Source organism: Lepisma saccharinum, chromosome 16, assembly GCF_977018435.1.
Source record: "Lepisma saccharinum chromosome 16, izLepSacc3.1, whole genome shotgun sequence".
NCBI lineage: Eukaryota > Metazoa > Arthropoda > Insecta > Zygentoma > Lepismatidae > Lepisma > Lepisma saccharinum.
The window spans coordinates 49,341,803-49,402,750 of NC_139244.1; the positions used below are offsets into that span (position 1 = coordinate 49,341,803).

General features: G+C 38.0%; 1 protein-coding gene and 1 non-coding gene across 3 annotated transcripts; both read right to left on the bottom strand.

Moving 5' to 3' along the window:
• Positions 1-3,243: 3,243 nt before the first annotated feature.
• On the bottom strand, positions 3,244-58,130 carry LOC146000069 (radial spoke head 14 homolog). Of its 2 annotated transcripts, none has more exons than XM_083137395.1 (8): positions 57,865-58,130; positions 48,059-48,198; positions 43,743-43,864; positions 34,831-35,039; positions 28,687-28,763; positions 11,298-11,522; positions 6,425-6,580; positions 3,244-3,526 (listed from the first exon to the last, which is right to left on the bottom strand). In XM_083137395.1, exons 1-8 carry the CDS (start codon positions 57,944-57,946, stop codon positions 3,377-3,379), a joined length of 1,161 nt encoding a protein of 386 aa, XP_082993521.1. In that variant the 5' UTR covers positions 57,947-58,130; the 3' UTR covers positions 3,244-3,376. The 2 variants fall into 2 exon arrangements, with proteins under 2 accessions (XP_082993521.1, XP_082993520.1); XM_083137394.1 differs by lacking the exon at positions 57,865-58,130 and adding an exon at positions 55,677-56,082.
• TRNAT-GGU (transfer RNA threonine (anticodon GGU)) lies at positions 52,096-52,166 on the bottom strand. The gene has a single exon. It is a non-coding gene; the product is annotated as a tRNA-Thr (tRNA).
• Positions 58,131-60,948: the final 2,818 nt, after the last annotated feature.

Consider the following 60,948-nt stretch of genomic DNA (forward strand, 5'->3'; position numbering starts at 1 on the left):
TACAGTTCCGACTTCACAGAGCTTCGCGAAACAAGCAGCGTGACTCGGGTCACGAGAGGAAGATAGAGAGAGTATGAGGCGTGTTTAAGTGTGCAAGTTGCCTCGCGGGTCGAGACTTCACCTTTTTTGATTTTGTTTGCACGCAACGTTACTGGATAATCTCTCTCAATTCAACGCCAAGTACTATAAGTGCCTTCGTCTCTCACCCCTTTTTTGCTGCTTACAAATTAACATGCGACAGAACTGCATTTTTCTAGACGAACTTTGCACGCGTAAATGGAGTGACATTTGGCTGAAGCGAGAACATTACCAGAGCCTTGTCAGATTAGGCCAGTCTCCAACAACGCGGACCTGTATATGGGATTGTTACTGAGGAACAAGCCGATGGACGTTTCCAGACGTTACCCCCATGCTCTGATGTCAGAACGAGAAGGAAGCCAGTGTTTCGTTTGACGTATCGCCCATAGCAGAATTGTATTGGTGCTTGGAACATTTTTGAGCAGTTTAATGGAGGTATGTACAGTGTCAACTCTCCCCTTGTTTCTGCGAAGTGCAAATCGTGAATTGTGACAGATCCGTGTACATTTATTATGACTGAGTCAAAAGTTTAAATAAGTAAAAAAAGGGGAAGAAAGGGCGACAAAAGTATAACCTATTCAAAAATCGCAAACTAATCACACATTAACTAATTAATGAACAACGAGTTGTTAGATCCATTGCGTTACAACGAAAAGGGAAAAAAGGAACTTGCGATGTTTACGTAACATAAAAATTAAGCAAGGCGTACACGTGACAAATTACCATTCACCATTACGAATGTTTAATCACTAAAGTAATTAACGCGAGGGTGGCACAAATTAAATTAAAGTACTGGGAGCATCAAAGTAAAGATAGAAGGGTTGTATAATTTATTGTAAGAAAGAGAAAAGAGGCAAAAGTGGATCATTTGTTAATCAATTGTGAGTATTTGATCTCGTGTACTAATAGATTTATGATGTGTTGAATTGAAAGGATTTATTGGAATTGCATTCACGTTCTTGTTACCGTTTAGATTTGTAATATATTCTTAATATGTCAAATCACAGATTGTAGATCAAATGGACGATTTGTCGAAGCTATAATTGGAATGATTTTTAAGGAAGTTAAAGTGGGTATGTACATGATAAATTGTTTCTCATGTTGGTTGTTAATTGAGATATTAATCGGTCTTGTTTGAGATTAAATCTAATAAATTTTTGACTCAAGTCTTTGAACCTTGCATACTGCCCTATTCTTTCTTTAGAAACCTTCACGAGAATAGAAGTAATGAGGTTACTGTTGGTAAGAAATGAAGTGGTGAATTTAATTGAGTAGTATTGGTTATATATTTTATGATTGATTAGTGTGCCCTTTCGTATTGCGGGACTCTTTAGTGAATAACCAAACCAGAGTGAATTTTCCACGATATTTTATGAACATATTTTGTTTATAAGCCCATTTGGATTGGTTTTAGGTGGGGTGCGCATAGTGGATTATATCCCTTTCTTTTCTTTTTTGCCCACTCTTATTGATTGGTTCTCTTTTGAGACTGAGGTGGCGGGATAAACGCTGGCCATTAACCTCAACAAATTTGTGACTTGTAACTGTTGGTTGTTGCTTAATTTGGAGCGCGTACCTTAATTGATCCCGGACCTGTCTTGCACGCTTCCCACGAGGCTTCATTGCCCTTTTTCTCGTACGCGACCAACACGTTAAAAACTGTAGGTCCAGCTCCGATTAGCTTGTCTATGCATGAAGTGGGCTTAGGAGCAGAACTCATTTGAAAACGGGACCCAAAGCTAACAGTAGAGTTTTAATGCTCTTCTGCAACCACCTATTATTCCACATTGGTCTGGATTAAAATGTCGAACACATTTTTTTCTTTATTACACCCGGTATAGTCTAAATCGGATATTAATCTACCACCAGAAATAACCTCTCTCTTCTCAAAACTTCTTGATTTCAAGCCCTGGACGAAGAGTGTTTCCAGCACCCACCCCCTATTCTCTCCCCTCACCACTGCTGCAAGACCCGGAATGAGTTATGTGGATTCATTCCCTTAGAGTCAATTGAACCGTGCTGATTTGGTCAACTGTTAAGTATGATTTTTAAACCTGTGTGTTTCATTATACAAATTACAGAAATAAAACATGAAATTTACTGGGATAACTGACAACACAAAATCACTGTAAATGAAAAAAAAAAAAAAAAGATTGCAAATTTTTTTTTTTTATGTGGGTTTAGTTCAAAAGAAACTGTGAAGCTGGAATCAGTAGCGGTCATGCATTCCCCATGCCGAAGATCTACGAAGAATGCCGAATGCTCCCTTTCCCTTGCCGAGACACGGACATTGATGGTCGTCTACTGGTCCACGACGAGGAAACACGTCTCGCGGTTTTTACAACAGCCCTTAGAAGTAGATATGCGACTACCTAAGAATAGTTTGAATGAAACTGTAAAAATAAATTGACGACATAAACTCAGTTAATACTTCTACTTTGTAAGGGAATGACTCATTCCCTTCATTCCATGGGTAGAGTAAGATTCTTCATTCATATTGGGCATGAAATACAGCAGTTTCGAATTCATGCACCAGTTAACTGAAACTGCCCCAGACCTCACACCTTGCAGGGTCTCGCAACAGCAGCACTGAAATTGGCACACAGTATCTACCACATGCTCACAACACTGCTAATACAAGGCTATTAACTAAAGCCGCATATTAATGGTGAATAAAATATCAAAATTTCGGTACAAAAACTGGGCATATTTCGGGCTAAAAAGCAGTATATAAAATGGCATTTTGGGTTTAAAATGTTGAATATAACCTTAAATTTGATTTTAAAAACTACACTTATTACACAAACTAAAGCTTTCCCTTCTGATAGTGCACTTATGTAGTTATGAGAGCATTAAGTTTATTCTGGTGTTCATTTTTGCTTCTCAAATATTTAGAACAGAATTAATCAATTTTCCGCAATTTGCGTAACTCTCACGATAGTTCAGATTCCAGAAAGTATTGCTGCAGTAAATAAGAGTTTAAGTAAGAGTTTATTTCGCATTTTGCAGATCATTTCGCACCTTACACCTTTCAAAAAAATAAAAAATAAATAAAACATTGTAGTATGTTATTTCATATTTCCGTCAAAAACTAAATGTGCATGCTTCTATTTATAACAAATTATGTTGTTATTACTCGATAAACAGTACATTAATAAACAGTACTCCAAGAGCAGAAAATTTAATTGACATCTATTAGTACAGGAAATGGTAAAAGACTACAAACAGTTGGTGGTCACAATAAATTCTCATTTCCTGAGTTTTTAGTTGCTTTTTTACATACATAAAAAATAAATAATCAAGGGTCCCATGTAATAACTCTAATTAGATCTTGTTTCATTCTATCCAGGTGTATGGAAAAAGATGTATTTATGTCTCTGATTGTTGCCAAGTGAAATTTACGAAGATGCATCCTTGCTTTTGGAACTTCTGCTATGTTAGTTAATGCCTGAAAGAAAAAAAAAATCAAATTACAACAAATTTAAACTAGGGATGGTCCGATATAAACATTTGGCCTAAACCAATAAATTAATTGATTGATTGATTTGCTGAATTTTACTTCGTTTTTCTGCCACTATTGGCTAATCGCAAAGATGAGGGTGAATTGTGATATGATGAAAGGACAATCACTAACACACAAAGACAGCACGTAACACACACCCCACGGAGGATATACTGGCTGTAAGTCTAGATGCCAGAGCCTTGCTAGTCTGCTGCTAAATACAGTCCAGGGTGTACTACATGGAAGGGAGTTTAACATTTGGGTGTCCACACAAAGGGTCACCCCTTTTCATACTGCCCACACCAATAAAGAACCAAACAGTTTGTTAACCTCCATAATTAATGTATATAGCCAGCTTTAAGGAAACAAACTAAATATTTAGACTTTATTTTAGAAAACCAGGGTATATGAATTATATCTATAGTCATAAAAATACACTCCGTGGCAAAAAAGAATCGCCCCCTAATAATAAAGTGTAAAAATTTTCTTGCACTGTTGGAACTGTTTCACTAAGCATTGTCATCCTTTAAGTCAATTTAGTTTCCTCCAAAATATCAACGTTCTTTCTATTGTTTCAAGTACGTTTACAGCAGTTTTCATCTTTACTTATTCTAAAACAATGAATTGTTGGCACCTTTTAACAACGGATTTTCACACTTTATCCAAATTTATTCTCCTGAATCTCAAATTTCTGCATTGTTCGAAGTATCTTGAAACCAGTTTGGGAGCATCCATCTTTACTTGTTGAAAATCCATTGTTAAAAGGTGCCAACAATAGTCGACCAATCCTCATTGTTGGAAAATAAGTAAAGATGGGTGCCCCCAAACTCCCGTAAACGTGAATGAAACCGTGCAGATATTTGAGATTGGGAAGATCAATAAATTTGGATAAAGTTTGAAAATTCATTGTTATAAGGTGCCAACAATGGAGGAGCAAGATTCATTGTGGAGAACAAGTAAAGATGGATACTCCCAAACTGGTTTCAACATACTTCAAACAATGCAGAAAGTTTTTTTTTTATATATAAATGTATATTCGGTTGTAGCTTTTCTGCTATGCACCAGTTACATTTGTTTTACATTTTATAATTTTACAATTTCATAATTTTATAATATAATATTTTCTCTCACAATATAGTTTTTAAGTACATATATTATTTTCTTCGTTGGGTTCCTCAAAAGTGTTGACAAGGCGTATGGGACATTATATCCTGCTTCTTTTAGGTCTCTAAAGAAATAATCACGTGTAGTTGCATTAAGATGACATTCAAATATAATATGATCAGCTGTTCCTTCAGTTGCACCACACTGACAGATTGGGGATTGTACAATCTTCCTAGTGTACAAGTCTTTAGGGGCTAGGGTGTAATTTAGCCGACATCTAAGAAGACTTGTTAAAGAGTTTCTTGAAAGGTTAATGTCTTGATACCAAGGTTCTTTAGGTATAAGTGGTTGCATTGAATAATATTTTTTTCCCATTAGTCTTCCCTGTAATTGTCCATTGTTTCTGCCAACTTTTCAACAATTCTGTTTTAGCATGCGACTCTAGCGATTTTGCAGAAAATTTGATCCGAAAGTTGAGATTCGGAAGAAGAATAAATTTGGATAAAGTGTGAAAATCCATTGTTAAAAGATACCAACAATGGAAGAGCTAGCTTCATTGTTTTAGAATAAGTAAAGATGGATGCCCCCAAACTGCTGTAAATGTACTTGAAACAATAGAAAGAAAGTTGATATTTTGAAGGAATAAACAATTTAATCAACTAATCACTTTCTTTGTTGATTTCTTCAATATTACCTTCATTGTTAGAGTAAATAAAATATCAGAAAATGTTAAAATTACGTACAGTATGTACAATTGTCAAAATAATTACGAAAAAAATAAAACACTACTTGAAAGAAAATATTAGATTTTATTACTAGGAGGCAATTCTTTTTTGCCACGAAGTGTAATACCAAAATTGTAGAATTTTGCACTTTTGTACTTATATTTATTTGTATTTATTGAAGTGTGACTCTGTGATTAACTTGGGGATTGTCAGTGTCACAAGGGATGTTTGGGATGTAGCAAATTATGCAATGCAAGAGGTTTCCATTTTATAACTTAATTTGGCCTGTTATGTCAAGTAGAGGAAAGATGAGGAATGTCAGAGTGAAGTTCTCTTCTCTCCACACTTACCTAGACCTGACCATGATGAAGATCCATGTAAAGTCCTGGGTTCAAGGTGCATCTTACTGGGGCATCTCACACCTTAAGTTATACGCCGCCTCGAACTTCCACGATCCCGCACCCACTATACTTGATGAATTCTTACTAAGAACCGAGAGTGAGTTTCATGCGGGACGTTTTATACTGTTTTCCATATCCTTTGTTTCTGACCCCTCAACAAGAGGTCAAAGCCTCTATCCTCCATGGAAAGTCCCCAGAGGAAGTTAGGCCGGGATTACATATGCAGCGGTATGCAGCTAAGAGAATGAACCTATTCTCTGTGGAATGCAGTATTGTTGCTGAATGGTCGGGTCATTGGTCAGAGTGGAGAGAGGTAGAAAAGTAGAGCTTATCCAGATTTCACTCGGTAGCCTTCTTCATTATATATATGTATATATCTGATCGGTATCAACAATGTTTCCAATAAACCCATAAGCTTATATCAGCCAATAGAGCACCAATTAATCTGTTCCATCTGTACTATTTATGTACGACTGTTTGGTTTTGACATATCTTAAATTATTGTAAGTGCAGCATTTATGTGAATATGAAATTTGCCTAATGGTTAACACACACTGAAAAAGATCAGGGACCGATGTTAAATAATGCAGTGAACCATATTGAGTGAAACTTACCCTAATTGCATTAAATTGCAACTCAATGCTGTAACTATCCCTAGAAAGGTCTACAAGTGGATCCATTAGATTTAACTGCACAGATCGCAGTTTTGCAGGTGTCGTGTGGGTGATGAACATGACGGCAGCTGCTACTTTTGCTCTTACTTCACGAATCTAAAAAAAAGAAAAACAGAGTGGTAATTAAAGGCAATCTTCTGTTTAATCCTCCGTTAGACACATGGGGGTACAGATGTCCCCAATCGATATTCATTGTGAGATTGCAACACAGAAGATGCTGTTTCTTTTCAGAACTTTCACAGTATAATTTGATGATAATATTGTCATTATCAATAGCAATGAAAATGTCCAGTTCACACTGCACGAGAAAGAGTGCTTCAGGATTAACACTGGAATAGACTATTACGTAGTCTTGTTGTTGTTATCTTAATTTGAGAAAGGCTCTTTCGCAGCTTATTTGTGTAAGAGGGATTGCAGGGAGATTGTTATAAACCTTATACAGTTCAGTAATAAAACTGTATGCACACTCGATGCAGTTGTTGCATCTTTTACTTGCACTATGGTCAAAAGTAACACATACTCTACAGTTCTCGTGGACAAGTGATTTACTAATATGTTGTATGTAAGACGAAAAATACGAAAAAAAAATCTGTTCTGAAAAAAATGAATGACCCAATTTACCCCATCAAAAGAGACCCGAATTACCTCAAATTACATTGTTCAACAAATGCAGTCAGTGCATACTGGTTCCATACTAGAGAGAGATCTGTTCAATAAACTTATTTACTTATGTATACGGATATAAGGGTACAAATTTGTTGAACTTTAAATATTACTAAAACAATTGATTAAAAAGCTTAAGTTTGAACATATAAACCTTACAGTTGTTGGTTTTTCACAAGTGTTATAGAATGCAACCAACAAAGAAGGCAGATCCACCTCAGCTGACACCCTTCCTGGACTAGTAGTATGAAGTTTTCATATCTCTAGGGAGGTGAGAGCTTAATATTGAAACTGAAATGAAATACTTGTGTTTGGTTTGCCAGTTATAAGCATGTAAATTCAAAACGACCTGAATTCCCCTGTGACTCGATTTTCCATGGTCTACCATAGTGAAATATAGTAATATTTTATAAAAAAATCCACACAAACAATAATTCCACATATAAAGCATTTTTTCATGTTACGTGTGACAGCACTATTCGCGATTAAAATTATCCGATATGCCATCTGGTGGGATTTTCCAGAACTACTCTGTGTAGGATAGGAAGTCTTTCAAAGCATGGGAAATGTTCGAAAGAGTAACATCTACTGTCCAGTTTTTTTGCTCTAAATCATTTTGTGGGTCAGGACAAGTAAAAAGTTTCCATGTGTTGCCACCCCGTGGATTCAACAAAATGAAATGTGTAAATAAATCAGGGAAGATTGGCATGGGGAAATAACATTGAAATGTGGCAAGAAAAGTAGGAAGAATGCACGAGTCTTCTTCACTTTATTTTCTGAAAGATGATTCTATTACCATGAAAGTAAAGTTTGAAATTGTTCTTTATGATTAACACTTTTTTTTTTCAAAAACAATGTATTATGTATGAAATTTGCTAACAGGTGCAAGTAGATTAAGTGCGAAGATGAAAATAGTTTGAGAATTAATTAATTAATGTATCTGTAATCATAAAGGTGACCAGAAAAAGAAAATCGACATGCTAATGTTGTTCTTTCATTCAGTAAGCGCTTTTTCACTGAGGAGAGCCTCAATGAAATGGTGAATTTTTTTATCATAATCTTGTGTTATTATTAAACCAGTCTGCCTTTTTGGTGGAATAACTGCAATGATATGTTTCCATTTTTCTCCTGCCCAAGCTTTGCAAATTCTGGTGAACCTGACGTGTAGATGAAACAGCACTGCTGTGAAGAGTGCGTATACATTAGTTTCATCTGTTTTTTTTCGTGTTATTTTTATCTAACATAATTAAATGCTTCGTTCTCATCACAGCTTCACCTTCGTTAGAGTTCCTGGAATTCACATTGCGTTCGCAATATTTAAAAATACCGCGTAATTTAAACATTTTTTCCATACCACCCATGACAACACACTGTTATTACGTACTACTACTGAATGTAAACAAAGCTTTATCCTACATAGAGCAGCCATATTGGAAGCAACTCTAGCGCTCAGGTGGTAATTTTAATCGCGGATACTCGACCTCTCTTATTTCTGGCCTGCGTGTAAAGGAGATGCGCTCACCTAGCCCTCATCATGTCACACTTTTGTCTTAACTCTTATGCTGCTACCTGACCGAGCAAGAATAGTTTTAGTGCATCCATTTCTTTGTAAACAGACCTAAATAATCATGTAGTAGGCCGCTAATACTTTCACAGGGCCAGTATATACGGCAAGACTGTAGGGACAGACTGAACGCTAACACGACTCAAGTGAAATTTTGTAAATACAAGGGCGGAAAGTGACTGATAGAAATACTGGGATGTTGCAGCAATTGCCTTATCGATGGCACTGTCCAGTCCATGCGAGCTACCTTTGTATACTCACCCCCCCCCCTCCCCGATAATTAATTACTAATGCTTTGGAGTAATTGTTTCTGTTCAGTAGGCGGCAGGGCACTCAGTCTTACTTTGCTGTTTATAAGTCCAAGAAGGAACAGAAAAGAAAAGGTTTATTCACCACTGCTTTATCTGTGACCGATTGTGAGCAGTAAGTGGGGGAGGTGCCGAGACGAGAGGATGCACTGGGATTTTGCCTGGTGTCCTGGTGGGCCAGTTCAGCCCTGGTTATAGCATGAGTCTGGAAACTATTGCCACACTTCATACTGTACTCTACTTACAAGTATAATGTAGTAATGTATTTTACGAATTTACTACTTAAAAGGAGTTAACCTGCAATTAGAAAGCATGAATAAATACAATTATATTACACATACGACGGGAGAGTGAAAAGTTTTGAGCTTCCTTTTGGAAGGAGTGATACTAGGTAGTTAAAATTTTGGAGGATGTAAGGTTTAAGTTTTAGGACACTCTGTGCGAACTATTATGAAATTCTGTTTTCTTCTATATTTTTGTCAGATTGAAAATGAATGAAGTGTCAGAGAAGAGAGTGCCCAACAGGGCTGTGATTCGGTACCTCTGTCGGAAAGGCCTCACTGCACAGGCTGCTTTGGTCGAGTGTGGCTTCACTGCACTTCCCCATCCACCTTATTCCCCCGACCTGCCCCCTTCACATTTTCATCTTTTCCCTGCAATGAAGAATTCACTTCGAGGACATTACTTCCACATGGACGAAGGTGGTCATTCAGTGGTGTGAGACTCAGGACAAATCATTCTACCAGATGACTGTAAACAAATTGCAGCACAGAATGCATAAGTGCATTGTTCTGGGGGGGGGGGGGGTGATTATAGAGATTATGTGATTATGTACAGAAATCATAATGATAAACTGTAGCTCAAACACCCCTTCCCTGTGAGGCTCAAAACTTTTAACTCTCCCCTCGTACATTCATATGGAATTACTAGGGTCACTATTTATATTTTGAGCCTTGGCAACACTGATTGAAGTTAGGCGCAATTTGACGTTTTGCACGGAATCGTCTGGCATTATTGACCATAACGTACTTCAAATGTTTTGTCAGTATCTTCATTTGTGTTGTTTATGTTGCCTTGGAGATTGCACGACAACAATAAGATGGAATTAACTCGTGAACATTTTCGTGCGATGATTTTTTATGATTTTCGACGTGGATTATCAAGACAAGAGTGCATCGATCAACTTACTTCCACATTTGGCGATGAAGCCCCATACTTTGCCACTGTGAAACGCTGGTATAACGAATTTAATCGTGGCCGCCATTCGCTCACCGACGAGATTCGCGAAGGTCGTCCAAAATCAGTTGTTGTTCAAGAAAACATTGATGCTGTGTAAAACCTAATACTGCAAGATCGTCATGTGACATACTGTGAGATTGAGGCAACCATAGGCATTAGTTCCACCAGCATATATAAAATATTACATGATCATTTAGCTGTGAGAAAGGTATGTTCTCGTGGGATCCCACACAATTTGACAAAAACTCAAAAAGACGCTCGCATCAATTGGTGCAAACAAATGCTCAATAAATACAATCGTGATGCTTCAAAAGACGTATATAAGATTTTAACAGTTGACGAATCATGGATATATGCATATGAGCCGGAACGTAAACAGCAGTCGACTGTATGGGTGTTTCAAGATGAACCCAATCCAACAAAAGTTGTTTGCGCTCGAAGCACATCGAAACAAATGGTCGCCTGTTTTTTTCGGGAAAACGGGTCATGTGGCGACTGTGCCTTTAGAGGAACGTAGAACGGTCAACTCTGAATGGTACACAACAATTTTTTTGCCAGAGGTCTTCGGTCAAATACGGAAAACAAACAAACGCCGTCAGACCATTCTTCATCAAGACAATGCCAGCTGTCACACATCTCGTCTAACAACCGACTTTATGAACAGTCAAAAAATCGAATTGATGGGTCATCTGCTGTACAGTCCTGATTTGGCACCCAATGACTTCTTCTTGTTCCCGAATGTCAAGAATAAATTGCGTGGACAATGATTTTCGTCGGCGGAAGATGCAGTTGATGCGTTCAAAAACCATATTATGGAGGTGTCTCAAGAAGATTGGAAAAACTGCTTTGACAAATCGTTCGAACGAATGCAAAAGTGTATTGACCATAAAGGAGAATACTTCGAAAAACAATAAAGCAGTTTTCAATGCCAAATTTCTGTTTTTTCATTGTAAGGCTCAAAATATAAATAGTGACCCTTGTATTAACATTAGAATCTGATTCAAGATTAATTTAAACGAAAGTAAAAGTGTCTACTTACGGGATCAGCAAGATGAACCAGAAGGTATTTTAGCAAATCCAACTGAGAAGCTAAAATCTTTCCTTTGGGATTCACACACAAATCTGCGATGCAAGTGGCTGCCCCAGCTCTAACATCAGCGAGAGGATGTCTCAGAAGCCTGGTGAAGATCTGCAAGCCATGCATGTACGTTGCAGAGACATTCTCTCTCTCTAGGCAGAAGTGAAGTACTTCAAGCATAACAGCCTTCAAATTTAAGAAAAAAATATTAAGTAATCAATAAAAAAAATGGAAAAATACAATAAATTTAAATATTTGCAAAGTATATCCACATATACAGTGCTTTCTTCTGGCAATATGTAACAGTATGACACGCCAATACCTTTTTTATAGGTAAGATGAAAACCAATTACATTTTATTTTATAACGAAAGAAATGTGTTTGTGACTAGCTACATGATACACAAACATCTATTATTTACTTGGCTGTACAGAGTGTTGAAAACAGTGTGGCAAGGGAGAGAAGTGGTAAGAGATTGGACAAAGGGACTAATAGTTCCCATATTCAAGGAGGGGGACAGAAAGGAATGTAAGAACTACAGAGGAATAACACTTATGTGCCACTCAGCAAAAGATGTATGAGAAAATATTAGAGAAAATAATAAGGGAAGTAACAGAGCTGAACGTGAGAGAGCAACAGTATGGATTTAGAAGAGGCAGATCAACAGTAGATCTGATATTCACCATAAGGCAATTACAGGAAAGGCACTGAGAGTATGAAATGATTTGATTATGGCATTCCTAGATATAGAAAAGGCATACGATAGCATGGGCAAAACAAATATTTGGAAGGCTCTAAGAGAGAAAGGAGTTGAGGAAGAGATAGTGTGTAGAGTGCAGAGCACATACAAGGCCAACCAGAGCTGTGTGAAGACAACAATGGGAAGCATACCATGCCCTGTTCGATTAAGAAATATTGACCCTGGCAGACCTTGTCAGCTCCTGCTCAGAAATGTGTAGAATAAGCTTTCTACAGGAAATGGTAAGAACACTGGCCTTTGGCAAGAGGTGACGAGAGGCCAAGCGAGGGTTTAAATAGGTGCACATGAGAGCGACACGAGGTCTTTTAATCTGGAATCATCAGAGAAGCAGGAGCTACTGGTCTTATTTCTAAACCGAACAGGGTAAGCTAGTCTACACCCATTCTGCCATTTGCATTGCTCACTTCAGTCTAGAAACGAATCATGAGTCTATTTTAATGAATAGTTAGATATTTGTACCTGCCCGTTCAGGGCTGTCTCTACCATCAACTATTACTAATAGTACATCCCTATTTAAGATCTCCGCGTTCAGAGGAACGCTACGTGGTTTGAGATGCGTGGGTTTTTCATCCATTTTTACGGAAATGTGATGAAAAATTAGAGCAACGTGGTTCTTTTGGAAATGAAAGCGTCATGCCTTGTTTTCCTAAACAGACATGAAAATTGAAAGGGTAGGCTGCGGAATTTTTTCATTTATTTCACTCTGAAATAAATGAAAATTGAAATGCATTAATATCATGTTAGACTTGTTTTTTCGCGGATTTTTTTTCCTAATTGGGGGTTAATTTTTTTTAAAATAAGGTACGTCACCATTGTTGGTAATGCCTTATGTCATTTACTGAGTTGGAGGACGAGCTTGATACCACATTGGATAGGCTCATCATTCTCGCCAATAATGCTGTTGGTCCGTGTTTTGATGTGGAGGGCCTACCTTGTGCCTTATCCACCCCAATCAGAAGTCCTCCAATAACTAGAAGTCGCGCACACGCGCAGGCTCACTTTCAAATTGATAATCGTCCCACAGTTCTTGTGGACCCACCCACCATGGCTCAACTACCTTTTGTTCATCTCTTCCTGTTCGAGAGCATTCAGTTTCAGGGTGCCTCGGGGGAGGATGTTACTAAATTCATAGATCGTTTCGAAAGTGCGGCGATTCTGAACAATTGGGACGAGACGAAAAAACGGCAATTATTCCCGGCGTTGTTATGTGGGCCAGCCCTCTGCTGGTTTAATGCAATTAGCCAGCAACCAGGCGTCAATTTAGTCAGCTATGAGGACGTCAAGAAAAAACTTATTGAAGAATTCACAGGCTCCCTTGATCAGCTGCAGATCGAGGAGCAGATCAGATATCGGTTCCACAGGGACGATGAACCGGTATCATCTTATGTTAGGGACAAGCAGACCCTCTTGTTTAAGATGGACCCTAACATGGCTGTGAATAAGCAGCTTAAATACATAAACGCAGGTCTTCAACCGGAATTTATCAGGGAGATATAAAAAAAAAGGTAAAGTGCTCCCCTGTGCATAGCACCACGCCATGAAGGCATATAGGGGGTGTGGGGGTAACGCTCCACACTTTCTTGATCCGGTCATGAGTGGGGGTGATGTGATCAGCATCACGCCCCTTACCGCCTTTACCCCCCAGGGTTTCCCCCAGGTACCCATGTTATTCGACGCTGGGTGGGCGCCGGGGCCGCTTTCAACCTTAGAAAAGTTCCCGGATTTGAACCGGCCGGGGATCGAACCCGGGACCTTGAGCATGGTAGTCAGAATTCAGTTCCGGAGCTTTTGAAAGACCTCAAGGAATATGAAAAAGCAAAGTTCCTTATGCGCCGTAGAACGGTGCAAGAGCTCTTGCATTCGGCTCAAAAGGAAACTCTTTTTCCGTCTTCTGCTGAGTTGCGCATTCCTCACCAGAACCCCGTAGTTAGCACTATGGCGGTTGCTCCGGAATCAGCACATCGGGCTAATCAAGACATGACTAATCAGCTGCAAGCTTTGCAAGCTGAATTGGACCTTGTCAAAAGACAACAAACGTCTCTCCCAACTTCAGAACCGTCTGCTGTAGAAGCTTTGGCTAAGCAGGTTAGCAACCTAGCGTTAAAAGTCGAGGAAGTTATACAGTCACATGATCACGAAAATTTTCAAACTGTAGGCCAAAATTATCAAAGGGGTAATTTTAATCACAATCGTGGTTCAAACAACAGACGAGGCTTTCAGGGCAGGGGAAGTAGAGGCTACCGTTCAAACAATGGCCGGTTTCAGAATCGTTCCAATTTTCAGCGTGGCCGGGGGCGAGGTTCGCCAGTCCCCCGCGGTCGTCCCGATCAAGGAGACCGGCGTGGCCCACAACTTTGTTATAAATGTGGTTTTCCTAATCACCACCAAGAATTTTGTCTTCAAAATCCAGAAGATTTAAACGCCAATTAACCGCAAGTAATGGAGACATACCTGCGGGCAGTAAAAAGATTTTAGTCTACTTTCCCGTCTGAAGATCTCATTTATGTACATGCCAATCTAAATGGGGAACGTCAAAGGTTTATTGTCGATTGTGGGAGCCAAATAAGTGTAACAAGTGATAAGGGTATTCCTGCCCATGCTAGGAGATTTAAAATCAACACTCTAGTTAAAGGTGTCACGAATAATTGTTTAACAATTAAAGAAATTGTACTTTTAGATTTTTCTCTAAATGGCTTTACATTTAGGCACCCCTTAAGGGTGATACAAGATTTTGGTCATAATACCATCCTTGGTAATGATTTTCTCAAAGCCCAAAATGCAACTTTAGATTTTGAAAGCAATAAATTGGCTTTGAGCAGATTTGGCACTCCCCTACGCAACCGCATTCGGTTTGAATCGAAGAAAGCTTTTGATGTTTCCGTTAAATTGGCAGGTTTGCTGGTACATACTGTTGAACCTGAATACATGGCCTCTAAACGAATTGTGAAACCAAGATCACATTTGTGCATCCCTTTAAAATTAGTCAATACAGCAAATCAGAATTTAACTTTACTTGATCCGGATGCAAATTTTCAGGCTAAATCTGGCATAATGGTACCAAGGTCGATACTCAACCCTGCCACACAACTTGTTTGGGTATCCAACCCTTTGAATTATAGAATTGTAATTCGCAATGGTACTCGAATCGGTGGCGCAGAATCTTGTGAGTTGGCAACGGTGGATCAGGAAAATAGTTCTGTAGCAGTTAATTTAACAAAGGAAGAATCAGAAAACGACGATATCCCACAAGTGGATATATCCAAATTTGACATTAATCCTCAATTGGAGGAACATGAGAAAAATCAACTTTTAGAGCTTTTGTTAAAATACAAAAATGTTTTCAGTTGGTCCGAGAATGACATGGGCCTTGCCACCAATTACAAACACAGGATAAAGCTTTCTGATCCTACTCCGTTCCATAAGCAGCAATATCCGATCCCGGTACATTTGCGAACAGAGATAAAGAAACAAATTGAGACTTTGAAAAAACAGGGAATAATCCGGGATAGTACAAGTCCTTATAACTCACCAGTTATTCTTGTGAAAAAGCGTGACGGAAGTTACCGTTTTATTCAAGACGGTCGCTTTTTGAATAAACGCTCTGTGTTCGATGCGATGGCCATGCCTTCCATTCAGTCTATCTTGCACGATATGGGGGGAAAGCAGTACTATTCTAGTGCCGATTTACGTTCAGGATTCTTTCAGATACCATTAACCGAAGACAGTAAACAGTACACAGCCTTCTCTATTCCCAACCTAGGTCATTTTGAATTTAATGTTTTAAGTCAGGGTCATATTACTTCTCCAGCAGCGATGAATCGAACACTTCAATTGGCTTGTAGCGGAATGCAAAGTGATAACTTCGCATTTTATATGGATGATTTATTTACCTGGGGCCATACCTTTAATGAAATGTTGACAACACTGGAAAAATTGTTTCAGTGTCTACAAAACGCTGGCTTGAAAATTTCTCCACACAAATGTAAATTTGGTTATTTTGAGATACTCGCCCTTGGACATTTGGTGGGGCGTTATGGCCTACGCTTGAGTGACCGTATTATTTCTTCTATTAAGACTTACCGCACCCCCTCCACCACAAAACAAGTTAAACGATTTTTAGGTTTATGTTCATATGTCCGTAGATACGTCCCATCCTTTTCAGAGAAGGCCCAACTTCTCCAGTCCCTTTTGGGCAAAGGCAAAAAAATTTGTATGGGGGGAGGACCAAGAAACAGCTTTTACAAACTTAAAACACGCTTTAATAACTGCCCCAGTTTTGCTACACTATGACTCTTCTAAAGAAACACGCGTCTACTGTGATGCAAGTCTGAAAGGCCTTGGTGCTATTTTAACACAGCCAAATGCAAATAATGATTTCCTTCCTGTAGCATATGCAAGTCGAACACTCAAAAAAGGGGAAGAAAAATTGTCCATCATGGAACTAGAACTATCAGCGGTTCTGTATGCCCTCAAAACCTGTAGTTTTTTTTTAATTGGGAAACATTTCGAAATTGTAACAGATAATAAAGCAGTCAGTTATTTGCGTACCACCCGTAATTTGAGTTCGAAGCTCTCGCGGTGGAGTGCAGAGCTTGATTCATACGACTTCACGGTCGTTCATTGTAAATCTACACAAAATATTTCCGACGCTATTAGCAGGGAATCAACCATCCCCCCGGACGACGAATCGCCAGAATTGGGCGAACCTCGTATATTTCTCCTCCAGGATGAATCAATAGATGTGGGAAAACACCAGCACGACGACTCATTTTTTTCAGAAATCATAAAAGTTTTGGAGGGGGCAGATGACGCCCAATCCCCCTTCGAAAGACAGGCTTTTTATTATGTGCTGGAAAAATGGTCTTTTATACAGGAACCATAAGATGGGTGGGGGAAGTAAGAAATTACTTTGTATACCTAAGTCCTTACGTCATACTGTAGTTGAACAATTACATTCTCACCCGTATGGTGGTGGTCATTTAGGGTTTACTAAAACATATTACAATGCGCTCAATTGCATATATTTTCCCTATATGAAACGTTTTATACAGGACAAATGTCGCCAGTGCCTATCTTGTCAAACAAACAAGCGCCCTACGGGGTTGCCACAAGGTGAACTCCAGACCTTTCCAAGCTGTCGCCCTTTTGAACGCCTAGCTATAGATTTCGCGGGACCGTTCCCTCCCAGTGGCCCAAATAAATGTAAATATATTTTATCATGCATGGACTTTGGTACCCGATATATGATTGCTGCTCCTGTGGTCGATACCACTGCTCAAACGGCTGCTAACTTTCTCTAGGAGCACATAATATTAAGATTTGGTTGTCCGAAAACTCTCAACAGTGATAGGGGTGGCTCATTTAATTCCTCTGTATTTAAAGAACTTAGTGCTAAACTCGGTATTCAGTTAAAATTTGTTACTGCATATCACCATAATACTTTCGGTTTAGAGGAACGAGGTATCGGTATTTTGCAAAGTATAATTAAGCATTTTGTAACCCCGAAACATGATGACTGGATTACCTATCTACAACCAGCTGTGTTTAATGTTACACGCGGCGACTCCAGTCGTTTTAGTCCGTTTTACCTCATGCATGGGTTCGAAGCCCGTCTGCCCTGGGAAAGTATGCTTCACGCAGATCCCTGCGAAAATAGTGCGAACACAGACAAACTTGAAAGGCTAAACAAGGCACGAGACGCAGCTCAAGAAAATTTACGTAAACGATTTGAGTCCCAAAAGAAGTATATGACAGACGTCATCAAGCAACAAGTTACGCTCCTGGTGAATTGGTATTATTATATAACCCCACTCAGAAGGCAAATACGGCTAAGTGCTTTTCAGGTGTTTATTTTGGGCCCGCGGTAATAGTAAGAAAGGAAAATAGCAATGCCTATTTAGTGGAATATGAAAATAAGCGCGTCAAGATTGTGTCCGATTTAATAGCTGTACAAAGGTTAAAACGCTATCACCGCCCTTCAGGGGGTGAGGAAGAAACGAATATCGTATCTCTTCAAGAGGAAGATTTCGAACCAGTAACCGCCCATACGTAGCCCAAAGCACATGTCGTAATTGTTTACTTTCTGTGTGGACCTTATTTTTATAATTTTTATATTTTATTTTAATTTTATTTTTCATTCCATTTCCCTAAAAGTATCAATACGTTAATTCGTTTTCTCGCCAAACATATAAAACCTAATGTACGCACCATTGTTGTTTTCTCGTAGAAGTAAAACTATTTTGTTAGGCAATTGCATGTTTTATATATGAAGTTATTTATAAACACGCTCTAAAATATATGTGCATTTTTTCCATCCATGCATGAGTTATAAAAATAATTAAATATGTTGTCAGTGAGCTCACTTAGTTAATTAAAGCAACGAAAGTGCGGCACGAGCGTTATCTAGTGTATATTTGTCTTTTCTATTGTGTATATTAAACCTACCGGTAGTATGTGAAAAGACCCGTTATTATAGTTAATAACGTAAGAAATGTTAATGTCCCCGTGACATTTAGCCTTAAATAAAGAAAGAAGTCTGCGTAAGCCGACTAAAATGAAGCAGAGAACCAAGTTCTCATTTAGACCATGTAATTTGTGCTAATAATAAGCAAGGTGTGAAGTTTCATACGTTTGACGAGATATTTTTTTTTATCTATTTTCAGTTAAAATTATTCCTGGCCGACAGTTTGACTTTATCTTCTTGACCCCTCCTTGAATAATTCCTATTTACATTGCACTAATTGCATTGTTTCTAAAAACTAACTAAAATACCCGAAAAAAATTTAAGTTAAATTTATTTTGTGTAAAAATATGTGATTTATCAAATTTATTGATTTGATATTTATTGGCCGAAAAGTAATTCATTTATTTTCAATAATAACTAAAAATAACAGTTGTGGTCATTTTAGCAAGTTTAGGTTCAATAATTGCTACATATTTCAACAAGATGCAGTTTTTCCTATATTTATTAATTTTAATTGCATTTATCTCTCATGTCAATTCCCTATCCTTCAAGGAAGTGGTCATAAGATCCTTCCAATACCCGTACATCATTTGTTCAGTAATTACTTTAACACTAGTTTTTATTTGTATGTTAATTATTGCCTTCATTTGTTGTCAGCGAAGATGTAAAAAGTTAAAAGTTTTGGAAAATAATTGCCCAAGGGAATTGGAACGAGTAAATATGTCTTCAAGTGTACAATTTTTAAATATATCCCAGTCGGATAGCGACTCTTGGCACAGTGGTCCCACCCAACCCGTTACATGTCGAAATCTTGCGTCAGTTTTTACTTTTCAAGACCCCTTTTATGACCAAGCAGATACTCCAAACGTAATTATCCCACTTGAAATCCTCCCCGTCCGTCTGGATACATTTAATGTTGCATGTCAAACTCTTAATCCATTAAAGTTAGATGATGTTAACACCTCATCTCGCTCTGTTCAAACTAATCCTGTTAAAATAAAAAGAGTTAAAGGAGTTACGGTGAAAACACAAAACGTAGATGTGTCTCGAACCGACGACCCCCAGCCCCACTCTGAACCAATTGTCCCTTTCATTCAAAACATGTTTTATGACGAGATATAATCAAGCTGCTTTTCCACGCACTCCCCTAGCCGTTATGCAACCGAGTTCGTACTAGCCTGGGGCGCCGAGCAAGCTTCCCCCCTTCCTTTTATTTTCCTCCGGTTCTGTCTCAATGAAATCCAGGTACATCAAAAACCAAAAGTTCATGAAAGGTACTCTCTTCCTCTTCCTATTTGCTCCTTGGCACCGCCTCCCTCGTTACCAGTCCTAAGTTTCTATCGTCGTGTTCCTCGCAGAGAAAGAACACGTTCCTGTTATTGGTCATCACTCACGGGGGGCTCCGCCCATCCAGAACGGCCGGTATATACTTTTCCCCTTTCCCCCTTCCCCCCCGACTCAGATCACACATCCAGCAGAGATGAACGATGTCTTTAGCTAGACTCCTCGAGTTCCTGCTTTATGCTGAATTGCATTTCCCTCGCAGTTATCTTTCGTCGAGGCCACTTCGGTGCGCAGTTTCTACTCCACATTCGAGTTAGAGGAAGACACATATCCTATTTCAGTCTCGGAGAAAGAGAATTTGATGACACCTTTCTTTGTTGTAGATGAACTTTATACTCTCAGGTGGCTTCGGCAATGAAATTCCTAGCCTCCAAACGAGGTGTGAATAATAGCCTCTTCAAGGGTGCTTATTTATGCGACGTTTTTCTCGTTCCTTCAGAATTTTCAAAAGTTTCCCGAATGAAATTCAATTACTTCTTACAGATTAATTTCATGTTAATCTTCGTAAAGTAGGTAATAGCGAGTAATTGTGCTTATATTTTAATTTTCCACACGTCATAGACTTTAGTTGAAGTAATATCATACGAAAGGAACGTGATAGCCACGAAATGTTTTCTAAATCAATAATCCAGATTAGTTTCAGTTTTGAATTTACATTTTTCCCTAAGAGAGACAAATGCGCCCCCCCCTATTTTGCCGACGGTTTCAGACCGGTCAAGGCAACCTCCTAGGGTCACACCCGGGATGTTTATGGTTTGCTTTGAGCAATTTTAATTTGATTTTTTTGTTAGTATTCTATACAGGTTTTTTTTCATTTTTTCAGTTTATTTAGATCAATTTGTTCACGTCACAAACATTTTTTTTCTCTCCCTTCCAGATACCAAGCATGGCTGACATCGCGCACTTTTATTGGAGGTGTCTCTTTCTATTCCTGACAACCCTTCCCACCTTTCAATATACAGTTGCAAATGAAAATGAGGATATTTTTGTAAGTGGGTTGGGCTTATTTTACGAACAACAAGGTCTTATGGTTCACAGTTCCGATTACATATATACAACTGCCAATATTCATATTGATATTAACATTCGGACTGATAACCACTCAGGCTGTGTTAAGTGGTCAGCTATTCAAAATGATACCCATGATCTTATTCAGCAATACTTACGCGAAATTTCACTTTACCTCCCTTGTTGTTTTAAAACCAGCGCTAGCCGGCCGAATTGCCATGGGGTGTGGAAAAATGTATCTGGGAGCACTCGAGGGAAAAGATCGATTTTCTTTAATGTAATGAATTTATTTTCGGCAGGCCTTTCAATTTATAACTCCTTTTGAATTCATCACCTTAGCTCTTCTGTTCAAGCTCTAAAACATAATCAAGATCAGATTCAGGCAGAATTACAGGAAATGAAGAAAGACGAAATCCAGACTTTCCGAGTTGTTAATAACATTTTGGTAATCTTCAAACGTTCTCTTATTGCTCTTAAAGCGGATTTAGTTTCGAAATTTTGTGACATCTATACGGAAGAAAGGCACCTAATGGCACTTTTGCACGCTTCAGAATTATTTACCCGTATTGATTTTATGGTAACCGATCTATCGATGAATAAACTGTCTTATCATATGATTTCTCCCGATTGGCTCCGTGTTTTTCTCAGTCTTCATTCTGACTTTAAGGACACCCTGTATATGACGGATCTTGGTCTCTTACGCTTTAACCAATGTCTACCTTGTCAATTATGACTTATCCACTCATTCTTTTCATATTTTGTTAGAAACTCCCAATTTACTTCGTAACGCTATTTCTCCCGTTTATCGGACTATAAATGTTGGCACTTTTGTTGATAATAAATGGTTCCGGGTTAAGGTTCCCCAATTATCATATAAAATGGAACATAATGGTCAAACCCAAATCGTGAAAATTCTTGACAGTCATTGTAAATTTAATTCCTTTATTTACGTTTGTATTCATACGGAACTTTCAATTCACGATAATATAAAATGCTTAACAAATATTCTATTTCATAATTCCACTATTTCCTGCTCCACAGAAATAAAATCCAACGTCGGGGCCACCTCACGAAAGTTCGCACTCGAACAGGAGTGATAGTTTCCGGATCAGGCAAATTCCTCCAATCACAAACTTTAAACGGCAATTTAAATACACACAAAACAATAACAGTGTCTGAAGGAACATCCTTTTTCTGTAATTATAAGAATTTTGATCAATTGAATTTTAATGATGAAATCATCCACACTCGTAGAGTTTTAGATACAGAAATAGCTATTCGAGCAATTTCTTCACTTTTTAATACCTCTGTAAAGTTTTCAAATGTAATTCTTTCTGATTGGACTGACTTTCAACTGGCCATGGAGAAATTAAATCAGTCAATCGCGAACGAACCAAAATTTCATGAAATATTTTTGTCCCATTTTCCCGTTACCGTATTACTAATTTGGAACTTCATTTTAACTATTTATTTATGCTATACGTCAGGCGTATGCAAGCGCAAACCAACCTTGACTAGTGAGCGTTAACAGTGCGTCACTATGTCGCCTTGATTTATTCATCCATTTTATTATGTACCTTTCGTAATTAATGATTTTAACGTCATTGGAGCCATGTCATTTACTCTTTTATTTTACTTGTGGCTAGGTCCGTTTTAACAGTTGTGACGTTACCAAATTTTGGGTTAATTATTTTTTTTTCGTCAGTTCCTCATTTTTTACAATGCTTTGACACTTCTGACATGATATTAATGGATTTCGTTGGGTTAATTTTCTGATACCAGGGGATATATTTTATAACATCTACATTTTACTTTTATATATTTATCAATATTTAAACCTAGATATTTTCGATTATTTTATTGTATATTGATCATGTCCCAACAAAGGGCATTTAGTGATATATCATAACTTTAGTTTTATATTGCACATTATTTTATATTTTGGGAGAAGCCAGGGGCTATATATATATATATATATATAATTTAGTCAATATATACATATATTACTTTTGATGAAGTCATATTTTCATTTTAATGGTGTTCCAGTGTTAAGGCGTCAAATGACATTTTCCGCCTTTTATTTATTTAGCCTTCATTCAACCTTTGTTTTATAATTTATATCACTTATTGGGCAGTTTATTTTATTTTAGTTTACTTATCTTTACTCATGATTTTCACTTGCCTATAGAAGACGATTACTTTACACATTTTTTATATATTTTCAATATTGAATGACTGAGAGCAATGTAGTTTTTCCCATGTCCAACCTGTTCCCTCCCCTGTTCGGGAATTCCAGGAGTTCAAGGAATTTCGAAAGTAGTCCAGCGATTTTTTTGAGGCCGGAAGAAGAATGCATTCCTGAAGGCTTTGGAGCTCACCAGCCTCCTTTGGTTTTCAGCGGTGTATGTCACGTAGCAGCACCGAAAATCCTATTCCAAGTGACATCCCAGGATCGGAACAGCGTCAGAAACATCAGAAGAAATGTCATCTTACAGAGCAAACCCCCCCCCCCACGACTCTAACCCCCTTAAGAAGAAGCATGAACATCTTTCATGTACATCGTCCCCTTTTGCTCTGTAAGGCCAGGCAGTGTATTTCACCACATATTGGAACTTTCCGGGTACAGTCAACGACCCAAATGTGTTGAGACCCACCCCTGTGGATCAGCAACCTGCCAGCCACCTGTGAACAGTTTCATCCTACCAGTGGCCATATTTACTGTTCCCCTTCTTGGAGTGATTGCAGCACGGTACACCTTCCGTTTTCGCATGCAACCAGCGTACGAAATGTGTCGCCATTCGATGTGTGCCGGAAATATGCAATGGCGTCTGCTGTGAACTTTCGGGGGCCTATCCTAACATCCCATCCCCCCAGTGTCCGCCATTGAACAACGCATATTTTGGGGCGTGGAAACGCTACTTGGAGTGGCTTTCCATGGACTACCCTGTGTTCGCCCGCCCCACGGCCAACGTCTTTTCATCTGACATTTGCTGAACAGTATTCCGTAACTTACCACACCGGGATTCGAATCCGGTCCCCCAGTGAAATTGTGATCGGTCAAGGACCGTGTATGTCCCGGAACAGTGCTTCGTACCCCAGGACTCCGGAGTTTGAGTGTATTTGGATTGCCCTGCCTTTTGATTTCTCAGGTCAGTGTGCACCCATAGTGTGCTACGAACGTCAGTGAAAACATCATCTTCAAATATTTTTTTTAATCTTCGTGTGGTTGTGCGCAGTCCAGTGGAGCTTGGTGTTTACCATGGAATTTTTGCTCTCGCCTCGAACTGTCATCCTGATGAGGTGGAAGATTGCGAGCATGCGGTCTTAAGGTTTCTCACGGATTAAGTTCGGTGCTTAGTTAGCACTTGTTCAGAAGCCATTCGCATGTCTCGCGTTACGATGCAGTGTGTTGAACTTTCCGCTGACTCCACGGACCTGCGAACAACACTTTATATCGCATGTTGACCAACCGTCAGCATTGTTGATTACGAAAGACTCTTCCAGCGTGTGGCTAATGAAAACAAAATACTTTCTTTCAGCATTCAAGCTTGAGCTTAATTCTGTTCCATTTACTTTTCGGTGAAGGGTCTCCGACATTTTTTTTTTTTTATTATTATTTTATTTTATGTAACCTTTTTTGTTCATGTAATAAACAAAACCTTTTAAATTTTGGTGAATGGCAGAAGGTTCAATTTAAACTTTTAATTATTACAATTCCAATTTTGGAAATTGTTTCGCAAGAGGGAGTGTCGTACCATGCCCTGTTCGATTAAGAAATATTGACCCTGGCAGACCTTGTCAGCTCCTGCTCAGAAATGTGTAGAATAAGCTTTCTACAGGAAATGGTAAGAACACTGGCCTTTGGCAAGAGGTGACGAGAGGCCAAGCGAGGGTTTAAATAGGTGCGCATGAGAGCGACACGAGGTCTTTTAATCTGGAATCATCGGAGAAGCAGGAGCTACTGGTCTTATTTCTAAACCGAACAGGGTAAGCTAGTCTACACCCATTCTGCCATTTGCATTGCTCACTTCAGTCTAGAAACGAATCATGAGTCTATTTTAATGAATAGTTAGATATTTGTACCTGCCCGTTCAGGGCTGTCTCTACCATCAACTATTACTAATAGTACATCCCTATTTAAGATCCCCGCGTTCAGAGGAACGCTACGGAAGAACAGAGTGGTTCAGTATAAGTAGTGGACTAAAGCAGGGAGGTGCTCTTTCCCCACTGCTGTATATAATTACAAGGGATACAATTAACGAAGAGGTGGGGAAGAATATAGGAGAGGAAGAGAGAAGGCCCTGTTGTTTGCTGATGACTTAGTAATATGGGGAAACAGGGAAGAAGAAGAACAGAGACAGCTTGATAGTTGGAATGAGAAAAGCAGAAATGAAATTCAGTGCAGAAAAGAGTGAGGTGCTAATAACAACAAGAAACAGAGTACCAAGAATAAAGATACACACGGAAGAGTCGAGGGTAGTGGAGAGCTTTCAATATATAGGAAGCATAATTGAGAGAAGTGGAAGAATAGATGAGGAGGTAAACAGAAGAGAACAAAGGGTGGTGGACTGTATCAAAGTGTTCAAAGATTAATATGGAACAGGGATGTACCTATGAAATGCAAGAAGATAATATATAATACATACGAGGGTCACTATTTATATTTTGAGCCTAACAATGAAAAAACAGGAATTTGGCATTGAAAACTGCTTTATTGTTTTTCGAAGTATTCTCCTTTATGGTCAATACACTTTTGCATTCGTTCGAACCATTTGTCAAAGCAGTTTTTCCAATCTTCTTGAGACACCTCTATAATATGGTTTTTGACCGCATTAACGGCATCTTCCGCCGACAAAAATCGTTGTACACGCAATTTATTCTTGACATTCGGGAACAAGAAGAAGTCATTGGGTGCCAAATCAGGACTGTACGGCGGATGACCCATCAATTCGATTTTTTGACTGTTCATAAAGTCGGTTGTTAGACGAGATGTGTGACAGCTGGCAATGTCTTGATGAAGAATGATCCGACGGCGTTTGTTTGTTTTCCGTATTTGACCGAAGACCCCTGGCAAACAAATTGTTGTGTACCATTCAGAGTTGACCGTTCTACGTTCCTCTAAAGGCACAGTTGCCACATGACCAGTTGTCCCGAAAAAACAGGCGACCATTTGTTTCGATGTGCTTCGAGCGCGAACAACTTTTGTTGGATTGGGTTCATCTTGAAACACCCATACAGTCGACTGCTGTTTACGTTCTGGCTCATATGCATATATCCATGATTCGTCACCTGTTACAATCTTATATACGTCTTTTGAAGCACCACGATTGTATTTATTGAGCATTTGTTTGCACCAATTGACGCGAGCGTCTTTTTTAGTTTTTGTCAAATTGTGTGGGATCCAACGAGAACATAACTTTCTCACAGCTAAATGATCATGTAATATTTTATATATGCTGGTGGAACTAATGCCTATGTTTGCCTCAATCTCACAGTATGTCACATGACGATCTTGCAGTATTAGGTTTTACACAGCATCAATGTTTTCTTGAACAACACCTGATTTTGGACGACCTTCGCGAATCTCGTTGGTGAGCGAATGGCGGCCACAATTAAATTTGTTATACCAGCGTTTCACAGTGGCAAAGGATGGGGCTTCATCGCCAAGTGTGGAAGTAAGTTGATCGATGCACTCTTGTCTTGATAATCCACGTCGAAAATCGTAAAAAATCATCACACGAAAATGTTCACGAGTTAATTCCATTTTATTGTTATCGCGCAATCTCCAAGGCAACATAAACAACACAAATGAAGCTATTGACAAAACATTTGAAGTACGTTATGGTCAATAATTCCAGACGATTCCGTGCAAACATCAAATCGTGCCTAACTTCAATCAGTGTTGCCAAGGCTCAAAATATAAATAGTGACCCTCGTACTATGTACCAATAATTACATATGGAGCAGAGACTTGGACAGTGACAGAGAGACAAAAGAAAGAAGCAGGCAGTGGAGATGAATTTTTAAGGAGTATATTAGGGAAGGCTAGAAGGGATAGAATAAGGAATGAGGAGATCCGACAATATGTGGGGGAGCTGAAGCTCCAGGACAGAGTAGATCAGGCACAGATGAGATGGTTTGGACACATGAAGAGGATGGGTGCAGAAAGACTGCCAGTAAGAGCAGATAGTGGAGAATGTTAGAAGAGGCGAGATTTAGAATTTTCAAAATTTTCAAAATGCACCTTCTTTTACAAGTCAGAATCAAAATTTGGTTTCGATTTACTTTATGATGAGACTCCCTATTGTGTTACATATCATATCAAACCCCCACAGCAGGAGTTCAAAATTTATGTTTTCCCCAGGTCTCTAGCTCAATTACTTTAGTTATAAATGTATTTTAATAAATTTAGTTTGGTCATTTTTTAGTAAAATTTGGAAAAAATTCTAGGATATATAACTTCAAAGCCAGTTGACACAATAACCTACAATTTGTGATTTTTCATTTTACAATGGTACATGTAAACTCCTCAAAATCCAAAATGGTGAGGTAGAATTTGTGTAAACATTGTGTTGATTTGGTGTGAAATGACCCATGAATAACATCACTTAACAGAAAACAGGGGAAGCATAGTACAAATCTCCTGTGACTTCCTTGGGTTTGTTCAACTTAGTTTGCTCAGCAGGATAGCCAATCCAACATTCTACCCTTGTTGGGTCCATTGCTAATATTTATTGGTTCGATGCTTGGGTTGTAATAGGATTTCTGCTGTGCTTGCACTGATAGGTTTAATTGGAGTGCAGCCCACTAAATGGAAATGTGTCTGACAGTAAGCCAAGGCAATTGTGGTACGCTGAGCTAACATGTTGAATGTATGAAATGACAGATGCCAGGGCAAATTACCAGCTGAATGCCAGCGAGCCTGATAGAAAAATTGAATTTTATACTCTCAATTCATATATGTCAGTACTTCCCTCATCAATACACAGGGTTAGCCTAAAAGAAATAGACAATTTAAATGCTTTATGAATTGAAATTTGTTTGTTACATCAGAAAGCATTGAGTACTGTTGCATACAGAAAGTCTTCAAGTTTACGACCTCCGCTTTTCGTTTGTCTTCGTGACGTCATGATCACGTGAGCACCCTTGACGTTAAGTCGAGCAGTATGGCTGCTAGCCAGGTGGAGAAGGCTTTCTGCATGATTGAATTTGCAAAAACAAATTCTGTTACTATCGTGCAGCATCGTTTTAGAAGACTGTATGGTAAACAACCACCCACAAGACAATCCATTTAAGATTGGAGCAAGAAATTTGAGGAAACGTGTTGTGCAAGGGCAAAAGCCTTGGAGAAGAGAACTGGACTCTCACATTGTTATCTGTCATGTTACGAAAAGGTCACACATAGAACACTTGTAACTTACCAATGTAAACTTCAGGACATACTCTTCAAACCATGTAAGTATTTCAGCCCTATTATTAATACTCTTCTATCTGTAAAACTTTGAAAGTGTCTATTTCTTTTAGGCTAACCCTGTATATTGCCAATCACTAAACAAATGATAAAGTAGAATCAAGATTTTGTTTTTATAAAGGAACAAAGAGTAAAAAGTTCAAATGCAGCACGAAAATATAATATCCAGGTGAATGTAACATTTTACTCCATTGGGAACATGAAGAATGAAGGAAAAATGTAAAATCTGGAAACTTAACATCGGGGGTCCACTCTATGTACTTTCCAGTACAGAAAGGAAAGTAGAACTCAATCTTGGCCTTACCTGAAGTTCCTCTATGTTGTACTCAACACGTCTGAGGATGATTTCAATTAGTCCAGCAGCAACTAAACCATTAGCTCCTGAAAGCACGAAGATGATTATCACAATTACTAACTTAATAGTAAATTTGTATGCAATTTTGTGTATTTTTCTTAATTTGTGTTGCTTTTCTGCTGCATTTGCCTAATTACAATGAAATTGATGAAGGACACTCACAATGCCCAGGCTAGGGTATGAACTTGGGACTGTGAGTACTGAGATCATGAGTCCCAAACTCAACATGCTTGGCCACTAAGGTGGCTGTTAATGTTGTGTAACCAGATAAATGTACATTCTGTCAAATAAATACCGGGAATTGTTCAATAAACTCAAAATATTGGTTTAATCATCCAAAGTCATTTTGTCACCTTCAAAATAAGACACTTTCCGGTATGGCCTTCATCTCCTGCGAATTTTGTTTTATGGCTTCAATGGACTCAAAATGTCTTCCACAATGTGGTAATTTGAGTTTGGAGAACAAAAATAAGTCACATGGGGCCACATCTAGTGAATACAGTGCTTGATCGATGACATTTGTTGAGTTTTTGGTCAAACATTCATGTACAAGGATCGATGTGTGGGACCGCATTATTGTGCTGCACAATCCAAGAATTGTTCTTCCACAAATCTGGCCTTTTCCGGTGAACATTTTCTCTCAAATGCCTCACAATGCCTAGATAATAGTGTTTGTTGACTGTTTACCTCTCCGAAAGCAATTCCGAGTGGATAACACCACAATAGTCAAAGAAAACAGTCAACATGAGTTTGATTTTCTAGTGACTTTGAGGTTTTTTTTTTTCGGTTTCAGATCATTATTGAAGCGCCATTCTGAAGCTTGTTGGCTGGTTTGCATGTCAAACTTATAAACCCACATCTCGTCACCCATTATGATGTGTTTCATGAATGTAAGGTCCTAATTGGCTCGTTCAAGCATGTCTTCAGCAGCCTGTTTGCGGTGCTCTTTTTGAAGAAAATTGAGCTCCTTTGGACTTTGGAATAAGTCCCTTCACATTGCCGATGTTTTCGTCAGTCGAAGATGTTGAAGATCGACCAGAATGAGGCAAGTCTTCAACCACTTCTCATCCTCCTTTGAATGCTTTGTATTACTCTTATACTCATGTGTTTGATAAAGTTAACTCAACGTAGGCCTTCTCCAACATTTTCAATGATTCAGCAAAAGAAATTTCGTTGGCAACACAAAATTGGAGGCAAACTGTTTGTTTTCGATATTTTTATCCATTACAAAATAGCAGAGCACACTTGAGGTCGAATAACTTAACCAACAGCTGTAAACAAACTGGTTGACAGATTGAGCCAAAACTCTACATGACAATTAGGTACATTGGTATCAACTTACAGCAAGATAATATTTTTCATACCTTTTACACGTGCTTTTTAAATTGACAATTCCCGGTATTTATTTGACAGAATGTATAGTTCAAATAATGGATATAGAGGAGCTATGACAAAATAACTGTAGTTGTATGCTGATTGGTTTTATTTTTAGAGGCAAAAGCTACAATTATGGTGAAGAGTCCACATGTATATATCGCATGTGGATAATACATAGACAAAAAATAAAACACTAGGGCCATATGTATGGTGAATAAAATATCAAGATATCAGTACAAAAAGTATATTTTAGTTATATAAAATAGCATTTTGGTGTTAAAATGGTGAATAAAATCCCAAATTTGATCTAAAAACTATACTTAATGCTAAACAATACCTATATAAATAAAAAATTCCACTGTAATGGCATGCTTATGTAGTAATTAAAGTAATTATTAAATTTATTCCTTTGTCAATTTTACCATCCCCAACTTTACAACTAAATTAATAAATGTTCCAAGATTTGGCAGAACTCAGAGAAATTAGACTGTGTAAAGTGCTGTGTCACGAAATAAACTCCAAACTTTGCATTTAAGAGTATGTTTCACATTTTACACTTGATTTCGCATCACATTGTGACAAAATATTGTAAGAAAATGGGCTTCACACCTTTCAAAAACATAAAACACAAACATTATTACAAGATATAATCTCATAGTTCGTCTTTCCATCAAACAAAATTTTGCATGCATGAAATATACATGTCCCTAATTACATCATATTGTTTAGCTTTATGTCATTTGAAAGTACCACTCCCAATTTTGTCTTAAACAGAACTTATTTCAGTCACTTCAATGTGGAATCCTTCTGGAGCCACAGAAAACACCAATTCTTACATAGTATTTTGTTGTAACAGTTACAGCTACATTTTCTGCTGGTGATCTTTAAAATAGCATTAATTTTCAATAAATTTTAATTACGAGGGTCGTTCAAGGAAAAAGTTTCCTTTTGGGGGGGGGGAGAAAGTACGAGCCCGATAAATGAAATGAAACTGGCAATGTGTTCTTTCCTCTTTCCTCTACATTTACACACAATGCAATGTTCGTGTGGGCTACCACGTATGCATGGCACGTGATTAGTGTGAGCCATGCAGTGAGAAACGTGCCCTGGCCATAAGGAGTAACGAGTCATGGCGGAACAACGTGTTTTGGCGGTGTGGAGTAAAGAAGAGATTCATTCTTTGATCCGGTATGAGTGGGCAAATGGTCTTGCTCCTATCGACATCCACAGGAAGCTTGTTGTTGTTTATGGAGAGACTGTAATGTCAGTGCAAATGGTGCGAAGGTGGTACAAATCATTTTCTGAAGGATGAACAAGCATATTCGATGAAGTTCGGCCCAGTGGCTCATCTGTATTCAGTGATTACATTGGTTGACAAAGTGAATGCACTGGTTTTGGCCAACCGTCGAATCAAGGTTCGTGAAGCTGCCACTGATTTGAACATTTCCGTCAAGACTGCACACAAAATCATCCACGAAAAAGTGGGATACGGGAAGGTGTCATCGCATTGGGTCCCATGACAACTCACTGCAGAACATCTCACAACGCATATGACATGTTGCCTGGATTCTCTGACCCAGTACCACAATGAAGGGAACAACTTTCTCTGGTGTATTGTGACTCAGGATGAGAACTTCATTCATCACTACATTCCAGAATTCAAACAGATGTCGATGGAATGGAAACAGCCGTAAAAAGTGTTTTTCGTTCCCTGAACCCCGAATTTTTTGCGGATGGCTACTTGGTGATTATACACTAATACCAAGGTGGTCTAAAGCACTTGTAGGCACATGCACTGATAATTTTAGCAACACAAGAAAACTAGCGTATATTCTTTCAGATGAACATTCGTTTAAATAAAACGAAGTTCTCATGTCCACTGCCAGAGGGCAGCTCCCTCTGTCAGCTGCACATAGACGTGCTGCCTCCTGGTGACACTATGTGGTACTTCTCCAAATACCCTGTAAATTGCTGGTTCTTCAGCAACCACACTTCGTGCTTCCATGGGACCGTGAAAAGACGTTCAACGACCAGGCAGCTGCAGTCGATTTGTCAGGCGAACCTTCTCGTACCTCCAAGGAAGAACTGGCACTTGCATGACGAGTGCTAAAAGCATGCATTCAAACATCTAAGATTCCGGACTGTGGATTGAACTCGCCATGTTACATTGAAGGCCTGTTAGTGCAAAACTTGGCTAATTTTTGAGGTACGTAGAATTGGAAGAACTGGTAAATTCGTGACGCAAAAGACCTGTAGTGAAGTTAACCAAAATTTTTAACTATTTATGCAGCAAACGGTACCCTTCTTATTTCGGACCTTTTTGCCACTTTCAAAATTACGAAGCACGAATTCAATCATCCTTTTTTGAACAAACCATAACACGAGAAGTGAAACTTTTGAACCTTCGGATAAATGGGAATGAACGTGCATGTTTTTGACTGCTAGAAGCATGCATTGATTAGATTGCAAAATGTTTGTTTATAGGTGTCGACACAAAAGCACATTTGAACCTTTTTTTATGTTTCTGCCGTAAAATCCTTGGCAAGGGAAAAACATTAAATGGATACCCCTTTTGTCGGTAAAACTAGCATTTAATGGACGCACTGAGTGCATGATCCGTTTGACCCATTGTAAAAAGGGCTTTGCTCGCCATTACGCGCGCGTGCATCAAGCAACTGCTTGAGGCACCCGTGGTAAAGGCATTGCAAAAATCAATATTTGGGCGTATTTGTCTAGGTTTGATTAAATGCGGTTATTGACAATTACCATCTCCGGCATTGCTTCCAACTTGTCTATACCTCCCGGGCGTCAATAAAACCCAAAACCAAAAGGCAACGTCACAATTACCAGAAATGTAACTAGATTTCAGCACAATCTTGTTCTAATAGAATAAAATTGTATATATGATGCAGGTGTCTTCAGTATAATAGAACACCAAAACGAAGTAATATCAGTTTATAACTGACACCTTCAATCAGTACTGGGAGCATTTTTATGTCTCCTGACATGGTGTAGGATACACCTTTATAAACACTTCATCAAATCGATACTTCCCGATTTTGACCACTTCCCATATTTCCAATAATCCTGTGCATGCTCGTAGTCATAATTCGGTACCTTTTTCATCAGTAACCACACTCAAATACCTCCAAAATTTTATGGCTACCCCTAAATTTTTTCGCACAGGCCTAATATCTTGTCATTTTGGTGGTAAATTTGCCTTTACATTCCCTCCAGAACAAACTTACACCCAACAGATTGAAAGCTCTGGATAAACAAATTAATGAAGTAAACTTATTGGGTGCTTTGGCTCAAGTAGACATTTTGCACCCTTCATTGTAAATACACTACAGTCCCGTTTAACCGAATCCCGATAAACCAAATTTCCGGGTTAACCGAATTGCTAAAAAAAGCCCTCAGGCATGACCGTGTTTTAAGCGGAAGCATCGACAAAGTTAAATGACTATGTAACCGTAACCGATGAGTTAAATGACTATGTATTATTGTAAGCTTTTTGTTTATGCCTACACACTGAAATACATATGTACTGTATATCAAAATACTGTACATAATAAAATGTACGTACTGTACATATATAAAAAAAAAACTTTATTCTGGTTTAACTGAATTTTCATTCAACCGAAGCACCCATGAAATTCAGTTATACGGGACTGTAGTGTATCCCTTTGTCTAAAATCCTTACCTAAGAGCAAAATAAAGGGTGTAAAAATCCCCTTGAGAAACGTTAAAAGTGCAAGGTTGTACAGGTTCCTGCACAGAACAAACACAACACATTAAAAATATCAAAATAAAATAAAAGCTTTCTCACAGACAGTGAAAGAGATCAGTTCTTCTCAAAAAGCTAAAAACCTTGATTAAAACACTGGCAATGATAAACAGTTCGAAATTTTAAACGTCTGCTTGAGGAAAGTAAATATGCCAATAATAATATGCCAAACATTTAAAATGACATTACAGACATTACACCTTGGAGGGTCCAGCCCTTGTGGCCATGGGTGAGACAGCTGTTTCCAATCTGCAGCCAAGTTTTTTTCTCAACAGGAGTGACTGTACGAAGAATACCATGTGCCAATGGTGGGCTTAACAGTGTGAAGTTTGTTGCCACTCTTCCTGCCAAGTGTCAAGAAGGGAACAACGAAACTCATTCTGGAGGTCCCTGGCTGGCAGAAGGTGGACAAGAACATCTCCGTCTGCATCCGCAGACTTAATGGCAGCATCAGCTGCTTCGCTGTCCTCGATGCCTACATGACAGGACCCAGCGAAAGCGTACTTCAACTCTGGCGGATAAGGACACGAGCCGTCGAAGGATATGCTGCACTACAGGATGCCTGGATAAACACCCGTTGTACATCACACTGTCATGACCAAATTGTAAACAGCAATAAGTATCAAACTTGTATTGCAAGGAAGCAAGGAAGAAAAAATTACATTTTTTTTTCTAACTGACAATGATATAAATTTGATAGGATAATGCAACTTTTCCTCTTATTCAGCTGTTAAGCTTTTTGTTCATTCAGTACCCTTTCTGCCTTGGCACCCAAGGTGATTGCTTGCTATGCCCATCCATCTACAGCTCTTCTTATGTAAGCTACATATTTAACTGTTGAATGCATTATCAGTCATTACTAGCATGTTAAATAAATAACTAGCAGGCTAAGTGCAGAAGCATAAAAGTTCTAAGAAAAAGTTGCTTACCAATCCAAGTACGGCCTACCATCTCCAGTGCAAGAAGAGCTTTGTAAGCAACAGGGATACACCTGTCATCAATTCTATTTGCTAGTGGTGAAATGGTGTTTGTTTTGATAATGGCTTCTCTTCCTTCAGCTAAACCTGCTATAGTTCTCAAACACATGCAGCACCTTTCTCTAATTATTGGATCAGGATCAGTTAACTGGTCTCGAATTCTAGATTTTAAAAAATAGAGAAATTATAAAAATTATCAAAATGTATTATCTTGACAAATAACAGCAACATAGTTTTCTTTCCTATTTTTTTTATAAAGAACAAGGAAAAGTAAATTTATCACCAGGGAGTGGATTTACATGTAAATACATATTTATGCATGAAGTTGAAATCAGTTATATTTTGTATTATCTTTGTGTATCATGGCATGTAGACTCGAAAAATTCAGTTCTTGTTTTCCATATTTGTGCATATATTAGGTTTTGGCTCATATTTTAGTTATTTTTACATATTATTTCCATATTTCAGAACATTTCTCAACATATATTCCATATTCATGCAATAACTACTTGTCGCCGTGAGACCAAAAGAGTTGGGTGAATTTTTTTGCGAATAACTGACAAATTTGAAACACACTAACATTACTTCTTGCAATATTGAACATAGTTTTAGTCTATATAAATCCATCTTGGTGACAACAGAAGGAAATTCATGCCAAAATTGCAACAACATTTTTCAATTTATTGTAAAAAGCTTGCTTATGAAGTATTTGTTTTATAGCACAGAGGAGTACTTGGATCATATTTTTCATTAATAGACATAACCTTTGATTTTTCTTCTATTTTCATGTTCACTAATAGCCATAACCTTTGATTTTTCTTCTATTTTTTATGTTATTCTATACTCTTTTATACTTTTTAATATGCATAAGTATGTGTCAATTCATTTGTACTCAAAATTATACATGTAATTAACCTATCCCATATCATAGTGCTATTTGTACTTATAAGATCAAGTGGATGGAAATGAATCATATCATATCATATCAGACTGTCTCGTGACTGTTAAACTAATGTAGTAGCAGTGTCATATTGTTTAATTGATTGAAATGAAAATTTTGTACATTTTGGGGGAGGGGACCCACATACATTCGAGAGTATGTGTTAATTCCTTTGTACTCAAAATTATACATGTAATTTTATTTTATACTCTTTATACTTTTTAATATGCTTAAGTATGTGTTAATTCCTTTGTACTCAAAATTACACATGTAATTGACCTATCTCATATCATAGTGCTATTTGTACTCATATGATCAAGTGGATGGAAATAAATCTTATCTTATCTTATCTTATCTTATCTTGGAAACAGAAAATGAAAAGACATTTTATGTAGTTTTACAATTAATGTCAATGTAAGTGTACTGTATTTTATGTAGCTCGTGTAGTGTATTATATTATTAAAAAGGTAAATTTTTACAATTTTAAGTCTATATTTAACTCCATATTTTGGTGAGAATAACTAATTACATATTTAGCACATTCTTACTACATACAAAACCCATTCCCAGTTTATCACATACTTGTATACCTGTGTTAAAAAAAGCATAAAGATAAAAGAAATGAGGAGAGATGAAGTACAATTACAAGCACCAAAAGAGCTATGCTGGATTTTAACTGATCTGCAGAATCTGTTATTTCTGTAATTTAAAAGGTAAAGCTAAGCCTGAACATTGCAAGCATAGAAGATGTGGATGCAGGATCCCACACATTTACAATCACAGCCATTTTGTGGTGGTATGATCAGCACCATGATTCAGCCACCTTTACCTCAAGGATTGCCCCCAGGTACTCATTTCTCACAGGTTGAATACCTACAAAGTTCTTCTTGCACTGGAGATGGTAAGCAAAACATGGATTGGTAAGCAATTTTTTTCTGCTACTTCTTTGTTTTCTAATGTGCAGTTGATACTGCAAGTCATACAACATACTTACAAGTAGGGAATGGATTTTAAGGTGCGGCAACTTTTAAAAAATACAGCTGTTTTCACTCTGATCGTTTGAGATATGTATTTTAGGACATGGAATCAAGTAAAATGGACACACTTTGTTGTACCTTTTGCATCTTTTCCTGGGATTAGCACAATTATCCCCTTTTGACCCCCTCTTTCATGCTTCAGCACCTTTTTCCTTCCTTTTCTTTCATATTTTGTTAAAAAATTGGACAGAAACATCAAATCCTATAGCCTCATTTTGTAGAACAGAACGAGAGCTACAAAATGGTATAATATAATCATTGCAGCCCCAATACTTCACAAGAAAATGTAGCAAAACTCATGAGAGAAAACACAAACTTAAACAATACCTATTTAGCAGAACCACAGTTCTCTATGCGGTCCGTGAGCATTATATACAGAAGGTGCAGAAAAAGAGAGCATCGAATGAAGGCATTTTATCAGCACCTTTTTCAAAACATTTTCAGAACATTTTTTACCCTTTTCCAATCATAATTTTGCACCTTAGAATCCTTTTCCTACTAATAAGCAATTATAAGTTTAGAGTCATGTGGGTTATGATACACCATGGTCAGAAGTAAACTATGATGTAAATTAAATTAATGAAGGAAGAAACAAGAAATAATGAAAGAACAAGAGGATTTTATTTTCATGCTTTAAGGTGTGTTGTGCTTTTATCCTGATTTTAATACACATAAGTCTATGTACTTTCTGCATGAGGATTCTCACATTTGAAGCAATAAATGTAACTAGAAATGAAAATATAAAGTGCTGATGTAAGCCAAATTCGGCGAGCCAGACAACTTCAAGCTGTCTTCGAGATCTTTAACGTTTGGCTTCCGGTGGCTGGAAATTAACGTCATGTCTTGGAGAGTAAGTGTGTCCAGAAATTCAGACAGTTTACAGAAATCTTGCAGCCAGAGCAAATCAAGGAAAACTTGTCTTGTTTCGTCTGCACAAGATCTTGCAACCATGTAGATGTATGCAGTTTGGGTAAACTTATTGTGAGGATGACTACACTATAGTTATACTTGGTATAGTCTGACAACATTCTTTGTATGCAAGATAAGTAAGATATAGATACTTTGAAAATGTTTAAATATTGGAAGAAGAGAGTCATTGTTTTAAATCAAGACCACGTGCAGTGAATATATCGTCTGCTTCAAACAAGGAAGAGCATGACTTCAACATATGCTTTGTACAATACAAACTGCGTATATATTTCTCATGAGACCTAACATGGGAATGTTTTTTTCCTAAATTGACAATATATATATTTTGATTGAACCTGGAATATTATGAAGCTGAATATGAAAATGAACTCAAATTGGTTTTAATTACTTAAATTGAATTAAACATTCAACCGAAGAAGATACAACATATATGTCACTTTTCTGAGAATATATTTATTCTCTGTAGTTTTGCTTTTACAGTTTGTATGTTAGTTGTTGCATTGACTAGTTGATCATGTGTTTCATCCACGACTCACTTTATCGTTTGGGATTCAGTTAAGATGATCTTAAGCCAGAAGTGTAGCGATGTGTTTTCTCTCAGATATATCCTGCAGTTGTCTGCCTCGCTGAATGTGGCAATTAGTTTGATAATTTGTTTCCAAACAGATTTATTCATATTTTCACAAATATTTTTATACTAGATTTTATACCTGAAAGAACATGTGTTCCTGAATAATAATAATAACAACAATAATAAAAAAAAATTACATGACTGACGAAGCCACCAGACGAGTGACGAAATTGATCGCTGAAAAAAACTTCTGCAGAAAAATTAATAGTAAGTGTATCAGAGTTAATTACCTATCTCCGCGTAACCGCCAAACTGATATCTTTAGATACAATATGAACATTAGTTTCTATAATGTAATAAAGCAGAGGATCACTATCAAGAAACATGGAAAGTTAAAGAAGAAGAAGAAGTTATTACCATTTTTGTTTTCACAAATTATACATCAGGAAGCTTCTTTTGTTGCCATTGTCAATGTGTATATTTGCTTATTTTGCATCAGGGCTCCCACATAGTTGCGTGGTTAGCACTCTTGCCTTTGATGCAAGCAGTCCTGGCTTTGATTACCAGTGGGAGCTCCAAGATTTCAGTGTGAGGACAATTGGGGAGCTACTTGGAGAGAAGTAGTGGGTTCCAGTCTCAAAAGCCAGAAAACAGTGGCAAGGGAACTCAATGCACTGGTCATGCAGCATCCAATGAAAGCCACTTACTTGGCCCTCTGAGGGTTTATGGGCCATGGAGTTTATTAGTAATTTTGCATCACTTTTCTGCTGGTTTTGATTAATCATTGACAATGAGAATTATGAAGGTTGTTTGAAAAGTAAGGTAAACAAAGCAGAGATAGCAGCACCATAATCGAAATCAACGCACAGTCGATAAGTTGGATCCTTCAAATGAGCCCTTGCAGAGTTTCAACACAGTGCGTTGTGAGGTTATTGTTTATAAAATGATTTCTCCTGGTCTGCAAAATAGCCGTTCACAGCATGAATAACTTCATCGTTATCGAAAATTCGTTGTCCTCTGAGCCATCTTTGAGGTTAGGGAACAAATGGAAGTCAGAGGGAGCTAAACTGGGCTAATAGGGTGGATGATCCAACAATTCGAACTTAAGTTCATGGATTTTGGCCAAAGAAACCATCGACTTGTGAGCAGGTGCATTGTACTGGTGGTTTTGTCAGTCATTTTTGAAAATGCTTGCACGTTCACCTACTTCACGTGATCAAACAATAACCTCATAACGCACTGGGCTGAAACTCTTCAATGGCTCATTTGAAGGATCAAACTTTTCGACGTGCATCGATTTTGATTATGGTGCTGCCATCTCTGCTTCGTTCACCTTACTTTTCAAACAACCCTCGTAAATGGTGATTACTAGGGAGCGGAAGTTGATGACCTAAAAAATATAGGTATATGACCTATAGAATGTACTAAAAAATGGGAAATAATGACATAAAAAATGCAAAAAAAATGACTATTAAATTTGTTAGTTTCAGGTTAAAAATTGAAATGAAAAGGAAATTAAACAATCCAGCCTCTCCTTATCTGATCTTAAATCTGAGTTTGCTCGTAAATTGCAATCCTGCGAGATATATATAGGCCTATGTTCACCTTGGTGAAAAGACTCAAGAATATTACCAAAATGAAAGAAGTGACAAAATATGATGAAACAATACACCGAATATTGCGAAAAATTACGGAAAAATGCTGAAAATCGGGGAAAATGACCTAAAACGTGAAAATTGGCAAAAAATGCAAAAAAAAAAATGCACTTTGAAATTACCTTTTTTGGGTACTAGACGAAGTGTAATATTGTGTATATTTAATGGGCATCCTGTCCGAGATGTCAGAAAAAAAGATGTCATTTCATCAACTTCCGCTCCCTAGTGATTACACAGCCAGAACTTGACATTGGAAATGTCAGTAGTAACATCGTGAATCATTCTTTAAGATGCATTTGACCACCAAAACAAACCTGCCACTAACAATGTTTCATGTGAAACTTGCTTTGAGATAAAAAAAATTGTATTCTTACAAAAAATATTATTGCACGATATAATATATTTTTCATAATTAAAGTTTTGATTGAAAGCTAAAATGGAGCCAGTGAAAACAAAATGTTTGAAAGATGTTCTGTTGTAACTAGGGTTGAGCCAATCACTCTCAATATACTCTTACTGATTCCAATACTGATGTTTGAACATTGTATCAATTAAAGGTTGTCTTCAGAATACAGAGGTACCCCCAATTTTTCGTTCCTCGATTTTACATTTTACTGCTCTATAACATTTAATCTTCACAGTCTGAATAGATGAAACTGTTATAAAATGTTCACTAATTTTACATTTTACTGCATTTTTATTATTATTATTTTCTTTTTTAGATTGAATGTAAAATCAGATGTTCCATTGTATTTATAAATTTTAGGAATGGGACAGATTAATCACAACTCTATTGGTATTGGCTCATGTAAGGGTCATTCCCAAGTCAGTTCAACCAGGGGATTGGGTTAGGGTGACCATACCTCCCGTTTTGACTGGGACAGTCCTATTTCAGAGGCATGTCCCGGTCATCTCGACGATATTATTAAAAAACACTATTTGTCCCATTTTATAAAAGTCTGGGAGTTAGCTTGAAAATCAAACCTAAATTTGAAAGACATTTCATGCTGAAAAAATGTTGATGGGATTTTTAAACTAGCGTCATGGTTGTTCGAGCAGACAGTTGTATTGTTTTGTGCACATTCCGTTATTTGTAGAGCAATGAATAAGCATGGTCAAGAAGAATGCATGTAGTTTCAATACGAATCTGCAACAAGAATTTATATTCCTGCATCTTGACACAAAATCAAAAGACAAATCTCGCATTGTGTATCACGTATGTGGGGAGTTTTAGGTGTGAACTGTTGGTGAAGAATAAAGTTGTTCCCAAGTAGATTATTTCTTCTAATAAATATTTCTGGCACTCCTCAACTTCAGTGTAGGACTAACATACACACCATGTATGTCATACCGAGATTGCATTAGGGTGGATCAAATGAAAACGGAACAGGGACCACAGAATGAAATAATTTCAAACGTAATCTCCAAAGTTACACAAGGACTTGTCCCACTGTTTCACCAAGCGGTGAATACCCTGCTCGTAGAACTCCTTTGGCCGAGATCGGAATCATTTGCGAACATTGTCCATGACTTCATTGTCCGAGTGGAAGTGCCGACCCTTCAATGCCTTTTTCAACGGACCAAAGATATGGAAGTTGCATGGCGATAGATCAGGGATATATGGTGAGTGTTGCAACACTGTCCACCCAAACGTCGCCAACATGTTCTTTGTAACAGCTGACGTATATGGTCGCACGTTGTCATGCAGCAAAACCACTCCAGAGGACAACAGGCTGGGCCGTTTGGCCTTGATTGCTGCACAGTTAAGGGTACTGAAGTAACAATATTCAATATACACTATCTAAGGCGAGTCCATTATGCAGTAGGGGTTTCCTTTCTTACCTCCCGCTCTACCTCTACACAGGGTTGTTGCCACACACACATAAATATAAGCCAATACATCCACTGTTCTGTTTTCATTTGATCCACCCTCATAATATGTCTTGACAACAGATCATATTTCATTTATTATTTATGATGTATCATTTATGTGATCCATACTTTAATAAATAATAATAACAATAATTTTATAATTAGGCCTAACCGACTTTGCACGGGGTGGGGCATGAGAGACTGAACTCCTTGAGATGTCCCATTTTTGGGTCAAAATATTATGGTCACCCTAGCTTGGGGGAAGTTAATATTTGGAATACAAGCCTTCCAGACATGATTTAACCATCATGCCAAATTTCATCCAAATCCAAAATTACAACCTGGAAACTTTTCTGAAATTGATCGATCAGATATAATAATCATAATTTATATGCTCTGGTAAATTTATATGCTCAAGTAAATGCCTAAATATGCAGTTTTATTTTTAAAGCAAAACTCATTACAGTCACCTGGTTACATGTATTAATTAATGAGGTTACTAAACCATTCATGTTCTTCAAGGAGTATTCATATTCCTGAAATATCAGTCATCAATATTAGCAAATTTTATATTGGTACTTTACTAATATCAACCAAAATTCATTCGGTCCATCCCTAATAAATAAATATATATGAGTGCTCAAATGTAATTAAAACACATCAATCTACAAGTTTTGCTTTAATTTTTTAAAGAATTATATGAGCGCAAAATTAAATAAAATACACGTGGCATATTCTGAAAATTTGACCTGGTTTTTCTGAAACAATTTTATTTATTTTATATATTTATTTTATATTAATTAGATATAAGAGAAATGAAACACCAATGCAGGCATTCAAGTAAAACAAAAACAGAAGTCCGACAACTTTAGATTTTTCGACAATTTCTGTATATATGAAAAAAAGTTAATTTACCACTGGGAACCACACAACATGGGAGAATAGGCTGCTGACAAAATTATGCATTTTACAAGTTAATTAAACTCTGTGTTGCAGAAGTGTTTCACATGTATTTCTGCAGACCCTGTGAGATTCATACAGTATTACAAGGGTAATTCGGAATGTAACCACCATTGTGGCATGGCGCTAGTAGTAGTGGGCAAAGTGCAACTGTTGTTACACATGCAATCTGTGATTCAGTAAGCTTCCAGCTGTGCTAGTGAGAGCATCATAGTGTCACGCGTGTGCTGGTTATAACGTCACAAAATGTGTGTTGCCATTGAAAATCCTGCCAAATGCGAGGTACGCGGAGTGATAAGATTTCTTTGGGCAAAAAATCTGTCAGTGGCAGACATTCATCGTGAACGTGGTACGACAATTAGTTCTGAGGTTTACTGTAACACTTTGCAGAAACTGAGAAGAGCCATCCAGAACAAACATCGCAGTCTGCTGACATTTGGGGTTGTGTTCGTGCATGACAACGCTTGCCCTCACACTGCTCGGCGAACACAAGACCTTTTGCGCCAATTCAAATGGGACTTTTTTTGATCATCCCCCATACATCCTGCACTTGGCTCCTTCTGATTTCATTTTCATCTGTTCACTCACAGGAAGAAGTGGCTTGGGGCACAGCACTTCGCTGACGATGAGGATCTTCAAAATGCTGTGACAGGTTGGTTGAATTCCCTGGCAGGCGAGTTTTATGCAGAAGGGTGAAACGCTATGACACGTGCTTGAAATTACATGGCGATCATGTTGAAAAATAGAGGACAGTTGTACCTTTCAGATGTAAAGTAAAAATAAAGTAAAAATTGTATCTATGCAGGTTTTTTTATTTACAGCCAAACGGCGGTTACTTTCCGAATGACCTTTGTATATTACATTGCAAGAACATTTATTTTAAAACAAACCATACTTACACTTCAACAAGACCAAGCCTTATGGCCTCAACAGATCTTTCAGGGTTCTCAAGAATATCAACCAGTGAGTTTATTGCTTGTTGTTTAACCAACAAATTAGAATTCTGCCTTAATTCTTCTCTCTGTAAAAAGCAAACACATTTAGTTTTCATTCACATGTATGTACATCAGCCACCACAGAAATATTTTCTGGACAAAGCAGTGTGTGTCTTGCATTCACCCAACGAAAGTCTTCATCATGAATTGATTGATTTGCTTTATATTACTTCACTTTTCTGCCACTTTTGGCTAATTACGAAGATGGGGATGAGTGGTGATATTATGAAATTGATGAATGGACACTCACAAACACCCATGCCCAGGCCAGGATTCGAACCCAAGATCCCTGGCATTGTAGCACGATGGGTTGACCACTCCACCATGGGGGCCGGCTCATAATGTGACAAAGTGGTGTCATGCATTAGTGGAAGGTAGGACAGATATCCATGATGAACACAGGAGCAAGAGGCCATCTGTGATATCTGATGACCTTCTAAAAGGAACTGAAGGCACCACTGCATCACATTTTGATGATTCATAATGTTCCCATAAACTACTGCAATTTGATGATGAAGGTCCAGCCTGGAGAAAACCACATCACAGCCCGCACTTCGCATTTGGCAGGATTCTTTATCGCTGCAGCCATTTCCAGCAAGCGGGACTCACACAAGACAGCACACCACTACAAATTGATGCTACTGGAAAAAATATGGGTCAAGGTTACTGCCAGTGTTGTATGGCAATGTACTGCCAATATGCCTTACATATTTTCCATTGTACCTTTACTTTCCTAATATGCCTCGTATCAAAATATGTTATCATGCATTACCTATCCTACTCTAACCTAACCTAACCTAAATCTAACATAACTCTGGATTGCATTGGCATCCCATTTTCAAATTTTGTACAGTTATTAAATAATAGCATATATTTTTTTGAAAAAATTAAAGGGCCTTTTTTTTTTTTTTTTTTTTTTTGAAAATTGCTACCCAAATTTTGACTTCACTTCCCTGACATAGGTATGTAATATTTCACATGAAAAAGCTATTCAAGACCTTTCCAATGGTATCTGTATCAATTTAAAATTAACAGGTATTGAAAAAATTGGTTGAAAACGCACATTTTGCACCCCTGTAATATTGGAAACACAAAAGATTGATTTGGAAACACAAAAGATTGCCTGATTGATTTGGTTAACTTTACTTCGCTTTTCTGGCATTTCTTGCTAATCGCAAAGATGAGGATGATATAATGAAACTAGTGCCACTCACAAAGAACACCCATGCCCACGCTGGGATTTGAACCCGTGACCCCTAGCATCATAGCATGCTGTGGTAACCACTCTGCCATGGAAGTTGGGCATATGGAACTGCAACTTTGAATAGGTGGCCTTTTCAGTATGGCAAATTTCAAATGAATCAAAATATGTGAGATTGATTGTTCATTGTTGATTTTACATGGAATAACTCCAGCTGCATTTCAACAATCCAGATATGTACCAGTGACAAATGAGCTGATGAGCGTATTGAAAAAAAGCCTTTTCCAGCCACTTCCAACTGACTACTTCAAGGGGTCAAGAACCAACCATTAGTTGATAAGCTCAATATAGCAACAGTCCCAGAAATTTACTAAGAAAGGAGGTCTGAAACATTGTCTTGTACTGAAGTAATGCATTACCTATCTTTCATGTGTGTGTCTGCGAATCTGTCTTTATCGTGGCCTTGGAAAGACATGTTGGATATACAAAAGGATTCATGAGAGTTTCTGAAGTCAAAAGTGGATGCACTTTGCAGCAAAACTAGGATAGACAAAACTATGCCTTTTAGGGGGAAACAACCTTTTCAGTATGGTTAATAGTTTCTCAGTGACGTTATGCAACAAAAGCAACGGAAAAACAAAGAATAAAAAAACTGGCAAACAAAAAAAAGAATATCAAAATATTATAATTCCCTGGCTGTTACAGCCAGGCACGTATCTAGAAACTTATTTCAGGGGGTCCAAATCAAGTGTCCCAGAAATAATAACAATATTTAAATTAAAATAAAAAGGTAAAGTGTTCCCCTGTGCTTAGCACCACGCCATGAAGGCGTATAGGGGGTGTGGGGGTAACGCCCCACACTTTCTTGATCCAGTCGTGAGTGGGGATGATGTGATCAGCATCACGCCCCTGACTGCCTTTACCCCCCAGGGTTTCCCCCAGGTACCCATGTTATTCGACGCTGGGTAGGCGCCGGGGCCGCTTCCACCGTTAGAAAAGTTCCCGGATTTGAACCGGCCAGGGATCGAACCCGGGACCTTTAGCATGGTAGTCAGACGCGTTACCGACTTTTATTTAAATTAAAATAAATAAATTATAATTAAATTAATTAAAATATGTAAATTTATTAATATTGCATTTTTATTATTACATGAATACTTAAAAAGATGGTATAAGAATATAAATATAACAGCATATACGAGGTGTGTTAAAAAAAGACTGAACTTTTTTAATAGCGTGCTAACGGTTGCAGATGCCATGATCCGGCTACCGTGCGCACCTAGCAGCATATTTTGGCAAGACATCGCCTTTTACTGGGTTCCAATCTATGCATTAGTTGGCGAGTAGCAGCCGATTGAATGAGGTCATGCACAAGTGGCTCGTCGGATTAGTGACAAAGCAACAACGAAAGAGTTGGAGGAACAACGCGTGTGTTGAAATTTTGCGTAAAACTTTTACAAAAACATTCCAAATGCTTAACCAAGCATACAGGGATAACTGCATGAGCCGAACGCAGTGCTATGATTGGTTTAAGCACTTTAAGGAGGGCAGGAGTTCGATTCCCGAAGATCGAAGGGCTGGGCGACTTTCCACGTCAACAGATGACCAAAATGTTGAGATTGTTCGCACTGTGACTCGTGAAAATCGTCCTTAAACTGTCCATGAGGTTGCTGAAAAAGTTGGCATAGGTGTAGGATCCTGTCATAAAATCCTGACTGAAAAACTTGACATGCATCGCGTCAGTGCAAAATTCGTTCCGCATTTGTTGACAGATCACCAGAAGCAGAATCGAGTTCAAATCTGTCAGGAACGAAAATTTTCTCAAGAACATCATAACAGGAGATGAGACATGGGTTTACGGATACAATGTGGAAACGAAGAGGCAGTCTTCCCAATGGGTGGGGAAAGGGTTTCCTCAACCAAAGAATGCGCGGATGAGTCGGTCAAAAATCGAGGTGATGCTGGTTGTGTTTCTTGATTGGAAAGGCGTTGTGCACGATGAATTTGTACCACCTGGTCAGACGGTAAACAAGGAAGTCTACCAGAGAATTCTAACACGATTGAGAGATGCTGTGCGTAGAAAGAGGCCTGAACTGTGGGGGAATCAGTCGTGGATGTTGCATCATGACAACACTCCACTGCACACATCGCTCCTTGTCACAAGTTATCTGGTAAAAAATCGTGCTTCTGTTGTGCCCCACACACTTATTTCTCTTTCCCAAACTGAAAACCACTTTGAATGGAATGCATTTCCAGACCATCGAGGAAATTCAGGAAAATGCGACGAGACTATTGAGCGTCATCGAAGAAAGTGCGTTCCAAAATTGGAAGAAACGATGGCAACAGTGTATGACGCTGGGAGGGAGTGCTTTGATGGGGATAGTGGTTGAAAGTGTGTATCATGAGCAATAAAGCAAAAACAGCAAAAGTTCGGTCTTTTTTTTTGAACACACCTCGTATTTATTATCTAGTTTGCATGTACTTAAGATTGCCAAATTTGTATAAAAACAAGGAAATTAATGTCAAATAGATAAAGAATTGAATATTTATTGAATAACACAAAAAGGATGTTTGTGATTATTTTATGCATATTATCATAAGTAGTCATGTGTATAAATCTAATTTGGTACTGTCTTTCAAAGCAGTATGATCCCAATACAATAATCCTTGCCTTCCAAATTCATTGGAAATAAATAACCATTGATTGTAGAACAACAAATGCTAAAAAGTAAATTTTTCATTATTTTATTTTAGTATTTGGTAAGCCTAAATATGTCCTTGGTTACAGCCAATTTTATCACATTTTTTGGAATTGCTGCATAGAAACATAAATTCTGAACACAATTAAATATTTTTTCTTTTTGCCATGACTAAAGGATTGTTCTCCTTTATAGTTAATAATGTTCATCTAACTTTCCCTAATATTTTTTCAAGTACATAGAGTTTTAGGGTGCTATGTGTTGCTTCAATACAATCTAGAGGTTTGTATTAATACCTACTTAAGATTCTTTCAACATACCAACTTTGGCAGAGCCCATCTTCCAAAAGCAACTTTCGCTTTTGTAATATCTAGGTGTGGTCCATATATATTTGGTCTTATACACTGAAGAGGTTGTGAGGTAGGACGGTAATCTGCTCTTTTTACTTTAGTTATCAAATCTAAAAATAATAACAATAAAGACAAGTTATAAGGAAGAAAAATCTACTGCTATTAAAAATTTGCAATTTCAGATTACTTCAACGCTACTCAAAAGAAAAATACAAAAGGAAATAAAATTCACATATAAATATCTGATGGCGATGCTAAAAATTAGTCAAAATGGGAATGATAAAACAAGCATAAATATATGACGGGAAGGGGGGGGGGGTGATAAGTTTCCGGCCTGACAGGAAAAGTATCGGAATAGATGAAAATCCTTTGAGTATGTTGTGAGTCAATATTTCAGAACATAGCAAGCAGCATTCTTGCAGCCACTACTGGTGCAGTAACTGTTGTGGGCAGTGTAGAATTCTAGACACAAAAGGTATCCGTGGGAGGCAAGGAAATATATGACGAATTGACACAAACAATGCCTAATGACTGTCCTTCATGCAGTACAGTGAAATAGTGGGTTGTGGATTTCAGGAGGGGGAAAACAAGCACAGAAGATAGGGGAAGGCCAGGAAGACCCACAACAGTAGTGACTGAGGATATTGTTGATAGTGTCAATGACCTGATCCTTGCAGACAGGAGGATTGGTCTGCAATGTACAGCAGACTCTTGACAGCTGATCACAGACGGAAAAGAAGGGACAGTGCTGTGGCACTGTTGGACCGTTTTTCACACAGTGCAGCCAGTGTTATTGAATGAATAGTGACAGTGGATGAAATTCCATTGCATGTATGATCCTGAGACTATGCAGTGATGCCATAGTGAATCACCATGGCCCAAAAATTGTCACCAACAGAAATCTCCAGGAAAAATAATGGGTGTGATTTTTGGGATTGTGAGGGAATAATATTCAGCGTATATCTGGAAAATGGCACCACATTGAATGCTGAACATTATGTGGTCCTGTTGCATAAATTACATTCAGCTCTGAAGGAAAAGAGGCAGGGCAAACTGTCAAAAAGCACCCTTTTCCTTCAAGACAATACTCTTTGCCACAAGGCAGACATCATAATGCAGACACTTCATGATTTAAAGTACAAACTCATTGACCATCCCCCTTGTCCCCCCGATCTGGCCCTCTCAGACTATTATCTTTTTACCAAACTCCAAATGAACCTCAAAGATACTGAATTTAGGGACACCAGCAGTGGCGTGGCGTGAATTTTAAAAAGTGTTACCGGCTATCAATCAGTACGATAATTATGCCTGCTAGACGTTATTACACCCCCGCCCCTCTTCGGTAAAGAAAACATGTCTTCGAGCTAGATATTTGTTCATTTCGTTCTTGTTTTGCAATCAGCACATTGATTTAGCCACAAACACTCCTAGAAAGAACTACCACTCATGAGACAGTTACCACAAAAATCCAATGAATAGTGGTAGACCATTGTCAATTCTTCATCTGTCTCCGTTTCTTTGAAATGAGCTGCGAAGGGGAAGAAGAAGAAGAACCACACTTTTCTCGGGTCAGTTTGACGTTTGTGTGTTGAGCACTGAGCAGACGACAGAACTCCGCTCCTTTGTGGAAGGGAAACCCAGCTGTACATACTACTGTTGCCAACTTAGTATTTTGGAGCAAGGTTTGTCCAAATCACGAATCACACAAAGGAACTATACTTTCGTCTATTGCCTAACTGGCTTCAGTTGTACAGTAGTTCAATCCAGCCTTGGCTCTGCCTCTATTTGCTTCGCAGAAATTGTATTCCTATTTTAGGAGGGATTTAGCTCTTTTCTGCCAATCCGATGTGACAACACTGGCTGCCCCGGTAGGTCTGACCGGCAACAGGGCCCCTTAACAGGCATATGAATAACCCCATAAAGTCATTCCCCGCTCTTTCCTTGCATTGGCGCCCTCTTCTCCCTTGTTGCCTCCTCAGGGTAGCGGAACGACCTCCCTCTTCGCTTGTGTCGGCTGCAGAAAAAATGTCCTAGGCAATATCTACTCGACGGGAACGGTGTTCATTAATGTATTTAACAATGTTGTCATTTTATTGAAACAACTTTTTAATTCTTTACATTTTGCTGTTACCTGCGGTAACACCGGCTACATGCACGCCACGCCTCTGGACACCAGTGATGTCCTTTCATCAGAAGAGGCATGTTTTTCAGACAAAGATATAACCTTCTATTACCATAGGTTAGAATAGATGCAGGAACGTTGTGCCAAGTATGTCAGCCTGAAAGGGAACTATGTTGATTAAAATGAGATTCATTTGCAACTGACACCATTATTTCTTTCCAAGGCCGGAAACTTTTCAAAAACCCCTCGCACATAAATACATTTCTGTAACACAAGAAAATCAGCCATCACTTAATTTTAAAATCCTCTTACTAACAGTCAAAATGAATGCTGGTATATCTTACAGTTTGCATGAAAATATACACAGGCAGACTAGGTTGTTTAAGAGATTATTCCGTACAAACTTTTACTTAATTTTGTGACACAATATGGCAAAATGCACTTTCCACCTCTTGAAGTCACGTATAATGAACATTGCAGTGTGTAACCTCATATTATATGTTTCCATCACATAATATGCATGTACCTGTGCAGACCCGTACCCAGAATTTTTTTTGGGGGGGGGCAGACCTATAGCCGGATTTTATACATTTCCTCTGGAGAGGCACAGCATGTGCATTGGGAGAGGGTGTGTAGAGAAATTTGCTCACATCGATGCTATGAATCCTTGAAGGACGACACTTTCTGATGTACCGGGTGTCCGAGAAGTGATTGTATGAAAACAAAAATTAACTGTATCCGCTATATGCAACATAGACATGAAAAAATAGTACCAAAATGTTCGGAAACTATTCAAGTTTTTTTTGTTTCAGATTTCTGTACCGTTGCAGTAGTGTAGCAGTGCCAGTGTCCAGCAAACCGGAAATGTACACAAATCAGAAAAAGGCTGAGTGTGTCCTGTGGTTTCACGAAAGCAGGTCACAAAAAACAGTGCAGAGACAGTTTCAAACATCGTGCGTATCTGGGGTAAAGAGCCCCCTCATGAGGTGAGGAAGTCGACCATGGGCAACCCGAAGGTGAACGTTTGGTGCGCGCTGCTGCATGACAGAATGATCGAACCATTATTTTTCTGTGAGGACACCGTAACATCTGGAGTGTATCTCGACATGTTGCAATTGTTTGCTGTTCCTCAATTGCTAGAATACCACCCAGATGTTATCTTTCAACAAGACGGTGCACCGCCACATTGGAGTCTGGAGGTTCGTTCCTACCTTGAACAGACATTTCCTGGAAAATGGATTGGTCGAGATGGACCGACGGCGTGGCCTGAACGATCTCCAGACATACCCCTTTAGATTTTTTCTATGGAGTTATGTGAAAGACAATGTCTACAGAACTCCTGCATCCGATCTTGCAACTCTGCAACAACGGATAACCCAAGTCATCACATCAATCCCTCCTTTGATGTTGGCTAATGCATGGCGAAAAGTTGAATTTCGACTAGATGTACTCCGTGCTACCAAGGGTGCTCACGTGGAGATTTATTGATTTCTTTCCTATTGCCAATAAAACTTGAATAGTTTCCGAACATTTTGGTACCACTTTTTCATGTCTATGTTGCATATAGCGGATACAGTTAATTTTTGTTTTCATACAAAGACTTCTCGGACACCCGGTATATGTATGCAACCATGTGACAAATATTTGCAGTTGAGACCGACACGTGTTTCTGTCAGAGCAAAAAAATGTAATATGATTCGGGTAGAGTACATGAATCCTGTGGATTGTAAATATTTCTTACAAAACTTACGATCACAATTAGCCAAAGTGGCAGAAAAGTGATGTAAAATAATAAAAATATGTATCACAAACAGCTCATTCTTATTGTTGCCTGTGATGCAAAAACACCTTTCATTTACTACATAGAAATTTCAGCGAAAAATGCAGGCTCGACCAGGACTTGAACCTGGGTCTCTGGCATACCATGCCATTGCTCTACCACTGTGCTACCAAGCCAGCCTGGCTTCCCCTGATTTTTGCTGCCACTGTTTGTTTTACCTGTATCGAATCGTCTCTGCTAGTGCTACCACAATGGGATCTGTTGCCTTTGAAACACTGTAGACTTTGATGTTACCTGGTTCCTCCCAACTTAGAGATGTTAATTCTTCGAGTCCTGGTTGAGCCTGCATTTTTTCGCTGAAATTTCTACATAGTAAATGAGAGGTGTTTTTGCATCACAGGCAATGATAAGATTGAGCTGTTTGTGATACATATTTTTATTATTTTACATCACTTTTCTGCCACTTTTGGTTAATTGTGATAATGAGTAATGATAAAATTAAGTTGAAGGAACCCTCACAGTGATAATGAGTAATGATAAAATTAAGTTGAAGGAACCCTCACAAAGAACACTCATGCACAAGCTGGGACAAAAACCAAAGAACTTTTGTGACAAGATCGCAAGTCAACCATTTTGCACACACACTGACACCAATTTGTTATCGATTGAGTTAAAATTTTGGGGCACTTATGGCCATTTTCGCACCCTTCTAAGTATAAGAGGAAGAATCCCCTTATCTAAAACCCTTACCTTCAGGTTTAAAAGGAGGATGCAAAAAGCTCCTTGAGAAAGTTTAAAAGTGTAAGTTGTAAAAAGGCCTGCCCAGGACAAACACAGTATATTAAAAAAAGGCAAGGATAGTCTAAAAACTTCCTCAGAAACAGTGTAAAAGGCCTACACTTCTCAAAAACCTAAAAACATTTGCTAAAACACTGTCTTGATCTCCCAACAAGGATTAGAAATCGTTGGGAAGGTTAACCCTTAACTGGACGACCAGTGTCTATCAGACACTGTTTCTTATATTTTTTGTCACAAACTCCAAACGATACTTCCTACGAACATGATCTTTTTTTGACTGTTTGTTTCTCTCATTTTTCTCATGTCATTTCAATCCTGACCTGTACATGGGGAAATCTCCCCTGTGCTTCGTGAATGAGGTCCGCTTCCTGGGCCTCATTTTCGATAAGAAATTAACATGGCTACCTCACCTTCGCCAGTTAAAGTTCTCTTGTCTTAGAGTTCTCAACCTTTTACGTGTTTTATCTCATACTTCGTGGGGTGCTGATAGGACGGTACTGCTTCGCTTGTACCGTGCACTCATCAGGTCGAAGCTTGATTATGGATGTGTTGTGTATTCTTCTGCCCGCCCATCTAGACTTCGCATCCTAGACACCGTCCACCATGCTGGTATACGTGTGTGCTCTGGTGCCTTTCTGACCAGTCCAGTCGCCAGTTTCTACGTAGAGGCATCTGAGCCGTCGCTGTCTTTGCGAAGACAACGGCTTTTAGTGAACTACTTCCTCCATCTTCGCTCGATGCCTTCACATCCTTCATTTGACACCATCTCCGACGAGAGTAGGCTGGCAAGGTACCGGCTCCACCCTAGTGTCACTAGACCATTTGGTGTTCGTGCAGACGAGATCCTGTCAGCACTTGGTGTTGACAGTGATCTTCCTGGCGTCTCTCCACTCATTCCGCCTCTCCCGACCTGGGAGTTTCCTGCACCTTCAATCGATTTCGCTCTGACTGCCCTTCCAAAGGCAGAAACACCAATGGTTGTATACCAGCAACGGTTTTTAGAACTTCGTGCGAAGCACCCCAATTTCAATGTGTTTTACACGGATGGGTCCAAGACAGTGGAATCTGCTGGTTGCGCCTTCGTCCTAGACTCTCAAAGTTCCAGTTACTCGCTACATCCTGCCTGTTCCATCTATACGGCAGAGTTGAACGCCATTCTAAAGGCACTGGACTTTGCAGACGTGAATGGGCTGAAGAAAGTCCTTGTGTGCTGTGATTCGACCAGCGTGTTGCAGTCTTTGGATTCGCCGTATTCCCGGCATCCGGTAGTGCAACGCATATTTAGACGGCTTGTGTCCTTATCTGCCTGCGCGGATGTACACTTCTGTTGGGTCCCTAGCCACGTGGGCATCCAGGGGAACGAAGCAGCTGATGCTGCTGCCAAGTCTGCTGTTGCAGATGGCGACGTTCTCGTCCACCTTTTGCCAGCTAGCGACCTGCAGAATGTGTTCCGTTGTCACCTTCTTGACACTTGGCAGACCGAGTGGGATGCGGAAATGGGGAACAAGCTTCACGCTGTTAAGCCCACCATAGGTGCTTGGCGTTCCTCGTCCCGTCCCTCTCGGCGAGAAGACGTTATTCTTATTCGCATGCGTATAGGACACAGCCGTCTCACGCATGGTCACCTATTGCAAGGGCTGGACCCTCCGTTGTGTCGTGCTTGTAATGTTATTTTAAGCATCCGACACATTCTCGTTGAATGTGTCGATCTTGCTTACCTCCGGCAGACTTTTAACCTTTCCGGCTGTTTGTCATCCCTGCTGGGTGATGACAGCAGTATTTTATCACATGTTTTTAGTTTTTTGCGAAGAGCTGGACTCTTCCACCGTCTGTAAGGAGGTTTTTAGTTTGTTCTGACTTTTTAATGTGTTGTGTTTGTCTCGTGCAGGTCTTTTTACAACCTTGCACTTTTAGTTTTCCCCAAGGGGCTCTTTACACCCCTTTTTTAAGCTCTCAGTCAGAATTTTAGATAAGGGATATTTTCCCATATACATAGAAGGGTGCGAAATGGCCTCAAGTGCCGACGCACCCAGAAATTTTAACTCAATCAATCAATCAATCAATCATTTCACAATATTTGACTTTGTTTGATAAAGAAGGTCAGGTGTAAAAAATATTTTCCATTTCACTTACATAAATGGGCAATCAATATTTTAATTTGAAGTTTGAAAACATATAAACAAAAGTTGTAACATTACTTAAATATGTATTAACAAATGTTTAATAAAAAATAAAGTATTTAATAAGACATCACATATAAAAATTATTAACGCTAAAATAGAAAAATAAAACATATATAAGCACATAAAAAAAATTCCTCACCCTACCTTCCAGCCTAACATGTTTGATATACTATGCTGCAAAAAATGCAATAACGATGATGATGATGTATACAAGAATTATGGACATAACAATGATGATTAGGTTAAATATCATGTTACTCGCTTGTTTCCACAGCGATGAAACATAAAAATCTCGCATAACAAGGGCAAGATCCATTTAAAACAATGCAGTGTCCGACAGACACTGCTTGCCCGGATACGTTACAAATATAGCTTCCTGGATAAGGGTTATAACTCTTTCTAAGGACAGTAAAATCGGCACATTCGAGAAGAATATGCCAAACACTAAAAAGAACATTACATACACAACACAACGTAGGGTCAAGCTCCTGCAGCAAATGACCATGAGTGAGATGACTGTGTCCAATTCGAAGTCGAGTTACAATGACCTCTTCTCTACAGGAGGGATGAAACGAGGAATGTCATGTACCAAGGGTGGGCTTGATAGCGCAAAGCTTGTTCCCCATTGCCTCATTCCACTCTTCCTGCCAAACAAGGCTATACAAGGATACAGTCTATAACTATTTGTAGCTTAGGTAAACTTACCCTTTGCTTCAGCTGTTATACGTTCCTTTCTCTCTCGCCTTTTGTCTCTTATTTCCTCCGCAACATCTATTATTGTCACACTCTTAGGACATATCTTATGTGTTGAAACTTCCAATTCACTTACAGACTCTTCTTCCTTCAATGTCTCTAGTTTTATGGCTCGCCTAGGCCTATCTCGATATGGGGAATAAATGCATGTGCATGGTGTATTACGAGGTGTTGTGGGGGCCTGCATTTTCGAAAGATTGGTGAACAACTTATGGAGAATACATTACAAAAAATTTATCAGGTTGTGAGGGTCAGGCCGAGATAAATACTGGAATATAGTTGTGGACAGTGAATGAAGATGTTCACATTCCTGCACTATGATCGGAAAATTTTTACTAGAGGTTATCCTAACAGAGAATATTACTTTATTTTTGTTTTGTTACTACGGAAAAAATATGGTCTGAAGAGCATTGTTGAGAAAAAATAAGAATAAGGTGTATTAAATGTAAATGTACAAAAAATATGCTGATTTATGTAGTAAAGATGATCTGAGATTTGACAAACATCCAAAACATTTATTTCAGAAATATTAACATGCAAAAATAACTTTTCTCCAGAGTGTCACGAACTCAAAATATAGGTTGGACATTGTAGCTAATATCATACTACAACAAAGTGTAATGAAGAAGAAAATTGGCACCTTAAAAGGAGACTTGAATTTCTCATGAAGTCAACTCTGTTTTTATGCTAGAAACACGTAAATCAGAATAACCCTACAAGTAATGAGGACTACACACAAATGTCACTTGCGTACTTATCAGTATTTATTTCCAGTCTTCTTTGGTGTAAAATAGGACACATGAGTATGAACTGGGTTCATTTACCAATGTTTACACTTTGGTAGCATGCGTTTGCCACAAATTATGCTGTTTTTCATTGTGGATATTTCAGTGGCATAACCTGGTAAATGAATTGTTACATGCTATATCTTTGAAGGAATTTTTATAATACAAAACACGCAGTTTCTGATGTGACTATTTTTTTCAGATTTCATGCTATTAACAATAAAAAAAGACACTGTACTTTTGATTCAGTATGTACGGTTCCTTTGAGAAACATACACGTTATAAAAATTTTACCTGATACACATTAATCCCTGACAAGGAGAGTGATGTTACCTCTTGAAAGCTTGCAAGCCTATCCAAGGTTAATATTCCAGGAGAAAATCTCTTCAGCAACACTATCACATAAGACTTTTCTCATAAAAAAAGTATACTTACTGATTACTTCCTGCATCTTTTACACAGAACAAGTTTTTGATGCTGCTCCTATATGCTTACTTAAGTTAGGCAGGCCAGATTTGATGTCCTTACCATTATAGTTAAGCGTGTACACTCTTAGTGTTCTCTAAGTGTTACTACTATTTACACGTTTTGAGCAGGTTAGGATTGTTTGCTGTGACTGACTTAGTATTTCCACACATTTCTTTCCCTACTGCAATGTTTTTTGTGCAAAATAAACACTTTACTCAGGGCAACTTATGGGCACTGTTACTTCCTCATGAAATAATTTATCATAAATTAATACTTTCTGTGACTTTAAAAGGTGTATATTTGTTTCAGAAATTTCAAAATTATTTCCATGTTCATTTTCAGTACTTTAAATGCCTTTCTCATCCTACTCTACAACTTGTAAAAAGCATTACAAAATTGGACTATTCAAAGGGTTGGCAACACTCATTCACCTCCAAAAAAAACCCACATATTTACTGGCTCACCCTTTTATACACACAAACAAACATAGACAGGAACAGAACTTGCACTTTGAACATATGGAAGGAGGGTGGGATCAAAGTACTTCAAGACAGCTATGTTATTCCCTAGGAAACTTAACTAAAATTATTATTCAACTGAACTAGCTATGTGAAAATTGTGTGTCAACAAAGGCTCTGGCATACGTGCCAATGGTCTACCACTAAATACTAAGCCGTACCCCAGCCTCCCTACAATCTCCACAACTTACAATTCTGTGAAAGTTTATAATGCCCATTCCAGGTATAATCAGAGGTTGGCTTGATAGCTCTGTGGTAGAGGATCGGTACAAAAGGTCAAAGACCTGGAATAAATCTTTGATTGAGCAACACATTATTCACCAACATTTTCACTAAGTTGTAAAAATAATAGATCAAACTTGTACTTACGTTTGTCTATGATATGGCTTGCTGCTTTATATAGCACAGGTACATTTACCACTTGAAGACATTTATGTCTTGGAAGGACCATTTTTCAACATGTACACGTTGGAACGAACCAGCATAGCCACTAATGATTAACGTACTATGCACTCTTTGAAAAACTATGTCATTGTCAATAACATTTAAAGTAGTATACTTTGAAATCATATTTCAATATACTACTATTGCACTGCAAGGCAATAAGCCACATTTGCAATACAAATATGCACTCTTCCTTAGTAAACATGGTAAGCCAAGATTAAAAAATAAGGTCCAATCACAACCAACAGGTGCAGAGTCATTGGCTATCACACACGCATCATGCAGTGCCTCATGTATGTCGTCATCAATCAGTTATAGACAATTACTACTAATTAGAATTTCAAATTATTGTCAAAACTAAGGCAAAATTATTGTAAATTTGTTAAGTACAATATTTTAAATCCTCGATTCTTACATTTAGATGGTACAAGTAATGTCATAGTCTTATTGCTGCACATGAGATCTGGTTACATAAAATCAAAGTTAAGTTAATTAAAGTTATGTGGGCAATCTGAAGAATTAAGAGACCTGAATGTTTCAGATACAGTATATATTTCCTTTATTTCCATCCATAAAGTAAAATTTTATAACATATATACAGATGACTTGGTAGTTTTGTCCTGGACAGCAAACAATTTTTTAGGTGCATAATTTTGGGGAAAACATCGCATATTAGTTTACTCTTTTCAGTTGAAGTACATATTCTGTGTATAGAAAATGTAACCTATAAACTACAGAACTTCTGAAAGCAACAATCAGTTAAAGTTATTCCCTGAAATTGCTTGTTGTTCCTGCTTCAGGCAGGTTCAATTCAAGGTTTGATCATGTGACTGACCCAAGATTTACATTTATTTCATTTATTATGTTTTGTTTAATTTTGGAAAACGTTGTTGCATTAATATGATGTATAACTAATTATTATCACATTATTGATAATGTAAAATTACGATGTATACATTTCTATATACATTTTTGACCATAGCAACGATAAAGAAACAAAACACAGTAGATCAATAAGTGATAAAATATATAGAAATGTTAAATAATGACGTCCGAGTTTCATTGAAGTTATCAAAAATCCTAATTGCAATTTCGAAAAGTGAATACTAGGATGCTTCGTTGAAGTTCAAGTAAAAGGCTTGCTTCAATAATTTGGCGACTACAGCCAGGATTCAAGAAGGAAAGGACAATCTTCTGATGCGTGGTTTGAGGTTTGCGCAATGGTTGTTACAGACTTTTGAAATTTTATTTTGTCTTCGAGTTGCAATTTGTTGAACATGTTGCGAAGGCAAAATTGGCGACCCTAAATATTTTATTTATGTTTATTATTATTCTGTGCAGTCATGGCAGATAAAACTAAAGAAACTAAGTCTAGACATTCACGTAGGCTAAAGTCTAATGTTGCATATGAAGGAACCTACTTAAATAGTAGTAATTCTCACGAAGGGGACATTTGTGATGTACAGTCAGGTAAGATTGAAGGAGTGGCGTGTTGTGATAAACTTGATAATGACCTGAGGTATGTGTAATGTTTTGATTGTCATTCGTGGTATCATGTTTCATGTTTGAAGCTTTCCGTCACACATTGGACAATTTATTCCACCACTAAGGAAAAATACTGTTGTAAGAAATGTGATTCCAGTTACGATCCTTACCAATTGCCAGTGTATTTGGAAAGTATAAATCCTAATTTAAATGACATACTAAACAGCGTTAGAAGCATACAATTAGCTGTTGTAAGTTCTAATAAGGAACTTAAGACTCAGTTTGAACATTCTAATCAGGAACTTAAGACTCAGTTTGAACATTCTAATCAGGAACTTAAGACTCAGTTTGAACAGTCTAACCAAGAACTTAGATCAGAATTAAATCTGTCCAATGAAAATATTCAGGTTAAACTCGATGTTATATCTTTAAAACAAGCTGAATTATCTAGTGCACATACACAGTTATCTTCACAGCTTGATGTTAAATTTGAAGCTGTTAATCATGATATTAGTCATGTTAACAATCGGCTCAATATTTTAATGTCTGAATTTAAGGACAAAATAGATGCGGTTAGTATGGCGTGTTTACAATCAACTACACGTCTTGAATCTGTATTAGATAATAAATGTAGTAATGTTGATGTCAAACTATCTGAATTTGAAAATGTGCAATTATCATTGAAAGAACACGTTCTTGATTATGATCAACGTTCAAATTGTAATGACTGCTCTGCTAATATAGTTGATCTTATATCTAGTCACTATTTTAGAAAGTAAAAGCGATGTTATTGCTGATGTACATAAGCATATTTCTGATTGTACAGAAAAGTTCCAACAGTTTAATTCCCGAATTGAAGGTATGGAACAAGGTAACAAAAACCTTCAATCTGATGGCAAATATTTAACAGCCGAAGTTAATTCTAATGCTCGTAATTCTGTTGTTACAAATAGTAAAAGTAGAACAAAATCAATTGTTCTGGATAATACAGAATCTAATACATGTCACAATGGAAGATCAAAGCGTGATGTTGGACTCAGTACTTCGTCTAGTGACATAACTACACTGATGCTTGCTATCAACTGTTTGGTACAAATGCACATCCTACTTCTAGTTCTGTGTTTACATCTAATAATGACAATGTTAGTAATGTACATAATAATCCACATTGTCATCTGGATCAAAGCGTTAATTCTCCTTGTATGTGGTGTGATTTTAACCCACAAATATCAGAACCTAACCCACAAAATGATTGTGTTAGTAATATCTATCGTGATGCAAGTGTACCATGTTCAGTTTCGAACAATCACGATGATCCTCATTCTTCTGTAAATGGTTCGAGATTGCATAACTGTAGTAACACAGGGTTAAACGGAGCAACTCATATTTGCTATAATCGACCGTATAGTTCGAGAGGAAGAAGTGATCATCCTATAACTAGAAATACATGCAATGGAGAAGGAAATGCAAGAAATGGACGTTTAAAATTAAGTGAATTATCTCAATTGCCTAAGTTCTCGGGAA

What these genes read in the sequence shown, in the direction of transcription:
- LOC146000069 (XM_083137394.1), bottom strand. Translation starts at nt 55,911, where the DNA reads ATGCAGGCCCCCACAACACCTCGTAATACACCATGCACATGCATTTAT. An exon ending in TGGTTCATCTTGCTGATCCC is followed by an intron (nt 6,581 to 11,297) that starts GTAAGTAGACAC and finishes TCTTTTTTTTAG; the next exon opens with ATTCGTGAAGTAAGAGCAAA. An exon ending in TGCAATTTAATGCAATTAGG is followed by an intron (nt 3,527 to 6,424) that starts GTAAGTTTCACT and finishes TTTTTCTTTCAG; the next exon opens with GCATTAACTAACATAGCAGA.